This window comes from Scyliorhinus torazame, unplaced genomic scaffold (genome assembly GCF_047496885.1).
Source record: "Scyliorhinus torazame isolate Kashiwa2021f unplaced genomic scaffold, sScyTor2.1 scaffold_504, whole genome shotgun sequence".
In the NCBI taxonomy this organism is placed as follows: domain Eukaryota; kingdom Metazoa; phylum Chordata; class Chondrichthyes; order Carcharhiniformes; family Scyliorhinidae; genus Scyliorhinus; species Scyliorhinus torazame.
In genome coordinates this window covers 70394-137300 of record NW_027308231.1, presented here as the reverse complement: position 1 = coordinate 137300, position 66907 = coordinate 70394, and the positions used below count along the sequence as shown (strand labels likewise).

The following is a 66907-nucleotide window of genomic DNA, read 5'->3' as shown; positions in this document are numbered from 1 at the left end:
TTCAAGCTCATTAAAGCCCCGCTTTCACTCTCCACTCGTGTTCTGTCATTATTGATGGTCCATCCATCCCTCCATCTCCCCGTGTCTCTCCCTCCCTCGTGACTGACACACATGCGTGCACACACACACATTGGCACGCACAAACTCACTCACACACACACACATATATATTAGCCATTTAAGACAATTTGATAGAATGCTACACATCCCGGTTTGACAATGACACCAAACTTGAGACAGCGCAGCTGGAAACATCAAATTGCAGGGAGGGGTATTCATGTTTTGGCAGGAGACTCAACTGTGGACGTCTCTCAGTGTCGGCCAATGTAAGGTGGTGTACTTTAGACTTTAAAAGAAGAGAAACCTGATCTTTACAGATGATGAGAAGGCATAAACGGTGCAAGTTTAAACGGCACACATATTTCACAGCTGAGCATTCACACAACACAGACAGCGACGCACCGTACATTTGCCAAGTGCCACCAATGTTGTCGAGTGCAGTACCAGGCTGACCTCAATATTACTGACAAACTGTTTGTCAGCCCACAGGACAACATTTCCGTCTAATCGGGCTCAAGCACAAGTTCAAATAGTTTGGCACCTGTTGTACCAGGGGGTGTTTGATGGGGGTCAGTGCAGAGGGGAGCTTGACTCTGTGTCTAACCCCGTGCTCGACCTGTCCTGGCAGCCTTTGATGGGGACAGTTTAGAGGGATGTGGAATCTCTACCTAACCCCCATGATGTACTTTTGCTAACAGTGTTTGATGGAGATTCTCAATCTTGAATTCAGAAATTCTGTTTGTCTCCCCATCTTCTCTCTGGGAATCTGGTTCAACAAATCCACCGTCAGCAGTCAGCCATTTGAACTGACTTCATGGTGGGACATTTCACGTGAGCACAACACTGAGGCGATTCGCACACTTGTCCCACTTAAGTGTCAAACAAAGACTGAAGGAAAGAGTCGGATTTAAACCGTCATATGTTGGGGGCAATGTGGATGGACCAATGGAGCTTGTACACCAGTCGCTCAAAGCGGGCGCAGCAAGCAGTGAAGAAGGTCAATGATAAGTTGGCCTTCATTGCCAGAGGGATTTCAATTCACAAGTGCAGATGCCTCACTGCAGTTCGACAAGGTGTCGGTGAGGCCACACCTGGAGTGCTGGGTGCAGTTGGAACCTCTCCCTGACATAGAAAGGATACAGTTGCCAGAGAGGGAGTGCAGCCAAGGGTCAGCCGGCTGACAGGCAGATTGCCCGACTGTCCTAGGGGCGAGAGAGATTGGTTCAGTAGGGACTGAATCAGCCCTGTTTCTCCAACCGAACCCTGAGTCTGCAAAGGGAAACACTTGGCCTGCCTCTGCTCATGTTTCATTCAGCAGACAGGCAGGCAAGCAGCAGATTCTGTCCTGTCCTTATTTCTGGCTTTGCTTTCACATTGCTGCTTTCCCTCTCCATTTCTGACATGTTGGGAATGGCCATTCGTCTGTCGCCTTAGGGAGGCTTTCCACAAGAATGAGTCAAAAAGCAGCAAGAAATCACCAGTTAAACACCACTTCATTTCTGCCTCCATTTGGAGAGAAGATTCCTGGCTGGGCCACAAAAACAAAGCTCACTGCAAAGTTTCACTTCAGATTGGACATCTTGTATTGTTCACACACACACACACAGGCTTTTCACTCCAATCCTCGGATTGGAATTTCTCATCAAACAGTTGGCATGCGATGAAAACGGTCAGTTTTTAATAACCCAGCGTCCTGACTGCCTCACGTCCTGGCACCCTCACCTGGCAAGTTTGAAACTTCCATTTCTGCTGACTTCCAGTCGTCGCAAAGTGCTGCTGCCAATTCAAGTCAAAGTGTACAACTCGGAATGGAAATGGCCTCCAATTCAGGCTCCTGCCCACTTGGCAGCATTCGCCATTTGGGCAGACAGGCAGGCAGATGAAGCAAAAGTGTGTGTGTGTGTGGGGGGGGGGGGCAGGCGCTGCTTCCAGTGCTGCCAGCAGGTATCTTCAAGCTCATTCCAGCCACGCTTTCACTCTCCACTCGTCTCCTGTCGTTACTGACGGTCCCTCCGTCTCCCGGGGTGGGGGTCGGGCAGCGCTTCAGGCCGCCCGCCGGCTGTTTGCGTGCACCCGACCCCGACCCCCGCGCAGCTTGCGGTAGGCGGCCACCCCCAGCCAGCCGCAGGCGGCCACGGCCGCCCCCAGCGAGCCGCAGACGGCCGCCGCCACCACGGACCCCGCAGTCGACGCGGCGGGCGGTGGGCTCGATCCGCTCGATGACCTGAGGGGGGGGGGGGGGGAGAGGTGACAGAGAAGAGGCACGTTAGCAGGTCAAAACAGGCAACGTCATCAGTGGCTCAATACACGTTCCAGGTGTCCAAAGAGGGTCAAACCTCAGCTCGCCTTCACACTCGCTCTGTGTCTGACCCCGTGCTGTACCTGTCCCGGGAGTGTTTGATGGGGACAGTGCGGACGGAGCTTTACTCTGTATCTAACCCCGTGCTGTACCTGTCCCGGGAGTGTTTGATGGGGACAGTGCGGACGGAGCTTTACTCTGTATCTAACCCCGGGCTGTACCTGCCCCGGCAGTGTTTGATGGGGACAGTGCGGACGGAGCTTTACTCTGTACCTGATGCTGACGGTCGTACAGGTTTTGCCAGCAATCTTCAGTTGGACATTCCCCGCTCTGATCATCTTTTCCAGACGCTGTAGAAGTGACGGGATGGAATGTTGGGAACACCCGGCATATTCCCAGAGTTCGAGGCACAGTTCCAAGCTGCTGCACGTGTGTGGGTTCCGTATGTGGCACCTGAGGAGAGGGACAGGCAGAATCTTTCACCGCTCAGCTCCTCCTGATGTGCCACCCAGTGCTCTCTGCCCTTGTCGCGGTCCCGACCCTCCGCCCTGTCGCCTGGTTTACCTGTGAATCGCGGTCACGTTGGCCAGGCCGTCGGCCGCCCCTTCTGCCTCCCGTTCCTCCATCTCCGCGCACTCGGCGCTCTCCCGCACACGGATGCCCACCTGGATCCGGCCTCCAGGCTGGCCGCCCTGGCCGCCCCCTCCCGCAGGAGGAGGAGGAGGGGCGGCGGAGGAGGAGGAGGAGGAGGCCGGGCCCGTCCCGGGGGCTCTCGGCGTCCGGGCCTCGGGGAGCGGCGGCCGGCCGTCGTCACGGCGGCAGAGGCGCCCGCCCGGGCAAGCGAGGACGCCTCGGAATCCCGGCACCTGGAACCCAGAAAGAGGGAGTGGGGAAACGGGGGTGGGGGGGGTGAAGTAACCAGTTAAGTCGTGCATTAAGAGGCATCGCAATCAGTGGTCTGGTCAGAACCAGGAGCAGGAGTAGGCCACCTGGCCCCTCCATTCAAGGACATCTTTTGTGGACTCGGCTCCACTTTCCAGCCCAAACACCACAACCCTTAATCCTCCCCAAAAAGACGATCCGTCTTGATTGTAAAAACATTTCACCCAGGAGTCCCACAGATTCACAACCCTTTGGGCGAGCGGGTTCCTCCTAAACTCGCTCAGTCCTAAATCTACTTCCCCTCGTTTTGAGGCTATGCCCCCCCCCGTAGAAGGGTGGGCGAGTCAATTTGCAGGCGACACTCGAGTGTCGGTGGAGTGAATCTCGTGTTACAAGTCACACACAGGGAAGCTGCAGAGCTGGGCTGGGAGGTGGCAAATGGGAGTCTCAAGGGTGAGCTGATTCATTTTGGAAGGAATAACAGGAAGACAGAGTCACTGGGGCTCATCAGCTAAGATTGCGGGCGGTGCGGGTGAGCAGAGAGATCTACCGGTGTCCTCCTCGGTGTACGTGGATCCCTGAAAGTCGGCACCCAGGTTGAGAGGGTCGTGGAGAAGGCGTGACGGCGTGTTGGCTCTTTTGTTGGCACAGGGATTGAGGTCACCAGGAGAGAGAGGGTCAGCACTTGCTGAGAGATCCCTCACCCACACACACACTGACAATGTGAACCCAGCAGAGAGAGAGTCAGCACTTGCTGAGAGATCCCTCACCCACACACACACTGACAATGTGAAGCCAGGAGAGGGACGAGTCAGCACTTGCTGAGAGATCCCTCACACCCACACACACTGACAATGTGAAGCCAGGAGAGGGACGAGTCAGCACTTGCTGAGAGATCCCTCACACCCACACACACACTGAGCGGTGGTGGCGCTGTGAGCGCGGGCAAGTCATAAACCAGTGGCAATTGGAAAGTTGGTTTATGACTTGTCACTCGCACTTGGCGGCTGCCCTGGGCTTGAATGAGTGTGGGCGGGCTTAATATCCGCCCCCCGGGCCGATTTGACAGGCAGGCCGCCTCTGGGAGCTTCCTGGATGGGCTCGGACAGCAACCCGCTGCCCATCGCTCCCGGACCCCGCGGCAAGGGGAGCAGACCGGTTCCGAGGGTGCACCTTTCCCGGGGAGCCGGTTCAGATTCACTCCCTTAGGGAAGGTGCACCTTTCCCGGGGAGCAGGTTCAGATTCACTCCCTTAGGGAAGGTGCACCTTTCCCGGGGAGGAAGTTCAGATTCACCCCCTTGCACTCTGGCCGGGGGAGAGCGCTCTTTCCCGGGGAGGAAGTTCAGATTCACCCCCTTGCACTCTGGCCGGGGGAGAGCGCTCTTTCCCGGGGAGCAGGTTCAGATTCACCCCCTTGCACTCTGGCCGGGGGAGAGCGCTCTTTCCCGGGGAGGAAGTTCAGATTCACCCCCTTGCACTCTGGCCGGGGGAGAGCGCTCTTTCCCGGGGAGCAGGTTCAGATTCACCCCCTTGCACTCTGGCCGGGGGAGAGCGCTCTTTCCCGGGGAGCAGGTTCAGATTCACCCCCTTAGGGAAGGTGCACCTTTCCCGGGGAGCAGGTTCAGATTCACCCCCTTGCACTCTGGCCGGGGGAGAGCGCTCTTTCCCGGGGAGCAGGTTCAGATTCACCCCCTTGCACTCTGGCCGGGGCAGCATCAATGTGGATGTTGCGGAATGAAAGTGTGCGAACTGGAAGTAGCAGCAAAAAGTGCCGCCTTGTGCAGGGTGAATGCAGCCTGGGTGCGGGGGCGGCGGTCAGACTGAAAGGCGGTGGGTGCCGCCGCCGCCGCTCTGTCCCGGGTCGGATTGCTGTGGGTGTGAGAGAGCCGGGGACAGACAGAGAGACAGGGGAGTGCAGGGAGACAGAGAGAGACAGGGACAGGGACAGGCTCCCTCTCTCCCTCCCTCTCCCTCTCCCTCTCTCTCCCTCTCTGTGCGGAGCCGCTTTGCAGGTTTTAAACGCAGCGTCTCTGCAGCTTTCGCCGCGGTTTCTCTTCTCGGAAAGTTTTGCCCGAACCCGCAGAGGAGAAAAGTTTCACTCCAAGTTGACAGGGGACGGGAGGTGTCTGGGTGGTGGGCGGGGTCTTTGGAGAGGGGGCGGGACCGGCGGAGGAGGCGGGGTCTGCAGAGAGTGGGCGGGGTTTAGGGCTAGGGGCGGGGTCTCTTGAGAGGGGCGTGGCCTCAGCAGAGGGGGCGGGGTCTCTTGAGAAGGGGCATGGCCAAGTCTCTTTCGGGACGTGGTCTCCAGAGTGGGCGTGGCTTACTGGTAGGGGCGTGGTCTCGGAGAAGGGGCGGGGTCTCTTTGGGGGCGTGGCTTATGGGTAGGGGCGCGGTCTCGGAGAAGGGGTGGGGTCTCTTTAGGGGCGTGGTCTCGGAGGAGGGGGCGTGGTCTCGGAGTGTGGGGCGGGGTCTCTAGAGAGGGGGCGGTGTCTCAGAAGAAGGGGCGTGGTCTCTAGTGTGTGGGCGTGGCTTAACCTTAGGGGCGTGGTCTCGGAGTAGGGGGCGTGGTCTCTTGAGAGGGGCGTGGTCTCGGAGGAGGGGGCGTGGTCTCTAGTGAGTGGGCGGGGCTTCGCGACAGATAGAGGCGTGGTCTCTTGAAGTGGGCGTGGTCTATTGAAATGGGCGTGGTCTCTCCAGGGGGCGGGGTCTCCAAAGAGTGGGCGGGGTCTAGTGGCAGGGGCGTGGTCTCCTGAGAGTGGGCGTGGCTTATGAGTGGGGGCGCGGTCTCTTGCTAGGGGCGTGGCTTGGGGGTAAGGGCGTGGTCTCGGAGGAGTGGGCGGGGCCTGGTCTCAAAGGGGCGTGGTCTCCAGAGAGTGGGCGGGGCTTAGGGCGTGGTCTCTTGATAGGGGCGTGGTCTCGGAGGAGTGGGCGTGGCCACTACTTGAAAGGGGCGTGGTTTCGGAGGAGGGGCGTGGTCTCTTGAGAGGGGGCGTGGTCTCGCTAAGGGGCGAGGTCTTGGTAGGGGCGTGGTCTCCAAAGAGGGGGCGGGGTCTCTTTAGGGGCGTGGTCTCCAGAGTGGGCGTGGATTAAGGCTAGTGGGCGGGGTCTCGGAGGAGGGGGCGTGGTCTCTAGTGAGTGGGCGGGGCTTCGCGACAGATAGAGGCGTGGTCTCTTGAAGTGGGCGTGGTCTATTGAAATGGGCGTGGTCTCTCCAGAGGGCGTGGTCTCCAGAGAAGGGGCGTGGCTTAGGTGTGGGGCGTGGTCTCTTGAGGGTGGGCGGGGCTTAGGGATAAGGGCGTGGTCTCCAATCAGGGGGCGGGGTCGCTTCGGGGGGCGGGGTCTCTTGAGAAGGGGCGTGGGCTCGTGAGAGTGGGCGTGGCCTAGGAGGAATGGGCGTGGTCTCCTGAGAGTGGGCGTGGCTTAGGGGCAGGGCGTGGTCTCGAAGGGGGCGGGGTCACTTTAGGGGCGTGGTCTCCAGGGAGTGGGCGGGGCTTAGGACTAATGGGCGGGGTCTCCAGAGTGGGCGGGGTCTCTTGCTAGGGGCGTGGCTTGGGGGCAGGGGCGTGGTCTCGGAGGAGTGGGCGGGGTCTATTTGGGGGCGTGGTCTAGGAGAGTGGGCGGGGCTTAGGGCGTGGTTTCGGAGGAGGGGCGTGGTCTCTTGAGAGGGGGCGTGGTCTCGCTAAGGGGCGAGGTCTTGGTAGGGGCGTGGTCTCCAAAGAGGGGGCGGGGTCTCTTTAGGGGCGTGGTCTCCAGAGTGGGCGTGGATTAAGGCTAGTGGGCGGGGTCTCGGAGGAGGGGGCGTGGTCTCTAGTGAGTGGGCGGGGCTTCGCGACAGATAGAGGCGTGGTCTCTTGAAGTGGGCGTGGTCTATTGAAATGGGCGTGGTCTCGGAGTGGACGGGATCTCTTTGGGGGCGTGGTCTCCAGAGTGGGCGTGGCTTAGGGACGGGGCGTGGTCTCTTGAGAGGGGGCGTGGTCTCGCTAAGGGGCGGGGTCTTGGTAGGGGCGTGGTCTCCAAAGAGGGGGCGGGGTCTCCAGGGAGTGGGCGGGGCTTAGGACTAATGGGCGGGGTCTCCTGAGGGGCGTGGTCTCTGGGGATGGGCGTGGTCTCCAAGGAGTGGGCGTGGTCTCTTGAGTGGGCGGGGTTTAGGGGCAGGGGAGTGGTCTCGGAGAAGGGGCGGGGTCTCTGGAAAGGGGTGGGGCTTTGTGTTAGGGGCGTGGTCTCCTGAGAGTGGGCGTGGCTTAAGGCTAGTGGGCGTGGTCTAGGAGGAATGGGCGTGGTCGCCTGAGAGTGGGCGTGGCTTAGGTGTGGGGGCGTGGTCTCTGGAGGGTGGGCGGGGCTTAGGGATAAGGGCGTGGTCTCCAAACAGGGGGCGTGGTCCCTTGAGAAGGGGCGTGGTCTCGGATTTGGGGGCGGGGTCTCTTGCTAGGGGCGTGGCTTGGGGATAGGGCGTGGTCTCTGAGGGGGCGGAGTCTATTTGGGGGCGTGGTCTCGTGAGTGGGCGGGGTTTAGGGGCAGGGGCGTGGTCTAGGAGAGTGGGCGGGGCTTCGCGACAGATAGAGGCGTGGTCTCTTGAAGTGGGCGTGGTCTATTGAAATGGGCGTGGTCTCTCCAGAGGGCGTGGTCTCCAGAGAAGGGGCGGGGTCTCTTGAGTGGGCGTGGCTTGGGGATAGGGCGTGGTCTCTGAGGGGGTGGAGTCTCTTTAGGGGCGTGGTCTCCAGAGTGGGCGTGGCTTAGGGGTAGGGGCGTGGTCTCTCGTGTGTGGGCGGGGCTTAAGCGCAAGGGCGTGGTCTCTTGGGAGGGGCGGGGCTTCGGGACAGATAGAGGCGTGGTCTTTTGAAGTGGGCGTGGTCTCCTGAAATGGGCGTGGTCTCGGAGGAGTGGGCGGGGTCTCTTTGGGGGCGGGGTTTCCAGGGAGTGGGCGGGGCGTAGGACTAATGGGCGTGGTCTCGGAGTGGGCGGGGTCTCCAGAGTGGGCGTGGTCTCTTGCTAGGGGCGTGGTCTCGGAGAAGGGGCGTGGTCTCCGGAGTGGGCGGGGCTTAGGACTAATGGGCGTGGTCTCTTGAGTGGGAGGAGTTTAGGGGCAGGGGCGTGGTCTCGGAGAAGGGGCGGGGTCTCTGGAAAGGGGTGGGGCTTTGTGTTAGGGGCGTGGTCTCCTGAGAGTGGGCGTGGCTTAAGGCTAGTGGGCGTGGTCTAGGAGGAATAGGCGTGGTCGCCTGAGAGTGGGCGTGGCTTAGGTGTGGGGGCGTGGTCTCTTGAGAGTGGGCGGGGCTTGGGAATAAGGGCGGGGTCTCCAAAGAGTGGGCGGGGTCTCTTTAGGGGCGTGGTCTCTAGAGAGTGGGCGGGGTCTCTTTAGGGGCGTGGTCTCCAGAATGGGCGTGTCTTAGGGACAGGGGCGTGGGCGGGTCTTAGGACTAATGGGCGGGGTCTCCAGAGTGGGCGGGGTCTCTTGCTAGGGGCGTGGACTCGTTAGGGGGCGGGGTCTAAGAATGGGGGCGTGGTCTCTGAGAAGGGGCGTGGTCTCTTTAGGGGCGTGGTCTCGTGAGTGGGCGGGGTTTAGGGTTAGGGGCGTGGTCTCCAAATGGGGGGCGGGGTCTCTTGAGAAGGGGTGTGGTCTCGGAGGAGTGGGCGGAGTCTCGGAGTAGTGGACGGGGTCTCTTGAGAAGGGGCGTGGTCTCTTGAGTGGGAGGAGTTTAGGGGCAGGGGTGTGGTCTAGGAGGAGTGGGCGTGGTCTCTTGAGGGTGGGCGGGGTTTAGGGGTAGGGGCGTGGTCTCGGAGAAGGGGCGTGGTCTCTGGAAAGGGGTGGGGCTTAGTGGTAGGGGCGTGGTCTCCTGAGAGCGGGCGTGGCTTAAGGCTAGTGGGCGTGGTCTAGGCGGAATGGGCGTGGTCGCCTGAGTGGGCGTGGCTTAAGTCTAGAGGGCGTGGTCTCTGAGAAGGGGTGTGGTCTCCGGAGTGGGCGGGGCTTAGGACTAATGGGCGTGGTCTCTTGAGTGGGAGGAGTTTAGGGGCAGGGGCGTGGTCTAGGAGGAGTGGGCGTGGTCTCTTGAGGGTGGGCGGGGTTTAGGGGTAGGGGCGTGGTCTCGGAGAAGGGGCGTGGTCTCTGGAAAGGGGTGGGGCTTAGTGGTAGGGGCGTGGTCTCCTGAGAGTGGGCGTGGCTTAAGGCTAGTGGGCGTGGTCGCCTGAGTGGGCGTGGCTTAGGCGTGGGGGCGTGGTCTCTTGAGGGTGGGCGGGGCTTAAGGCTAGTGGGCGGGGTCTAGGAGGAATGGGCGTGGTTGCCTGAGAGTGGGCGTGGTCTCGTGAGGGTGGGCGGGGCTTAAGTGTAGTGGGCGTGGTCTCTCAGAAGGGATGCGGTCTCCGGAGTGGGCGGGGCTTAGGACTAATGGGCGTGGTCTCAGTAGAGTGGGCGTGGTCTCTTTAGGGGCGTGGTCTCCAGGGAGTGGGCGGGGCTTAGGACTAATGGGCGGATTCTCCAGAGTGGGCGGGGTCTCTTGCTAGGGGCGTGGTCTCTGATGAGGGGCGGGGTCTCTTGGGAGGGGCGGGGTCTCAGAGAGGGGGCGGGGTCTCTTTAGGGGCGTGGTCTCCAGGGAGTGGGCGGGGCTTAGGACTAGTGGGCGGGGTCTCCAGAGTGGGCGGTGTCTCCGGAGTGGGCGTGGCTTAAGTCAAGTGGGCGGGGTCTCTTGAGGGACGGGGTCTCTTGCTAGGGGCGTGGACTCGTTTGGGGGCGTGGTCTCTGAGGAGTGGGCGGGGTCTCTTTAGGGGCGTGGTCTCTTGAGTGGGAGGGGCTTAGGACTAATGGGCGTGGTCTCAGAGGAGTGGGTGGGGTCTCCAGAGTGGGCGTGGTCTCTTGCTAGGGGTGTGGTCTCTGAGAAGGGGTGTGGTCTCCGGAGTGGGCGGGGCTTAGGGACAGGGGCGTGGTCTAGGTGAGGTGGGCGTGGTCTCAGAGTAGTGGGCGTGGTCTCCTGAGTGGGCGTGGTTTAGGGGCAGGGGCGTGGACTAGGAGGAGTGGGCGTGGTCTCCTGAGCGTGGGCGTGGCTTAGGGATAAGGGCGTGGTCTCCAATCAGGGGGCGGGGTCGCTTCGGGGGGCGGGGTCTCTTGAGAAGGGGCGTGGTCTAGTGAGAGTGGGCGTGGCCTAGGAGGAATGGGCGTGGTCTCCTGAGAGTGGGCGTGGCTTAGGGGCAGGGGCGTGGTCTCGGAGGAGGGGGCGGGGTCTCTTTGGGGACGTGGTCTCCGGAGAAGGGGCGTGGTCTCGGTTGTGGGGGCGTAGCTAGGAGAGGGGGCGGGGTCTATAGAGAGGGGCGGGGCTTAGGACTAGTGGGCGGGGTCTCCAGAGTGGGCGGGGTCTCCAGAGTGGGCGTGGTCTCTTGCTAGGGGCGTGGTCTCTGAGAAGGGGTGTGGTCTCCGGAGTGGGCGGGGCTTAGGACTAATGGGCGTGGCTTAGGGGTAGGGGCGTGGTCTCAGAGGAGTGGGCGGGGTCTCTCCAGGGGGCAGGGTCCCAGCAGAGGGGCGGGGTCTCTGGGCCCAACTACAACAACAACTGGGGTGACTACAACAACAACTGGATCCAACTACAACAACAACTGGATCAACAACATAGGGAGGAGTGGGATTTCAACACCCGCGCTCCCCTGCACTCCCTCCCTGTCTCTTTTACCTCCTTCAGTCCCCTACAATTCTCATCCTCCTGTTCAAATCCCTCCCTATCTCTGTAACCTCCTACAACCCTCCCAGATCTCTGCTCACCTCCGATTCCAGCCTCTCCAGCATCCCCCCCCCAATTGCTTGGCACGGTTCTCTAACCTCTGGAATCCCCCCTTCTAAATGTCATCACCTCTATTTCTTTCTGTCTGTCTCCCCCGTGTGTCTCTCTTCCACACCCTGGATCTCTCTCTCTCTCTCTCTCCGTGTCTCGCTCTCTCTGTCCCCCCCACCCGTGTGTCCCTCTCTCCCTCCCCCCCACCCGTGTGTCTGTCCCTCTCTCTCTCTCCCCCCCCATGTGTGTCTGTCTCTCTCCCCCATGTGTGTCTGTCTCTCTCCCCGTCTCTCTCACTCTTTCCCCCCTCCACAACAATCGATCCGTTTGAATGGGACCCATTTTCTGCCCAGGTTTGGCCCCGAGTCTCCGTCCCCGAGTCTCCGTCCCTTTCCCATGGGTGGGTCCCAACTCCCCTTTTCCAAATCCCCAGCGGGCCCTGCCCGTCGTTGAAGTCAAAATGTACAGGGAGTGCGTCCCATCTTATCGGGCCTAAAATTCAGGCTTCTGTCTGAATTCACCATTCACCTGCCTTTGGCAAACAAGCAGGCAGGAGGCATATGAAACAAAAGTGTGTGTGTGTGGGGGGCAGGCACTGCTTCCAATGCTGCCAGCAGGTATCTTCAAGCTCATTAAAGCCCCGCTTTCACTCTCCACTCGTGTTCTGTCATTATTGATGGTCCATCCATCCCTCCATCTCCCCGTGTCTCTCCCTCCCTCGTGACTGACACACATGCGTGCACACACACACATTGGCACGCACAAACTCACTCACACACACACACATATATATTAGCCATTTAAGACAATTTGATAGAATGCTACACATCCCGGTTTGACAATGACACCAAACTTGAGACAGCGCAGCTGGAAACATCAAATTGCAGGGAGGGGTATTCATGTTTTGGCAGGAGACTCAACTGTGGACGTCTCTCAGTGTCGGCCAATGTAAGGTGGTGTACTTTAGACTTTAAAAGAAGAGAAACCTGATCTTTACAGATGATGAGAAGGCATAAACGGTGCAAGTTTAAACGGCACACATATTTCACAGCTGAGCATTCACACAACACAGACAGCGACGCACCGTACATTTGCCAAGTGCCACCAATGTTGTCGAGTGCAGTACCAGGCTGACCTCAATATTACTGACAAACTGTTTGTCAGCCCACAGGACAACATTTCCGTCTAATCGGGCTCAAGCACAAGTTCAAATAGTTTGGCACCTGTTGTACCAGGGGGTGTTTGATGGGGGTCAGTGCAGAGGGGAGCTTGACTCTGTGTCTAACCCCGTGCTCGACCTGTCCTGGCAGCCTTTGATGGGGACAGTTTAGAGGGATGTGGAATCTCTACCTAACCCCCATGATGTACTTTTGCTAACAGTGTTTGATGGAGATTCTCAATCTTGAATTCAGAAATTCTGTTTGTCTCCCCATCTTCTCTCTGGGAATCTGGTTCAACAAATCCACCGTCAGCAGTCAGCCATTTGAACTGACTTCATGGTGGGACATTTCACGTGAGCACAACACTGAGGCGATTCGCACACTTGTCCCACTTAAGTGTCAAACAAAGACTGAAGGAAAGAGTCGGATTTAAACCGTCATATGTTGGGGGCAATGTGGATGGACCAATGGAGCTTGTACACCAGTCGCTCAAAGCGGGCGCAGCAAGCAGTGAAGAAGGTCAATGATAAGTTGGCCTTCATTGCCAGAGGGATTTCAATTCACAAGTGCAGATGCCTCACTGCAGTTCGACAAGGTGTCGGTGAGGCCACACCTGGAGTGCTGGGTGCAGTTGGAACCTCTCCCTGACATAGAAAGGATACAGTTGCCAGAGAGGGAGTGCAGCCAAGGGTCAGCCGGCTGACAGGCAGATTGCCCGACTGTCCTAGGGGCGAGAGAGATTGGTTCAGTAGGGACTGAATCAGCCCTGTTTCTCCAACCGAACCCTGAGTCTGCAAAGGGAAACACTTGGCCTGCCTCTGCTCATGTTTCATTCAGCAGACAGGCAGGCAAGCAGCAGATTCTGTCCTGTCCTTATTTCTGGCTTTGCTTTCACATTGCTGCTTTCCCTCTCCATTTCTGACATGTTGGGAATGGCCATTCGTCTGTCGCCTTAGGGAGGCTTTCCACAAGAATGAGTCAAAAAGCAGCAAGAAATCACCAGTTAAACACCACTTCATTTCTGCCTCCATTTGGAGAGAAGATTCCTGGCTGGGCCACAAAAACAAAGCTCACTGCAAAGTTTCACTTCAGATTGGACATCTTGTATTGTTCACACACACACACACAGGCTTTTCACTCCAATCCTCGGATTGGAATTTCTCATCAAACAGTTGGCATGCGATGAAAACGGTCAGTTTTTAATAACCCAGCGTCCTGACTGCCTCACGTCCTGGCACCCTCACCTGGCAAGTTTGAAACTTCCATTTCTGCTGACTTCCAGTCGTCGCAAAGTGCTGCTGCCAATTCAAGTCAAAGTGTACAACTCGGAATGGAAATGGCCTCCAATTCAGGCTCCTGCCCACTTGGCAGCATTCGCCATTTGGGCAGACAGGCAGGCAGATGAAGCAAAAGTGTGTGTGTGTGTGGGGGGGGGGGGCAGGCGCTGCTTCCAGTGCTGCCAGCAGGTATCTTCAAGCTCATTCCAGCCACGCTTTCACTCTCCACTCGTCTCCTGTCGTTACTGACGGTCCCTCCGTCTCCCGGGGTGGGGGTCGGGCAGCGCTTCAGGCCGCCCGCCGGCTGTTTGCGTGCACCCGACCCCGACCCCCGCGCAGCTTGCGGTAGGCGGCCACCCCCAGCCAGCCGCAGGCGGCCACGGCCGCCCCCAGCGAGCCGCAGACGGCCGCCGCCACCACGGACCCCGCAGTCGACGCGGCGGGCGGTGGGCTCGATCCGCTCGATGACCTGAGGGGGGGGGGGGGGAGAGGTGACAGAGAAGAGGCACGTTAGCAGGTCAAAACAGGCAACGTCATCAGTGGCTCAATACACGTTCCAGGTGTCCAAAGAGGGTCAAACCTCAGCTCGCCTTCACACTCGCTCTGTGTCTGACCCCGTGCTGTACCTGTCCCGGGAGTGTTTGATGGGGACAGTGCGGACGGAGCTTTACTCTGTATCTAACCCCGGGCTGTACCTGCCCCGGCAGTGTTTGATGGGGACAGTGCGGACGGAGCTTTACTCTGTACCTGATGCTGACGGTCGTACAGGTTTTGCCAGCAATCTTCAGTTGGACATTCCCCGCTCTGATCATCTTTTCCAGACGCTGTAGAAGTGACGGGATGGAATGTTGGGAACACCCGGCATATTCCCAGAGTTCGAGGCACAGTTCCAAGCTGCTGCACGTGTGTGGGTTCCGTATGTGGCACCTGAGGAGAGGGACAGGCAGAATCTTTCACCGCTCAGCTCCTCCTGATGTGCCACCCAGTGCTCTCTGCCCTTGTCGCGGTCCCGACCCTCCGCCCTGTCGCCTGGTTTACCTGTGAATCGCGGTCACGTTGGCCAGGCCGTCGGCCGCCCCTTCTGCCTCCCGTTCCTCCATCTCCGCGCACTCGGCGCTCTCCCGCACACGGATGCCCACCTGGATCCGGCCTCCAGGCTGGCCGCCCTGGCCGCCCCCTCCCGCAGGAGGAGGAGGAGGGGCGGCGGAGGAGGAGGAGGAGGAGGCCGGGCCCGTCCCGGGGGCTCTCGGCGTCCGGGCCTCGGGGAGCGGCGGCCGGCCGTCGTCACGGCGGCAGAGGCGCCCGCCCGGGCAAGCGAGGACGCCTCGGAATCCCGGCACCTGGAACCCAGAAAGAGGGAGTGGGGAAACGGGGGTGGGGGGGGTGAAGTAACCAGTTAAGTCGTGCATTAAGAGGCATCGCAATCAGTGGTCTGGTCAGAACCAGGAGCAGGAGTAGGCCACCTGGCCCCTCCATTCAAGGACATCTTTTGTGGACTCGGCTCCACTTTCCAGCCCAAACACCACAACCCTTAATCCTCCCCAAAAAGACGATCCGTCTTGATTGTAAAAACATTTCACCCAGGAGTCCCACAGATTCACAACCCTTTGGGCGAGCGGGTTCCTCCTAAACTCGCTCAGTCCTAAATCTACTTCCCCTCGTTTTGAGGCTATGCCCCCCCCCGTAGAAGGGTGGGCGAGTCAATTTGCAGGCGACACTCGAGTGTCGGTGGAGTGAATCTCGTGTTACAAGTCACACACAGGGAAGCTGCAGAGCTGGGCTGGGAGGTGGCAAATGGGAGTCTCAAGGGTGAGCTGATTCATTTTGGAAGGAATAACAGGAAGACAGAGTCACTGGGGCTCATCAGCTAAGATTGCGGGCGGTGCGGGTGAGCAGAGAGATCTACCGGTGTCCTCCTCGGTGTACGTGGATCCCTGAAAGTCGGCACCCAGGTTGAGAGGGTCGTGGAGAAGGCGTGACGGCGTGTTGGCTCTTTTGTTGGCACAGGGATTGAGGTCACCAGGAGAGAGAGGGTCAGCACTTGCTGAGAGATCCCTCACCCACACACACACTGACAATGTGAACCCAGCAGAGAGAGAGTCAGCACTTGCTGAGAGATCCCTCACCCACACACACACTGACAATGTGAAGCCAGGAGAGGGACGAGTCAGCACTTGCTGAGAGATCCCTCACACCCACACACACTGACAATGTGAAGCCAGGAGAGGGACGAGTCAGCACTTGCTGAGAGATCCCTCACACCCACACACACACTGAGCGGTGGTGGCGCTGTGAGCGCGGGCAAGTCATAAACCAGTGGCAATTGGAAAGTTGGTTTATGACTTGTCACTCGCACTTGGCGGCTGCCCTGGGCTTGAATGAGTGTGGGCGGGCTTAATATCCGCCCCCCGGGCCGATTTGACAGGCAGGCCGCCTCTGGGAGCTTCCTGGATGGGCTCGGACAGCAACCCGCTGCCCATCGCTCCCGGACCCCGCGGCAAGGGGAGCAGACCGGTTCCGAGGGTGCACCTTTCCCGGGGAGCCGGTTCAGATTCACTCCCTTAGGGAAGGTGCACCTTTCCCGGGGAGCAGGTTCAGATTCACTCCCTTAGGGAAGGTGCACCTTTCCCGGGGAGGAAGTTCAGATTCACCCCCTTGCACTCTGGCCGGGGGAGAGCGCTCTTTCCCGGGGAGGAAGTTCAGATTCACCCCCTTGCACTCTGGCCGGGGGAGAGCGCTCTTTCCCGGGGAGCAGGTTCAGATTCACCCCCTTGCACTCTGGCCGGGGGAGAGCGCTCTTTCCCGGGGAGGAAGTTCAGATTCACCCCCTTGCACTCTGGCCGGGGGAGAGCGCTCTTTCCCGGGGAGCAGGTTCAGATTCACCCCCTTGCACTCTGGCCGGGGGAGAGCGCTCTTTCCCGGGGAGCAGGTTCAGATTCACCCCCTTAGGGAAGGTGCACCTTTCCCGGGGAGCAGGTTCAGATTCACCCCCTTGCACTCTGGCCGGGGGAGAGCGCTCTTTCCCGGGGAGCAGGTTCAGATTCACCCCCTTGCACTCTGGCCGGGGCAGCATCAATGTGGATGTTGCGGAATGAAAGTGTGCGAACTGGAAGTAGCAGCAAAAAGTGCCGCCTTGTGCAGGGTGAATGCAGCCTGGGTGCGGGGGCGGCGGTCAGACTGAAAGGCGGTGGGTGCCGCCGCCGCCGCTCTGTCCCGGGTCGGATTGCTGTGGGTGTGAGAGAGCCGGGGACAGACAGAGAGACAGGGGAGTGCAGGGAGACAGAGAGAGACAGGGACAGGGACAGGCTCCCTCTCTCCCTCCCTCTCCCTCTCCCTCTCTCTCCCTCTCTGTGCGGAGCCGCTTTGCAGGTTTTAAACGCAGCGTCTCTGCAGCTTTCGCCGCGGTTTCTCTTCTCGGAAAGTTTTGCCCGAACCCGCAGAGGAGAAAAGTTTCACTCCAAGTTGACAGGGGACGGGAGGTGTCTGGGTGGTGGGCGGGGTCTTTGGAGAGGGGGCGGGACCGGCGGAGGAGGCGGGGTCTGCAGAGAGTGGGCGGGGTTTAGGGCTAGGGGCGGGGTCTCTTGAGAGGGGCGTGGCCTCAGCAGAGGGGGCGGGGTCTCTTGAGAAGGGGCATGGCCAAGTCTCTTTCGGGACGTGGTCTCCAGAGTGGGCGTGGCTTACTGGTAGGGGCGTGGTCTCGGAGAAGGGGCGGGGTCTCTTTGGGGGCGTGGCTTATGGGTAGGGGCGCGGTCTCGGAGAAGGGGTGGGGTCTCTTTAGGGGCGTGGTCTCGGAGGAGGGGGCGTGGTCTCGGAGTGTGGGGCGGGGTCTCTAGAGAGGGGGCGGTGTCTCAGAAGAAGGGGCGTGGTCTCTAGTGTGTGGGCGTGGCTTAACCTTAGGGGCGTGGTCTCGGAGTAGGGGGCGTGGTCTCTTGAGAGGGGCGTGGTCTCGGAGGAGGGGGCGTGGTCTCTAGTGAGTGGGCGGGGCTTCGCGACAGATAGAGGCGTGGTCTCTTGAAGTGGGCGTGGTCTATTGAAATGGGCGTGGTCTCTCCAGGGGGCGGGGTCTCCAAAGAGTGGGCGGGGTCTAGTGGCAGGGGCGTGGTCTCCTGAGAGTGGGCGTGGCTTATGAGTGGGGGCGCGGTCTCTTGCTAGGGGCGTGGCTTGGGGGTAAGGGCGTGGTCTCGGAGGAGTGGGCGGGGCCTGGTCTCAAAGGGGCGTGGTCTCCAGAGAGTGGGCGGGGCTTAGGGCGTGGTCTCTTGATAGGGGCGTGGTCTCGGAGGAGTGGGCGTGGCCACTACTTGAAAGGGGCGTGGTTTCGGAGGAGGGGCGTGGTCTCTTGAGAGGGGGCGTGGTCTCGCTAAGGGGCGAGGTCTTGGTAGGGGCGTGGTCTCCAAAGAGGGGGCGGGGTCTCTTTAGGGGCGTGGTCTCCAGAGTGGGCGTGGATTAAGGCTAGTGGGCGGGGTCTCGGAGGAGGGGGCGTGGTCTCTAGTGAGTGGGCGGGGCTTCGCGACAGATAGAGGCGTGGTCTCTTGAAGTGGGCGTGGTCTATTGAAATGGGCGTGGTCTCTCCAGAGGGCGTGGTCTCCAGAGAAGGGGCGTGGCTTAGGTGTGGGGCGTGGTCTCTTGAGGGTGGGCGGGGCTTAGGGATAAGGGCGTGGTCTCCAATCAGGGGGCGGGGTCGCTTCGGGGGGCGGGGTCTCTTGAGAAGGGGCGTGGGCTCGTGAGAGTGGGCGTGGCCTAGGAGGAATGGGCGTGGTCTCCTGAGAGTGGGCGTGGCTTAGGGGCAGGGCGTGGTCTCGAAGGGGGCGGGGTCACTTTAGGGGCGTGGTCTCCAGGGAGTGGGCGGGGCTTAGGACTAATGGGCGGGGTCTCCAGAGTGGGCGGGGTCTCTTGCTAGGGGCGTGGCTTGGGGGCAGGGGCGTGGTCTCGGAGGAGTGGGCGGGGTCTATTTGGGGGCGTGGTCTAGGAGAGTGGGCGGGGCTTAGGGCGTGGTTTCGGAGGAGGGGCGTGGTCTCTTGAGAGGGGGCGTGGTCTCGCTAAGGGGCGAGGTCTTGGTAGGGGCGTGGTCTCCAAAGAGGGGGCGGGGTCTCTTTAGGGGCGTGGTCTCCAGAGTGGGCGTGGATTAAGGCTAGTGGGCGGGGTCTCGGAGGAGGGGGCGTGGTCTCTAGTGAGTGGGCGGGGCTTCGCGACAGATAGAGGCGTGGTCTCTTGAAGTGGGCGTGGTCTATTGAAATGGGCGTGGTCTCGGAGTGGACGGGATCTCTTTGGGGGCGTGGTCTCCAGAGTGGGCGTGGCTTAGGGACGGGGCGTGGTCTCTTGAGAGGGGGCGTGGTCTCGCTAAGGGGCGGGGTCTTGGTAGGGGCGTGGTCTCCAAAGAGGGGGCGGGGTCTCCAGGGAGTGGGCGGGGCTTAGGACTAATGGGCGGGGTCTCCTGAGGGGCGTGGTCTCTGGGGATGGGCGTGGTCTCCAAGGAGTGGGCGTGGTCTCTTGAGTGGGCGGGGTTTAGGGGCAGGGGAGTGGTCTCGGAGAAGGGGCGGGGTCTCTGGAAAGGGGTGGGGCTTTGTGTTAGGGGCGTGGTCTCCTGAGAGTGGGCGTGGCTTAAGGCTAGTGGGCGTGGTCTAGGAGGAATGGGCGTGGTCGCCTGAGAGTGGGCGTGGCTTAGGTGTGGGGGCGTGGTCTCTGGAGGGTGGGCGGGGCTTAGGGATAAGGGCGTGGTCTCCAAACAGGGGGCGTGGTCCCTTGAGAAGGGGCGTGGTCTCGGATTTGGGGGCGGGGTCTCTTGCTAGGGGCGTGGCTTGGGGATAGGGCGTGGTCTCTGAGGGGGCGGAGTCTATTTGGGGGCGTGGTCTCGTGAGTGGGCGGGGTTTAGGGGCAGGGGCGTGGTCTAGGAGAGTGGGCGGGGCTTCGCGACAGATAGAGGCGTGGTCTCTTGAAGTGGGCGTGGTCTATTGAAATGGGCGTGGTCTCTCCAGAGGGCGTGGTCTCCAGAGAAGGGGCGGGGTCTCTTGAGTGGGCGTGGCTTGGGGATAGGGCGTGGTCTCTGAGGGGGTGGAGTCTCTTTAGGGGCGTGGTCTCCAGAGTGGGCGTGGCTTAGGGGTAGGGGCGTGGTCTCTCGTGTGTGGGCGGGGCTTAAGCGCAAGGGCGTGGTCTCTTGGGAGGGGCGGGGCTTCGGGACAGATAGAGGCGTGGTCTTTTGAAGTGGGCGTGGTCTCCTGAAATGGGCGTGGTCTCGGAGGAGTGGGCGGGGTCTCTTTGGGGGCGGGGTTTCCAGGGAGTGGGCGGGGCGTAGGACTAATGGGCGTGGTCTCGGAGTGGGCGGGGTCTCCAGAGTGGGCGTGGTCTCTTGCTAGGGGCGTGGTCTCGGAGAAGGGGCGTGGTCTCCGGAGTGGGCGGGGCTTAGGACTAATGGGCGTGGTCTCTTGAGTGGGAGGAGTTTAGGGGCAGGGGCGTGGTCTCGGAGAAGGGGCGGGGTCTCTGGAAAGGGGTGGGGCTTTGTGTTAGGGGCGTGGTCTCCTGAGAGTGGGCGTGGCTTAAGGCTAGTGGGCGTGGTCTAGGAGGAATAGGCGTGGTCGCCTGAGAGTGGGCGTGGCTTAGGTGTGGGGGCGTGGTCTCTTGAGAGTGGGCGGGGCTTGGGAATAAGGGCGGGGTCTCCAAAGAGTGGGCGGGGTCTCTTTAGGGGCGTGGTCTCTAGAGAGTGGGCGGGGTCTCTTTAGGGGCGTGGTCTCCAGAATGGGCGTGTCTTAGGGACAGGGGCGTGGGCGGGTCTTAGGACTAATGGGCGGGGTCTCCAGAGTGGGCGGGGTCTCTTGCTAGGGGCGTGGACTCGTTAGGGGGCGGGGTCTAAGAATGGGGGCGTGGTCTCTGAGAAGGGGCGTGGTCTCTTTAGGGGCGTGGTCTCGTGAGTGGGCGGGGTTTAGGGTTAGGGGCGTGGTCTCCAAATGGGGGGCGGGGTCTCTTGAGAAGGGGTGTGGTCTCGGAGGAGTGGGCGGAGTCTCGGAGTAGTGGACGGGGTCTCTTGAGAAGGGGCGTGGTCTCTTGAGTGGGAGGAGTTTAGGGGCAGGGGTGTGGTCTAGGAGGAGTGGGCGTGGTCTCTTGAGGGTGGGCGGGGTTTAGGGGTAGGGGCGTGGTCTCGGAGAAGGGGCGTGGTCTCTGGAAAGGGGTGGGGCTTAGTGGTAGGGGCGTGGTCTCCTGAGAGCGGGCGTGGCTTAAGGCTAGTGGGCGTGGTCTAGGCGGAATGGGCGTGGTCGCCTGAGTGGGCGTGGCTTAAGTCTAGAGGGCGTGGTCTCTGAGAAGGGGTGTGGTCTCCGGAGTGGGCGGGGCTTAGGACTAATGGGCGTGGTCTCTTGAGTGGGAGGAGTTTAGGGGCAGGGGCGTGGTCTAGGAGGAGTGGGCGTGGTCTCTTGAGGGTGGGCGGGGTTTAGGGGTAGGGGCGTGGTCTCGGAGAAGGGGCGTGGTCTCTGGAAAGGGGTGGGGCTTAGTGGTAGGGGCGTGGTCTCCTGAGAGTGGGCGTGGCTTAAGGCTAGTGGGCGTGGTCGCCTGAGTGGGCGTGGCTTAGGCGTGGGGGCGTGGTCTCTTGAGGGTGGGCGGGGCTTAAGGCTAGTGGGCGGGGTCTAGGAGGAATGGGCGTGGTTGCCTGAGAGTGGGCGTGGTCTCGTGAGGGTGGGCGGGGCTTAAGTGTAGTGGGCGTGGTCTCTCAGAAGGGATGCGGTCTCCGGAGTGGGCGGGGCTTAGGACTAATGGGCGTGGTCTCAGTAGAGTGGGCGTGGTCTCTTTAGGGGCGTGGTCTCCAGGGAGTGGGCGGGGCTTAGGACTAATGGGCGGATTCTCCAGAGTGGGCGGGGTCTCTTGCTAGGGGCGTGGTCTCTGATGAGGGGCGGGGTCTCTTGGGAGGGGCGGGGTCTCAGAGAGGGGGCGGGGTCTCTTTAGGGGCGTGGTCTCCAGGGAGTGGGCGGGGCTTAGGACTAGTGGGCGGGGTCTCCAGAGTGGGCGGTGTCTCCGGAGTGGGCGTGGCTTAAGTCAAGTGGGCGGGGTCTCTTGAGGGACGGGGTCTCTTGCTAGGGGCGTGGACTCGTTTGGGGGCGTGGTCTCTGAGGAGTGGGCGGGGTCTCTTTAGGGGCGTGGTCTCTTGAGTGGGAGGGGCTTAGGACTAATGGGCGTGGTCTCAGAGGAGTGGGTGGGGTCTCCAGAGTGGGCGTGGTCTCTTGCTAGGGGTGTGGTCTCTGAGAAGGGGTGTGGTCTCCGGAGTGGGCGGGGCTTAGGGACAGGGGCGTGGTCTAGGTGAGGTGGGCGTGGTCTCAGAGTAGTGGGCGTGGTCTCCTGAGTGGGCGTGGTTTAGGGGCAGGGGCGTGGACTAGGAGGAGTGGGCGTGGTCTCCTGAGCGTGGGCGTGGCTTAGGGATAAGGGCGTGGTCTCCAATCAGGGGGCGGGGTCGCTTCGGGGGGCGGGGTCTCTTGAGAAGGGGCGTGGTCTAGTGAGAGTGGGCGTGGCCTAGGAGGAATGGGCGTGGTCTCCTGAGAGTGGGCGTGGCTTAGGGGCAGGGGCGTGGTCTCGGAGGAGGGGGCGGGGTCTCTTTGGGGACGTGGTCTCCGGAGAAGGGGCGTGGTCTCGGTTGTGGGGGCGTAGCTAGGAGAGGGGGCGGGGTCTATAGAGAGGGGCGGGGCTTAGGACTAGTGGGCGGGGTCTCCAGAGTGGGCGGGGTCTCCAGAGTGGGCGTGGTCTCTTGCTAGGGGCGTGGTCTCTGAGAAGGGGTGTGGTCTCCGGAGTGGGCGGGGCTTAGGACTAATGGGCGTGGCTTAGGGGTAGGGGCGTGGTCTCAGAGGAGTGGGCGGGGTCTCTCCAGGGGGCAGGGTCCCAGCAGAGGGGCGGGGTCTCTGGGCCCAACTACAACAACAACTGGGGTGACTACAACAACAACTGGATCCAACTACAACAACAACTGGATCAACAACATAGGGAGGAGTGGGATTTCAACACCCGCGCTCCCCTGCACTCCCTCCCTGTCTCTTTTACCTCCTTCAGTCCCCTACAATTCTCATCCTCCTGTTCAAATCCCTCCCTATCTCTGTAACCTCCTACAACCCTCCCAGATCTCTGCTCACCTCCGATTCCAGCCTCTCCAGCATCCCCCCCCCAATTGCTTGGCACGGTTCTCTAACCTCTGGAATCCCCCCTTCTAAATGTCATCACCTCTATTTCTTTCTGTCTGTCTCCCCCGTGTGTCTCTCTTCCACACCCTGGATCTCTCTCTCTCTCTCTCTCCGTGTCTCGCTCTCTCTGTCCCCCCCACCCGTGTGTCCCTCTCTCCCTCCCCCCCACCCGTGTGTCTGTCCCTCTCTCTCTCTCCCCCCCCATGTGTGTCTGTCTCTCTCCCCCATGTGTGTCTGTCTCTCTCCCCGTCTCTCTCACTCTTTCCCCCCTCCACAACAATCGATCCGTTTGAATGGGACCCATTTTCTGCCCAGGTTTGGCCCCGAGTCTCCGTCCCCGAGTCTCCGTCCCTTTCCCATGGGTGGGTCCCAACTCCCCTTTTCCAAATCCCCAGCGGGCCCTGCCCGTCGTTGAAGTCAAAATGTACAGGGAGTGCGTCCCATCTTATCGGGCCTAAAATTCAGGCTTCTGTCTGAATTCACCATTCACCTGCCTTTGGCAAACAAGCAGGCAGGAGGCATATGAAACAAAAGTGTGTGTGTGTGGGGGGCAGGCACTGCTTCCAATGCTGCCAGCAGGTATCTTCAAGCTCATTAAAGCCCCGCTTTCACTCTCCACTCGTGTTCTGTCATTATTGATGGTCCATCCATCCCTCCATCTCCCCGTGTCTCTCCCTCCCTCGTGACTGACACACATGCGTGCACACACACACATTGGCACGCACAAACTCACTCACACACACACACATATATATTAGCCATTTAAGACAATTTGATAGAATGCTACACATCCCGGTTTGACAATGACACCAAACTTGAGACAGCGCAGCTGGAAACATCAAATTGCAGGGAGGGGTATTCATGTTTTGGCAGGAGACTCAACTGTGGACGTCTCTCAGTGTCGGCCAATGTAAGGTGGTGTACTTTAGACTTTAAAAGAAGAGAAACCTGATCTTTACAGATGATGAGAAGGCATAAACGGTGCAAGTTTAAACGGCACACATATTTCACAGCTGAGCATTCACACAACACAGACAGCGACGCACCGTACATTTGCCAAGTGCCACCAATGTTGTCGAGTGCAGTACCAGGCTGACCTCAATATTACTGACAAACTGTTTGTCAGCCCACAGGACAACATTTCCGTCTAATCGGGCTCAAGCACAAGTTCAAATAGTTTGGCACCTGTTGTACCAGGGGGTGTTTGATGGGGGTCAGTGCAGAGGGGAGCTTGACTCTGTGTCTAACCCCGTGCTCGACCTGTCCTGGCAGCCTTTGATGGGGACAGTTTAGAGGGATGTGGAATCTCTACCTAACCCCCATGATGTACTTTTGCTAACAGTGTTTGATGGAGATTCTCAATCTTGAATTCAGAAATTCTGTTTGTCTCCCCATCTTCTCTCTGGGAATCTGGTTCAACAAATCCACCGTCAGCAGTCAGCCATTTGAACTGACTTCATGGTGGGACATTTCACGTGAGCACAACACTGAGGCGATTCGCACACTTGTCCCACTTAAGTGTCAAACAAAGACTGAAGGAAAGAGTCGGATTTAAACCGTCATATGTTGGGGGCAATGTGGATGGACCAATGGAGCTTGTACACCAGTCGCTCAAAGCGGGCGCAGCAAGCAGTGAAGAAGGTCAATGATAAGTTGGCCTTCATTGCCAGAGGGATTTCAATTCACAAGTGCAGATGCCTCACTGCAGTTCGACAAGGTGTCGGTGAGGCCACACCTGGAGTGCTGGGTGCAGTTGGAACCTCTCCCTGACATAGAAAGGATACAGTTGCCAGAGAGGGAGTGCAGCCAAGGGTCAGCCGGCTGACAGGCAGATTGCCCGACTGTCCTAGGGGCGAGAGAGATTGGTTCAGTAGGGACTGAATCAGCCCTGTTTCTCCAACCGAACCCTGAGTCTGCAAAGGGAAACACTTGGCCTGCCTCTGCTCATGTTTCATTCAGCAGACAGGCAGGCAAGCAGCAGATTCTGTCCTGTCCTTATTTCTGGCTTTGCTTTCACATTGCTGCTTTCCCTCTCCATTTCTGACATGTTGGGAATGGCCATTCGTCTGTCGCCTTAGGGAGGCTTTCCACAAGAATGAGTCAAAAAGCAGCAAGAAATCACCAGTTAAACACCACTTCATTTCTGCCTCCATTTGGAGAGAAGATTCCTGGCTGGGCCACAAAAACAAAGCTCACTGCAAAGTTTCACTTCAGATTGGACATCTTGTATTGTTCACACACACACACACAGGCTTTTCACTCCAATCCTCGGATTGGAATTTCTCATCAAACAGTTGGCATGCGATGAAAACGGTCAGTTTTTAATAACCCAGCGTCCTGACTGCCTCACGTCCTGGCACCCTCACCTGGCAAGTTTGAAACTTCCATTTCTGCTGACTTCCAGTCGTCGCAAAGTGCTGCTGCCAATTCAAGTCAAAGTGTACAACTCGGAATGGAAATGGCCTCCAATTCAGGCTCCTGCCCACTTGGCAGCATTCGCCATTTGGGCAGACAGGCAGGCAGATGAAGCAAAAGTGTGTGTGTGTGTGGGGGGGGGGGGCAGGCGCTGCTTCCAGTGCTGCCAGCAGGTATCTTCAAGCTCATTCCAGCCACGCTTTCACTCTCCACTCGTCTCCTGTCGTTACTGACGGTCCCTCCGTCTCCCGGGGTGGGGGTCGGGCAGCGCTTCAGGCCGCCCGCCGGCTGTTTGCGTGCACCCGACCCCGACCCCCGCGCAGCTTGCGGTAGGCGGCCACCCCCAGCCAGCCGCAGGCGGCCACGGCCGCCCCCAGCGAGCCGCAGACGGCCGCCGCCACCACGGACCCCGCAGTCGACGCGGCGGGCGGTGGGCTCGATCCGCTCGATGACCTGAGGGGGGGGGGGGGGGAGAGGTGACAGAGAAGAGGCACGTTAGCAGGTCAAAACAGGCAACGTCATCAGTGGCTCAATACACGTTCCAGGTGTCCAAAGAGGGTCAAACCTCAGCTCGCCTTCACACTCGCTCTGTGTCTGACCCCGTGCTGTACCTGTCCCGGGAGTGTTTGATGGGGACAGTGCGGACGGAGCTTTACTCTGTATCTAACCCCGGGCTGTACCTGCCCCGGCAGTGTTTGATGGGGACAGTGCGGACGGAGCTTTACTCTGTACCTGATGCTGACGGTCGTACAGGTTTTGCCAGCAATCTTCAGTTGGACATTCCCCGCTCTGATCATCTTTTCCAGACGCTGTAGAAGTGACGGGATGGAATGTTGGGAACACCCGGCATATTCCCAGAGTTCGAGGCACAGTTCCAAGCTGCTGCACGTGTGTGGGTTCCGTATGTGGCACCTGAGGAGAGGGACAGGCAGAATCTTTCACCGCTCAGCTCCTCCTGATGTGCCACCCAGTGCTCTCTGCCCTTGTCGCGGTCCCGACCCTCCGCCCTGTCGCCTGGTTTACCTGTGAATCGCGGTCACGTTGGCCAGGCCGTCGGCCGCCCCTTCTGCCTCCCGTTCCTCCATCTCCGCGCACTCGGCGCTCTCCCGCACACGGATGCCCACCTGGATCCGGCCTCCAGGCTGGCCGCCCTGGCCGCCCCCTCCCGCAGGAGGAGGAGGAGGGGCGGCGGAGGAGGAGGAGGAGGAGGCCGGGCCCGTCCCGGGGGCTCTCGGCGTCCGGGCCTCGGGGAGCGGCGGCCGGCCGTCGTCACGGCGGCAGAGGCGCCCGCCCGGGCAAGCGAGGACGCCTCGGAATCCCGGCACCTGGAACCCAGAAAGAGGGAGTGGGGAAACGGGGGTGGGGGGGGTGAAGTAACCAGTTAAGTCGTGCATTAAGAGGCATCGCAATCAGTGGTCTGGTCAGAACCAGGAGCAGGAGTAGGCCACCTGGCCCCTCCATTCAAGGACATCTTTTGTGGACTCGGCTCCACTTTCCAGCCCAAACACCACAACCCTTAATCCTCCCCAAAAAGACGATCCGTCTTGATTGTAAAAACATTTCACCCAGGAGTCCCACAGATTCACAACCCTTTGGGCGAGCGGGTTCCTCCTAAACTCGCTCAGTCCTAAATCTACTTCCCCTCGTTTTGAGGCTATGCCCCCCCCCGTAGAAGGGTGGGCGAGTCAATTTGCAGGCGACACTCGAGTGTCGGTGGAGTGAATCTCGTGTTACAAGTCACACACAGGGAAGCTGCAGAGCTGGGCTGGGAGGTGGCAAATGGGAGTCTCAAGGGTGAGCTGATTCATTTTGGAAGGAATAACAGGAAGACAGAGTCACTGGGGCTCATCAGCTAAGATTGCGGGCGGTGCGGGTGAGCAGAGAGATCTACCGGTGTCCTCCTCGGTGTACGTGGATCCCTGAAAGTCGGCACCCAGGTTGAGAGGGTCGTGGAGAAGGCGTGACGGCGTGTTGGCTCTTTTGTTGGCACAGGGATTGAGGTCACCAGGAGAGAGAGGGTCAGCACTTGCTGAGAGATCCCTCACCCACACACACACTGACAATGTGAACCCAGCAGAGAGAGAGTCAGCACTTGCTGAGAGATCCCTCACCCACACACACACTGACAATGTGAAGCCAGGAGAGGGACGAGTCAGCACTTGCTGAGAGATCCCTCACACCCACACACACTGACAATGTGAAGCCAGGAGAGGGACGAGTCAGCACTTGCTGAGAGATCCCTCACACCCACACACACACTGAGCGGTGGTGGCGCTGTGAGCGCGGGCAAGTCATAAACCAGTGGCAATTGGAAAGTTGGTTTATGACTTGTCACTCGCACTTGGCGGCTGCCCTGGGCTTGAATGAGTGTGGGCGGGCTTAATATCCGCCCCCCGGGCCGATTTGACAGGCAGGCCGCCTCTGGGAGCTTCCTGGATGGGCTCGGACAGCAACCCGCTGCCCATCGCTCCCGGACCCCGCGGCAAGGGGAGCAGACCGGTTCCGAGGGTGCACCTTTCCCGGGGAGCCGGTTCAGATTCACTCCCTTAGGGAAGGTGCACCTTTCCCGGGGAGCAGGTTCAGATTCACTCCCTTAGGGAAGGTGCACCTTTCCCGGGGAGGAAGTTCAGATTCACCCCCTTGCACTCTGGCCGGGGGAGAGCGCTCTTTCCCGGGGAGGAAGTTCAGATTCACCCCCTTGCACTCTGGCCGGGGGAGAGCGCTCTTTCCCGGGGAGCAGGTTCAGATTCACCCCCTTGCACTCTGGCCGGGGGAGAGCGCTCTTTCCCGGGGAGCAGGTTCAGATTCACCCCCTTGCACTCTGGCCGGGGCAGCATCAATGTGGATGTTGCGGAATGAAAGTGTGCGAACTGGAAGTAGCAGCAAAAAGTGCCGCCTTGTGCAGGGTGAATGCAGCCTGGGTGCGGGGGCGGCGGTCAGACTGAAAGGCGGTGGGTGCCGCCGCCGCCGCTCTGTCCCGGGTCGGATTGCTGTGGGTGTGAGAGAGCCGGGGACAGACAGAGAGACAGGGGAGTGCAGGGAGACAGAGAGAGACAGGGACAGGGACAGGCTCCCTCTCTCCCTCCCTCTCCCTCTCCCTCTCTCTCCCTCTCTGTGCGGAGCCGCTTTGCAGGTTTTAAACGCAGCGTCTCTGCAGCTTTCGCCGCGGTTTCTCTTCTCGGAAAGTTTTGCCCGAACCCGCAGAGGAGAAAAGTTTCACTCCAAGTTGACAGGGGACGGGAGGTGTCTGGGTGGTGGGCGGGGTCTTTGGAGAGGGGGCGGGACCGGCGGAGGAGGCGGGGTCTGCAGAGAGTGGGCGGGGTTTAGGGCTAGGGGCGGGGTCTCTTGAGAGGGGCGTGGCCTCAGCAGAGGGGGCGGGGTCTCTTGAGAAGGGGCATGGCCAAGTCTCTTTCGGGACGTGGTCTCCAGAGTGGGCGTGGCTTACTGGTAGGGGCGTGGTCTCGGAGAAGGGGCGGGGTCTCTTTGGGGGCGTGGCTTATGGGTAGGGGCGCGGTCTCGGAGAAGGGGTGGGGTCTCTTTAGGGGCGTGGTCTCGGAGGAGGGGGCGTGGTCTCGGAGTGTGGGGCGGGGTCTCTAGAGAGGGGGCGGTGTCTCAGAAGAAGGGGCGTGGTCTCTAGTGTGTGGGCGTGGCTTAACCTTAGGGGCGTGGTCTCGGAGTAGGGGGCGTGGTCTCTTGAGAGGGGCGTGGTCTCGGAGGAGGGGGCGTGGTCTCTAGTGAGTGGGCGGGGCTTCGCGACAGATAGAGGCGTGGTCTCTTGAAGTGGGCGTGGTCTATTGAAATGGGCGTGGTCTCTCCAGGGGGCGGGGTCTCCAAAGAGTGGGCGGGGTCTAGTGGCAGGGGCGTGGTCTCCTGAGAGTGGGCGTGGCTTATGAGTGGGGGCGCGGTCTCTTGCTAGGGGCGTGGCTTGGGGGTAAGGGCGTGGTCTCGGAGGAGTGGGCGGGGCCTGGTCTCAAAGGGGCGTGGTCTCCAGAGAGTGGGCGGGGCTTAGGGCGTGGTCTCTTGATAGGGGCGTGGTCTCGGAGGAGTGGGCGTGGCCACTACTTGAAAGGGGCGTGGTTTCGGAGGAGGGGCGTGGTCTCTTGAGAGGGGGCGTGGTCTCGCTAAGGGGCGAGGTCTTGGTAGGGGCGTGGTCTCCAAAGAGGGGGCGGGGTCTCTTTAGGGGCGTGGTCTCCAGAGTGGGCGTGGATTAAGGCTAGTGGGCGGGGTCTCGGAGGAGGGGGCGTGGTCTCTAGTGAGTGGGCGGGGCTTCGCGACAGATAGAGGCGTGGTCTCTTGAAGTGGGCGTGGTCTATTGAAATGGGCGTGGTCTCTCCAGAGGGCGTGGTCTCCAGAGAAGGGGCGTGGCTTAGGTGTGGGGCGTGGTCTCTTGAGGGTGGGCGGGGCTTAGGGATAAGGGCGTGGTCTCCAATCAGGGGGCGGGGTCGCTTCGGGGGGCGGGGTCTCTTGAGAAGGGGCGTGGGCTCGTGAGAGTGGGCGTGGCCTAGGAGGAATGGGCGTGGTCTCCTGAGAGTGGGCGTGGCTTAGGGGCAGGGCGTGGTCTCGAAGGGGGCGGGGTCACTTTAGGGGCGTGGTCTCCAGGGAGTGGGCGGGGCTTAGGACTAATGGGCGGGGTCTCCAGAGTGGGCGGGGTCTCTTGCTAGGGGCGTGGCTTGGGGGCAGGGGCGTGGTCTCGGAGGAGTGGGCGGGGTCTATTTGGGGGCGTGGTCTAGGAGAGTGGGCGGGGCTTAGGGCGTGGTTTCGGAGGAGGGGCGTGGTCTCTTGAGAGGGGGCGTGGTCTCGCTAAGGGGCGAGGTCTTGGTAGGGGCGTGGTCTCCAAAGAGGGGGCGGGGTCTCTTTAGGGGCGTGGTCTCCAGAGTGGGCGTGGATTAAGGCTAGTGGGCGGGGTCTCGGAGGAGGGGGCGTGGTCTCTAGTGAGTGGGCGGGGCTTCGCGACAGATAGAGGCGTGGTCTCTTGAAGTGGGCGTGGTCTATTGAAATGGGCGTGGTCTCGGAGTGGACGGGATCTCTTTGGGGGCGTGGTCTCCAGAGTGGGCGTGGCTTAGGGACGGGGCGTGGTCTCTTGAGAGGGGGCGTGGTCTCGCTAAGGGGCGGGGTCTTGGTAGGGGCGTGGTCTCCAAAGAGGGGGCGGGGTCTCCAGGGAGTGGGCGGGGCTTAGGACTAATGGGCGGGGTCTCCTGAGGGGCGTGGTCTCTGGGGATGGGCGTGGTCTCCAAGGAGTGGGCGTGGTCTCTTGAGTGGGCGGGGTTTAGGGGCAGGGGAGTGGTCTCGGAGAAGGGGCGGGGTCTCTGGAAAGGGGTGGGGCTTTGTGTTAGGGGCGTGGTCTCCTGAGAGTGGGCGTGGCTTAAGGCTAGTGGGCGTGGTCTAGGAGGAATGGGCGTGGTCGCCTGAGAGTGGGCGTGGCTTAGGTGTGGGGGCGTGGTCTCTGGAGGGTGGGCGGGGCTTAGGGATAAGGGCGTGGTCTCCAAACAGGGGGCGTGGTCCCTTGAGAAGGGGCGTGGTCTCGGATTTGGGGGCGGGGTCTCTTGCTAGGGGCGTGGCTTGGGGATAGGGCGTGGTCTCTGAGGGGGCGGAGTCTATTTGGGGGCGTGGTCTCGTGAGTGGGCGGGGTTTAGGGGCAGGGGCGTGGTCTAGGAGAGTGGGCGGGGCTTCGCGACAGATAGAGGCGTGGTCTCTTGAAGTGGGCGTGGTCTATTGAAATGGGCGTGGTCTCTCCAGAGGGCGTGGTCTCCAGAGAAGGGGCGGGGTCTCTTGAGTGGGCGTGGCTTGGGGATAGGGCGTGGTCTCTGAGGGGGTGGAGTCTCTTTAGGGGCGTGGTCTCCAGAGTGGGCGTGGCTTAGGGGTAGGGGCGTGGTCTCTCGTGTGTGGGCGGGGCTTAAGCGCAAGGGCGTGGTCTCTTGGGAGGGGCGGGGCTTCGGGACAGATAGAGGCGTGGTCTTTTGAAGTGGGCGTGGTCTCCTGAAATGGGCGTGGTCTCGGAGGAGTGGGCGGGGTCTCTTTGGGGGCGGGGTTTCCAGGGAGTGGGCGGGGCGTAGGACTAATGGGCGTGGTCTCGGAGTGGGCGGGGTCTCCAGAGTGGGCGTGGTCTCTTGCTAGGGGCGTGGTCTCGGAGAAGGGGCGTGGTCTCCGGAGTGGGCGGGGCTTAGGACTAATGGGCGTGGTCTCTTGAGTGGGAGGAGTTTAGGGGCAGGGGCGTGGTCTCGGAGAAGGGGCGGGGTCTCTGGAAAGGGGTGGGGCTTTGTGTTAGGGGCGTGGTCTCCTGAGAGTGGGCGTGGCTTAAGGCTAGTGGGCGTGGTCTAGGAGGAATAGGCGTGGTCGCCTGAGAGTGGGCGTGGCTTAGGTGTGGGGGCGTGGTCTCTTGAGAGTGGGCGGGGCTTGGGAATAAGGGCGGGGTCTCCAAAGAGTGGGCGGGGTCTCTTTAGGGGCGTGGTCTCTAGAGAGTGGGCGGGGTCTCTTTAGGGGCGTGGTCTCCAGAATGGGCGTGTCTTAGGGACAGGGGCGTGGGCGGGTCTTAGGACTAATGGGCGGGGTCTCCAGAGTGGGCGGGGTCTCTTGCTAGGGGCGTGGACTCGTTAGGGGGCGGGGTCTAAGAATGGGGGCGTGGTCTCTGAGAAGGGGCGTGGTCTCTTTAGGGGCGTGGTCTCGTGAGTGGGCGGGGTTTAGGGTTAGGGGCGTGGTCTCCAAATGGGGGGCGGGGTCTCTTGAGAAGGGGTGTGGTCTCGGAGGAGTGGGCGGAGTCTCGGAGTAGTGGACGGGGTCTCTTGAGAAGGGGCGTGGTCTCTTGAGTGGGAGGAGTTTAGGGGCAGGGGTGTGGTCTAGGAGGAGTGGGCGTGGTCTCTTGAGGGTGGGCGGGGTTTAGGGGTAGGGGCGTGGTCTCGGAGAAGGGGCGTGGTCTCTGGAAAGGGGTGGGGCTTAGTGGTAGGGGCGTGGTCTCCTGAGAGCGGGCGTGGCTTAAGGCTAGTGGGCGTGGTCTAGGCGGAATGGGCGTGGTCGCCTGAGTGGGCGTGGCTTAAGTCTAGAGGGCGTGGTCTCTGAGAAGGGGTGTGGTCTCCGGAGTGGGCGGGGCTTAGGACTAATGGGCGTGGTCTCTTGAGTGGGAGGAGTTTAGGGGCAGGGGCGTGGTCTAGGAGGAGTGGGCGTGGTCTCTTGAGGGTGGGCGGGGTTTAGGGGTAGGGGCGTGGTCTCGGAGAAGGGGCGTGGTCTCTGGAAAGGGGTGGGGCTTAGTGGTAGGGGCGTGGTCTCCTGAGAGTGGGCGTGGCTTAAGGCTAGTGGGCGTGGTCGCCTGAGTGGGCGTGGCTTAGGCGTGGGGGCGTGGTCTCTTGAGGGTGGGCGGGGCTTAAGGCTAGTGGGCGGGGTCTAGGAGGAATGGGCGTGGTTGCCTGAGAGTGGGCGTGGTCTCGTGAGGGTGGGCGGGGCTTAAGTGTAGTGGGCGTGGTCTCTCAGAAGGGATGCGGTCTCCGGAGTGGGCGGGGCTTAGGACTAATGGGCGTGGTCTCAGTAGAGTGGGCGTGGTCTCTTTAGGGGCGTGGTCTCCAGGGAGTGGGCGGGGCTTAGGACTAATGGGCGGATTCTCCAGAGTGGGCGGGGTCTCTTGCTAGGGGCGTGGTCTCTGATGAGGGGCGGGGTCTCTTGGGAGGGGCGGGGTCTCAGAGAGGGGGCGGGGTCTCTTTAGGGGCGTGGTCTCCAGGGAGTGGGCGGGGCTTAGGACTAGTGGGCGGGGTCTCCAGAGTGGGCGGTGTCTCCGGAGTGGGCGTGGCTTAAGTCAAGTGGGCGGGGTCTCTTGAGGGACGGGGTCTCTTGCTAGGGGCGTGGACTCGTTTGGGGGCGTGGTCTCTGAGGAGTGGGCGGGGTCTCTTTAGGGGCGTGGTCTCTTGAGTGGGAGGGGCTTAGGACTAATGGGCGTGGTCTCAGAGGAGTGGGTGGGGTCTCCAGAGTGGGCGTGGTCTCTTGCTAGGGGTGTGGTCTCTGAGAAGGGGTGTGGTCTCCGGAGTGGGCGGGGCTTAGGGACAGGGGCGTGGTCTAGGTGAGGTGGGCGTGGTCTCAGAGTAGTGGGCGTGGTCTCCTGAGTGGGCGTGGTTTAGGGGCAGGGGCGTGGACTAGGAGGAGTGGGCGTGGTCTCCTGAGCGTGGGCGTGGCTTAGGGATAAGGGCGTGGTCTCCAATCAGGGGGCGGGGTCGCTTCGGGGGGCGGGGTCTCTTGAGAAGGGGCGTGGTCTAGTGAGAGTGGGCGTGGCCTAGGAGGAATGGGCGTGGTCTCCTGAGAGTGGGCGTGGCTTAGGGGCAGGGGCGTGGTCTCGGAGGAGGGGGCGGGGTCTCTTTGGGGACGTGGTCTCCGGAGAAGGGGCGTGGTCTCGGTTGTGGGGGCGTAGCTAGGAGAGGGGGCGGGGTCTATAGAGAGGGGCGGGGCTTAGGACTAGTGGGCGGGGTCTCCAGAGTGGGCGGGGTCTCCAGAGTGGGCGTGGTCTCTTGCTAGGGGCGTGGTCTCTGAGAAGGGGTGTGGTCTCCGGAGTGGGCGGGGCTTAGGACTAATGGGCGTGGCTTAGGGGTAGGGGCGTGGTCTCAGAGGAGTGGGCGGGGTCTCTCCAGGGGGCAGGGTCCCAGCAGAGGGGCGGGGTCTCTGGGCCCAACTACAACAACAACTGGGGTGACTACAACAACAACTGGATCCAACTACAACAACAACTGGATCAACAACATAGGGAGGAGTGGGATTTCAACACCCGCGCTCCCCTGCACTCCCTCCCTGTCTCTTTTACCTCCTTCAGTCCCCTACAATTCTCATCCTCCTGTTCAAATCCCTCCCTATCTCTGTAACCTCCTACAACCCTCCCAGATCTCTGCTCACCTCCGATTCCAGCCTCTCCAGCATCCCCCCCCCAATTGCTTGGCACGGTTCTCTAACCTCTGGAATCCCCCCTTCTAAATGTCATCACCTCTATTTCTTTCTGTCTGTCTCCCCCGTGTGTCTCTCTTCCACACCCTGGATCTCTCTCTCTCTCTCTCTCCGTGTCTCGCTCTCTCTGTCCCCCCCACCCGTGTGTCCCTCTCTCCCTCCCCCCCACCCGTGTGTCTGTCCCTCTCTCTCTCTCCCCCCCCATGTGTGTCTGTCTCTCTCCCCCATGTGTGTCTGTCTCTCTCCCCGTCTCTCTCACTCTTTCCCCCCTCCACAACAATCGATCCGTTTGAATGGGACCCATTTTCTGCCCAGGTTTGGCCCCGAGTCTCCGTCCCCGAGTCTCCGTCCCTTTCCCATGGGTGGGTCCCAACTCCCCTTTTCCAAATCCCCAGCGGGCCCTGCCCGTCGTTGAAGTCAAAATGTACAGGGAGTGCGTCCCATCTTATCGGGCCTAAAATTCAGGCTTCTGTCTGAATTCACCATTCACCTGCCTTTGGCAAACAAGCAGGCAGGAGGCATATGAAACAAAAGTGTGTGTGTGTGGGGGGCAGGCACTGCTTCCAATGCTGCCAGCAGGTATCTTCAAGCTCATTAAAGCCCCGCTTTCACTCTCCACTCGTGTTCTGTCATTATTGATGGTCCATCCATCCCTCCATCTCCCCGTGTCTCTCCCTCCCTCGTGACTGACACACATGCGTGCACACACACACATTGGCACGCACAAACTCACTCACACACACACACATATATATTAGCCATTTAAGACAATTTGATAGAATGCTACACATCCCGGTTTGACAATGACACCAAACTTGAGACAGCGCAGCTGGAAACATCAAATTGCAGGGAGGGGTATTCATGTTTTGGCAGGAGACTCAACTGTGGACGTCTCTCAGTGTCGGCCAATGTAAGGTGGTGTACTTTAGACTTTAAAAGAAGAGAAACCTGATCTTTACAGATGATGAGAAGGCATAAACGGTGCAAGTTTAAACGGCACACATATTTCACAGCTGAGCATTCACACAACACAGACAGCGACGCACCGTACATTTGCCAAGTGCCACCAATGTTGTCGAGTGCAGTACCAGGCTGACCTCAATATTACTGACAAACTGTTTGTCAGCCCACAGGACAACATTTCCGTCTAATCGGGCTCAAGCACAAGTTCAAATAGTTTGGCACCTGTTGTACCAGGGGGTGTTTGATGGGGGTCAGTGCAGAGGGGAGCTTGACTCTGTGTCTAACCCCGTGCTCGACCTGTCCTGGCAGCCTTTGATGGGGACAGTTTAGAGGGATGTGGAATCTCTACCTAACCCCCATGATGTACTTTTGCTAACAGTGTTTGATGGAGATTCTCAATCTTGAATTCAGAAATTCTGTTTGTCTCCCCATCTTCTCTCTGGGAATCTGGTTCAACAAATCCACCGTCAGCAGTCAGCCATTTGAACTGACTTCATGGTGGGACATTTCACGTGAGCACAACACTGAGGCGATTCGCACACTTGTCCCACTTAAGTGTCAAACAAAGACTGAAGGAAAGAGTCGGATTTAAACCGTCATATGTTGGGGGCAATGTGGATGGACCAATGGAGCTTGTACACCAGTCGCTCAAAGCGGGCGCAGCAAGCAGTGAAGAAGGTCAATGATAAGTTGGCCTTCATTGCCAGAGGGATTTCAATTCACAAGTGCAGATGCCTCACTGCAGTTCGACAAGGTGTCGGTGAGGCCACACCTGGAGTGCTGGGTGCAGTTGGAACCTCTCCCTGACATAGAAAGGATACAGTTGCCAGAGAGGGAGTGCAGCCAAGGGTCAGCCGGCTGACAGGCAGATTGCCCGACTGTCCTAGGGGCGAGAGAGATTGGTTCAGTAGGGACTGAATCAGCCCTGTTTCTCCAACCGAACCCTGAGTCTGCAAAGGGAAACACTTGGCCTGCCTCTGCTCATGTTTCATTCAGCAGACAGGCAGGCAAGCAGCAGATTCTGTCCTGTCCTTATTTCTGGCTTTGCTTTCACATTGCTGCTTTCCCTCTCCATTTCTGACATGTTGGGAATGGCCATTCGTCTGTCGCCTTAGGGAGGCTTTCCACAAGAATGAGTCAAAAAGCAGCAAGAAATCACCAGTTAAACACCACTTCATTTCTGCCTCCATTTGGAGAGAAGATTCCTGGCTGGGCCACAAAAACAAAGCTCACTGCAAAGTTTCACTTCAGATTGGACATCTTGTATTGTTCACACACACACACACAGGCTTTTCACTCCAATCCTCGGATTGGAATTTCTCATCAAACAGTTTGCATCCGATGAAAACGGTCAGTTTTTAATAACCCAACGTCCTGACTGCCTCACGTCCTGGCACCCTCACCTGGCAAGTTTGAAACTTCCATTTCTGCTGACTTCCAGTCGTCGCAAAGTGCTGCTGCCAATTCAAGTCAAAGTGTACAACTCGGAATGGAAATGGCCTCCAATTCAGGCTCCTGTCCACTTGGCAGCATTCGCCATTTGGCCAGGCAGGAGGCATATGAAGCAAAAGTGTGTGTGTGTGTGTGTGGGGGGGGGGGGGGGGGGGCAGGCGCTGCTTCCAGTGCTGCCAGCAGGTATCTTCAAGCTCATTCCAGCCACGCTTTCACTCTCCACTCGTCTCCTGTCGTTACTGACGGTCCCTCCGTCTCCCGGGGTGGGGGTCGGGCAGCGCTTCAGGCCGCCCGCCGGCTGTTTGCGTGCACCCGACCCCGACCCCCGCGCAGCTTGCGGTAGGCGGCCACCCCCAGCCAGCCGCAGGCGGCCACGGCCGCCCCCAGCGAGCCGCAGACGGCCGCCGCCACCACGGACCCCGCAGTCGACGCGGCGGGCGGTGGGCTCGATCCGCTCGATGACCTGAGGGGGGGGGGGGGAGAGAGGTGACAGAGAAGAGGCACGTTAGCAGGTCAAAACAGGCAACGTCATCAGTGGCTCAATACACGTTCCAGGTGTCCAAAGAGGGTCAAACCTCAGCTCGCCTTCACACTCGCTCTGTATCTAACCCCGTGCTGTACCTGTCCCGGCAGTGTTTGATGGGGACAGTGCGGACGGAGCTTTACTCTGTATCTAACCCCGTGCTGTCCCTGTCCCGGCAGTGTTTGATGGGGACAGTGCGGACGGAGCTTTACTCTGTATCTAACCCCGTGCTGTACCTGTCCCGGCAGTGTTTGATGGGGACAGTGTAGAGGGAGCTTTACTCTGTATCTAACCCCGTGCTGTACCTGTCCCGGGAGTGTTTGATGGCGACAGTGCGGACGGAGCTTTACTCTGTATCTAACCCCGTGCTGTACCTGCCCCGGCAGTGTTTGATGGGGACAGTGCGGACGGAGCTTTACTCTGTATCTAACCCCGTGCTGTCCCTGTCCCGGCAGTGTTTGATGGGGACAGTGCGGACGGAGCTTTACTCTGTATCTAACACCGTGCTGTACCTGTCCCGGCAGTGTTTGATGGGGACAGTGCGGACGGAGCTTTACTCTGTATCTAACCCCGTGCTGTCCCTGTCCCGGCAGTGTTTGATGGGGACAGTGCGGACGGAGCTTTACTCTGTATCTAACCCCGTGCTGTACCTGTCCCGGCAGTGTTTGATGGGGACAGTGTAGAGGGAGCTTTACTCTGTATCTAACCCCGGGCTGTACCTGCCCCGGCAGTGTTTGATGGGGACAGTGCGGACGGAGCTTTACTCTGTACCTGATGCTGACGGTCGTACAGGTTTTGCCAGCAATCTTCAGTTGGACATTCCCCGCTCTGATCATCTTTTCCAGACGCTGTAGAAGTGACGGGATGGAATGTTGGGAACACCCGGCATATTCCCAGAGTTCGAGGCACAGTTCCAAGCTGCTGCACGTGTGTGGGTTCCGTATGTGGCACCTGAGGAGAGGGACAGGCAGAATCTTTCACCGCTCAGCTCCTCCTGATGTGCCACCCAGTGCTCTCTGCCCTTGTCGCGGTCCCGACCCTCCGCCCTGTCGCCTGGTTTACCTGTGAATCGCGGTCACGTTGGCCAGGCCGTCGGCCGCCCCTTCTGCCTCCCGTTCCTCCATCTCCGCGCACTCGGCGCTCTCCCGCACACGGATGCCCACCTGGATCCGGCCTCCAGGCTGGCCGCCCTGGCCGCCCCCTCCCGCAGGAGGAGGAGGAGGGGCGGCGGAGGAGGAGGAGGAGGAGGCCGGGCCCGTCCCGGGGGCTCTCGGCGTCCGGGCCTCGGGGAGCGGCGGCCGGCCGTCGTCACGGCGGCAGAGGCGCCCGCCCGGGCAAGCGAGGACGCCTCGGAATCCCGGCACCTGGAACCCAGAAAGAGGGAGTGGGGAAACGGGGGTGGGGGGGGTGAAGTAACCAGTTAAGTCGTGCATTAAGAGGCATCGCAATCAGTGGTCTGGTCAGAACCAGGAGCAGGAGTAGGCCACCTGGCCCCTCCATTCAAGGACATCTTTTGTGGACTCGGCTCCACTTTCCAGCCCAAACACCACAACCCTTAATCCTCCCCAAAAAGACGATCCGTCTTGATTGTAAAAACATTTCACCCAGGAGTCCCACAGATTCACAACCCTTTGGGCGAGCGGGTTCCTCCTAAACTCGCTCAGTCCTAAATCTACTTCCCCTCGTTTTGAGGCTATGCCCCCCCCCGTAGAAGGGTGGGCGAGTCAATTTGCAGGCGACACTCGAGTGTCGGTGGAGTGAATCTCGTGTTACAAGTCACACACAGGGAAGCTGCAGAGCTGGGCTGGGAGGTGGCAAATGGGAGTCTCAAGGGTGAGCTGATTCATTTTGGAAGGAATAACAGGAAGACAGAGTCACTGGGGCTCATCAGCTAAGATTGCGGGCGGTGCGGGTGAGCAGAGAGATCTACCGGTGTCCTCCTCGGTGTACGTGGATCCCTGAAAGTCGGCACCCAGGTTGAGAGGGTCGTGGAGAAGGCGTGACGGCGTGTTGGCTCTTTTGTTGGCACAGGGATTGAGGTCACCAGGAGAGAGAGGGTCAGCACTTGCTGAGAGATCCCTCACCCACACACACACTGACAATGTGAACCCAGCAGAGAGAGAGTCAGCACTTGCTGAGAGATCCCTCACCCACACACACACTGACAATGTGAAGCCAGGAGAGGGACGAGTCAGCACTTGCTGAGAGATCCCTCACACCCACACACACTGACAATGTGAAGCCAGGAGAGGGACGAGTCAGCACTTGCTGAGAGATCCCTCACACCCACACACACACTGAGCGGTGGTGGCGCTGTGAGCGCGGGCAAGTCATAAACCAGTGGCAATTGGAAAGTTGGTTTATGACTTGTCACTCGCACTTGGCGGCTGCCCTGGGCTTGAATGAGTGTGGGCGGGCTTAATATCCGCCCCCCGGGCCGATTTGACAGGCAGGCCGCCTCTGGGAGCTTCCTGGATGGGCTCGGACAGCAACCCGCTGCCCATCGCTCCCGGACCCCGCGGCAAGGGGAGCAGACCGGTTCCGAGGGTGCACCTTTCCCGGGGAGCCGGTTCAGATTCACTCCCTTAGGGAAGGTGCACCTTTCCCGGGGAGCAGGTTCAGATTCACTCCCTTAGGGAAGGTGCACCTTTCCCGGGGAGGAAGTTCAGATTCACCCCCTTGCACTCTGGCCGGGGGAGAGCGCTCTTTCCCGGGGAGGAAGTTCAGATTCACCCCCTTGCACTCTGGCCGGGGGAGAGCGCTCTTTCCCGGGGAGCAGGTTCAGATTCACCCCCTTGCACTCTGGCCGGGGGAGAGCGCTCTTTCCCGGGGAGCAGGTTCAGATTCACCCCCTTGCACTCTGGCCGGGGCAGCATCAATGTGGATGTTGCGGAATGAAAGTGTGCGAACTGGAAGTAGCAGCAAAAAGTGCCGCCTTGTGCAGGGTGAATGCAGCCTGGGTGCGGGGGCGGCGGTCAGACTGAAAGGCGGTGGGTGCCGCCGCCGCCGCTCTGTCCCGGGTCGGATTGCTGTGGGTGTGAGAGAGCCGGGGACAGACAGAGAGACAGGGGAGTGCAGGGAGACAGAGAGAGACAGGGACAGGGACAGGCTCCCTCTCTCCCTCCCTCTCCCTCTCCCTCTCTCTCCCTCTCTGTGCGGAGCCGCTTTGCAGGTTTTAAACGCAGCGTCTCTGCAGCTTTCGCCGCGGTTTCTCTTCTCGGAAAGTTTTGCCCGAACCCGCAGAGGAGAAAAGTTTCACTCCAAGTTGACAGGGGACGGGAGGTGTCTGGGTGGTGGGCGGGGTCTTTGGAGAGGGGGCGGGACCGGCGGAGGAGGCGGGGTCTGCAGAGAGTGGGCGGGGTTTAGGGCTAGGGGCGGGGTCTCTTGAGAGGGGCGTGGCCTCAGCAGAGGGGGCGGGGTCTCTTGAGAAGGGGCATGGCCAAGTCTCTTTCGGGACGTGGTCTCCAGAGTGGGCGTGGCTTACTGGTAGGGGCGTGGTCTCGGAGAAGGGGCGGGGTCTCTTTGGGGGCGTGGCTTATGGGTAGGGGCGCGGTCTCGGAGAAGGGGTGGGGTCTCTTTAGGGGCGTGGTCTCGGAGGAGGGGGCGTGGTCTCGGAGTGTGGGGCGGGGTCTCTAGAGAGGGGGCGGTGTCTCAGAAGAAGGGGCGTGGTCTCTAGTGTGTGGGCGTGGCTTAACCTTAGGGGCGTGGTCTCGGAGTAGGGGGCGTGGTCTCTTGAGAGGGGCGTGGTCTCGGAGGAGGGGGCGTGGTCTCTAGTGAGTGGGCGGGGCTTCGCGACAGATAGAGGCGTGGTCTCTTGAAGTGGGCGTGGTCTATTGAAATGGGCGTGGTCTCTCCAGGGGGCGGGGTCTCCAAAGAGTGGGCGGGGTCTAGTGGCAGGGGCGTGGTCTCCTGAGAGTGGGCGTGGCTTATGAGTGGGGGCGCGGTCTCTTGCTAGGGGCGTGGCTTGGGGGTAAGGGCGTGGTCTCGGAGGAGTGGGCGGGGCCTGGTCTCAAAGGGGCGTGGTCTCCAGAGAGTGGGCGGGGCTTAGGGCGTGGTCTCTTGATAGGGGCGTGGTCTCGGAGGAGTGGGCGTGGCCACTACTTGAAAGGGGCGTGGTTTCGGAGGAGGGGCGTGGTCTCTTGAGAGGGGGCGTGGTCTCGCTAAGGGGCGAGGTCTTGGTAGGGGCGTGGTCTCCAAAGAGGGGGCGGGGTCTCTTTAGGGGCGTGGTCTCCAGAGTGGGCGTGGATTAAGGCTAGTGGGCGGGGTCTCGGAGGAGGGGGCGTGGTCTCTAGTGAGTGGGCGGGGCTTCGCGACAGATAGAGGCGTGGTCTCTTGAAGTGGGCGTGGTCTATTGAAATGGGCGTGGTCTCTCCAGAGGGCGTGGTCTCCAGAGAAGGGGCGTGGCTTAGGTGTGGGGCGTGGTCTCTTGAGGGTGGGCGGGGCTTAGGGATAAGGGCGTGGTCTCCAATCAGGGGGCGGGGTCGCTTCGGGGGGCGGGGTCTCTTGAGAAGGGGCGTGGGCTCGTGAGAGTGGGCGTGGCCTAGGAGGAATGGGCGTGGTCTCCTGAGAGTGGGCGTGGCTTAGGGGCAGGGCGTGGTCTCGAAGGGGGCGGGGTCACTTTAGGGGCGTGGTCTCCAGGGAGTGGGCGGGGCTTAGGACTAATGGGCGGGGTCTCCAGAGTGGGCGGGGTCTCTTGCTAGGGGCGTGGCTTGGGGGCAGGGGCGTGGTCTCGGAGGAGTGGGCGGGGTCTATTTGGGGGCGTGGTCTAGGAGAGTGGGCGGGGCTTAGGGCGTGGTTTCGGAGGAGGGGCGTGGTCTCTTGAGAGGGGGCGTGGTCTCGCTAAGGGGCGAGGTCTTGGTAGGGGCGTGGTCTCCAAAGAGGGGGCGGGGTCTCTTTAGGGGCGTGGTCTCCAGAGTGGGCGTGGATTAAGGCTAGTGGGCGGGGTCTCGGAGGAGGGGGCGTGGTCTCTAGTGAGTGGGCGGGGCTTCGCGACAGATAGAGGCGTGGTCTCTTGAAGTGGGCGTGGTCTATTGAAATGGGCGTGGTCTCGGAGTGGACGGGATCTCTTTGGGGGCGTGGTCTCCAGAGTGGGCGTGGCTTAGGGACGGGGCGTGGTCTCTTGAGAGGGGGCGTGGTCTCGCTAAGGGGCGGGGTCTTGGTAGGGGCGTGGTCTCCAAAGAGGGGGCGGGGTCTCCAGGGAGTGGGCGGGGCTTAGGACTAATGGGCGGGGTCTCCTGAGGGGCGTGGTCTCTGGGGATGGGCGTGGTCTCCAAGGAGTGGGCGTGGTCTCTTGAGTGGGCGGGGTTTAGGGGCAGGGGAGTGGTCTCGGAGAAGGGGCGGGGTCTCTGGAAAGGGGTGGGGCTTTGTGTTAGGGGCGTGGTCTCCTGAGAGTGGGCGTGGCTTAAGGCTAGTGGGCGTGGTCTAGGAGGAATGGGCGTGGTCGCCTGAGAGTGGGCGTGGCTTAGGTGTGGGGGCGTGGTCTCTGGAGGGTGGGCGGGGCTTAGGGATAAGGGCGTGGTCTCCAAACAGGGGGCGTGGTCCCTTGAGAAGGGGCGTGGTCTCGGATTTGGGGGCGGGGTCTCTTGCTAGGGGCGTGGCTTGGGGATAGGGCGTGGTCTCTGAGGGGGCGGAGTCTATTTGGGGGCGTGGTCTCGTGAGTGGGCGGGGTTTAGGGGCAGGGGCGTGGTCTAGGAGAGTGGGCGGGGCTTCGCGACAGATAGAGGCGTGGTCTCTTGAAGTGGGCGTGGTCTATTGAAATGGGCGTGGTCTCTCCAGAGGGCGTGGTCTCCAGAGAAGGGGCGGGGTCTCTTGAGTGGGCGTGGCTTGGGGATAGGGCGTGGTCTCTGAGGGGGTGGAGTCTCTTTAGGGGCGTGGTCTCCAGAGTGGGCGTGGCTTAGGGGTAGGGGCGTGGTCTCTCGTGTGTGGGCGGGGCTTAAGCGCAAGGGCGTGGTCTCTTGGGAGGGGCGGGGCTTCGGGACAGATAGAGGCGTGGTCTTTTGAAGTGGGCGTGGTCTCCTGAAATGGGCGTGGTCTCGGAGGAGTGGGCGGGGTCTCTTTGGGGGCGGGGTTTCCAGGGAGTGGGCGGGGCGTAGGACTAATGGGCGTGGTCTCGGAGTGGGCGGGGTCTCCAGAGTGGGCGTGGTCTCTTGCTAGGGGCGTGGTCTCGGAGAAGGGGCGTGGTCTCCGGAGTGGGCGGGGCTTAGGACTAATGGGCGTGGTCTCTTGAGTGGGAGGAGTTTAGGGGCAGGGGCGTGGTCTCGGAGAAGGGGCGGGGTCTCTGGAAAGGGGTGGGGCTTTGTGTTAGGGGCGTGGTCTCCTGAGAGTGGGCGTGGCTTAAGGCTAGTGGGCGTGGTCTAGGAGGAATAGGCGTGGTCGCCTGAGAGTGGGCGTGGCTTAGGTGTGGGGGCGTGGTCTCTTGAGAGTGGGCGGGGCTTGGGAATAAGGGCGGGGTCTCCAAAGAGTGGGCGGGGTCTCTTTAGGGGCGTGGTCTCTAGAGAGTGGGCGGGGTCTCTTTAGGGGCGTGGTCTCCAGAATGGGCGTGTCTTAGGGACAGGGGCGTGGGCGGGTCTTAGGACTAATGGGCGGGGTCTCCAGAGTGGGCGGGGTCTCTTGCTAGGGGCGTGGACTCGTTAGGGGGCGGGGTCTAAGAATGGGGGCGTGGTCTCTGAGAAGGGGCGTGGTCTCTTTAGGGGCGTGGTCTCGTGAGTGGGCGGGGTTTAGGGTTAGGGGCGTGGTCTCCAAATGGGGGGCGGGGTCTCTTGAGAAGGGGTGTGGTCTCGGAGGAGTGGGCGGAGTCTCGGAGTAGTGGACGGGGTCTCTTGAGAAGGGGCGTGGTCTCTTGAGTGGGAGGAGTTTAGGGGCAGGGGTGTGGTCTAGGAGGAGTGGGCGTGGTCTCTTGAGGGTGGGCGGGGTTTAGGGGTAGGGGCGTGGTCTCGGAGAAGGGGCGTGGTCTCTGGAAAGGGGTGGGGCTTAGTGGTAGGGGCGTGGTCTCCTGAGAGCGGGCGTGGCTTAAGGCTAGTGGGCGTGGTCTAGGCGGAATGGGCGTGGTCGCCTGAGTGGGCGTGGCTTAAGTCTAGAGGGCGTGGTCTCTGAGAAGGGGTGTGGTCTCCGGAGTGGGCGGGGCTTAGGACTAATGGGCGTGGTCTCTTGAGTGGGAGGAGTTTAGGGGCAGGGGCGTGGTCTAGGAGGAGTGGGCGTGGTCTCTTGAGGGTGGGCGGGGTTTAGGGGTAGGGGCGTGGTCTCGGAGAAGGGGCGTGGTCTCTGGAAAGGGGTGGGGCTTAGTGGTAGGGGCGTGGTCTCCTGAGAGTGGGCGTGGCTTAAGGCTAGTGGGCGTGGTCGCCTGAGTGGGCGTGGCTTAGGCGTGGGGGCGTGGTCTCTTGAGGGTGGGCGGGGCTTAAGGCTAGTGGGCGGGGTCTAGGAGGAATGGGCGTGGTTGCCTGAGAGTGGGCGTGGTCTCGTGAGGGTGGGCGGGGCTTAAGTGTAGTGGGCGTGGTCTCTCAGAAGGGATGCGGTCTCCGGAGTGGGCGGGGCTTAGGACTAATGGGCGTGGTCTCAGTAGAGTGGGCGTGGTCTCTTTAGGGGCGTGGTCTCCAGGGAGTGGGCGGGGCTTAGGACTAATGGGCGGATTCTCCAGAGTGGGCGGGGTCTCTTGCTAGGGGCGTGGTCTCTGATGAGGGGCGGGGTCTCTTGGGAGGGGCGGGGTCTCAGAGAGGGGGCGGGGTCTCTTTAGGGGCGTGGTCTCCAGGGAGTGGGCGGGGCTTAGGACTAGTGGGCGGGGTCTCCAGAGTGGGCGGTGTCTCCGGAGTGGGCGTGGCTTAAGTCAAGTGGGCGGGGTCTCTTGAGGGACGGGGTCTCTTGCTAGGGGCGTGGACTCGTTTGGGGGCGTGGTCTCTGAGGAGTGGGCGGGGTCTCTTTAGGGGCGTGGTCTCTTGAGTGGGAGGGGCTTAGGACTAATGGGCGTGGTCTCAGAGGAGTGGGTGGGGTCTCCAGAGTGGGCGTGGTCTCTTGCTAGGGGTGTGGTCTCTGAGAAGGGGTGTGGTCTCCGGAGTGGGCGGGGCTTAGGGACAGGGGCGTGGTCTAGGTGAGGTGGGCGTGGTCTCAGAGTAGTGGGCGTGGTCTCCTGAGTGGGCGTGGTTTAGGGGCAGGGGCGTGGACTAGGAGGAGTGGGCGTGGTCTCCTGAGCGTGGGCGTGGCTTAGGGATAAGGGCGTGGTCTCCAATCAGGGGGCGGGGTCGCTTCGGGGGGCGGGGTCTCTTGAGAAGGGGCGTGGTCTAGTGAGAGTGGGCGTGGCCTAGGAGGAATGGGCGTGGTCTCCTGAGAGTGGGCGTGGCTTAGGGGCAGGGGCGTGGTCTCGGAGGAGGGGGCGGGGTCTCTTTGGGGACGTGGTCTCCGGAGAAGGGGCGTGGTCTCGGTTGTGGGGGCGTAGCTAGGAGAGGGGGCGGGGTCTATAGAGAGGGGCGGGGCTTAGGACTAGTGGGCGGGGTCTCCAGAGTGGGCGGGGTCTCCAGAGTGGGCGTGGTCTCTTGCTAGGGGCGTGGTCTCTGAGAAGGGGTGTGGTCTCCGGAGTGGGCGGGGCTTAGGACTAATGGGCGTGGCTTAGGGGTAGGGGCGTGGTCTCAGAGGAGTGGGCGGGGTCTCTCCAGGGGGCAGGGTCCCAGCAGAGGGGCGGGGTCTCTGGGCCCAACTACAACAACAACTGGGGTGACTACAACAACAACTGGATCCAACTACAACAACAACTGGATCAACAACATAGGGAGGAGTGGGATTTCAACACCCGCGCTCCCCTGCACTCCCTCCCTGTCTCTTTTACCTCCTTCAGTCCCCTACAATTCTCATCCTCCTGTTCAAATCCCTCCCTATCTCTGTAACCTCCTACAACCCTCCCAGATCTCTGCTCACCTCCGATTCCAGCCTCTCCAGCATCCCCCCCCCAATTGCTTGGCACGGTTCTCTAACCTCTGGAATCCCCCCTTCTAAATGTCATCACCTCTATTTCTTTCTGTCTGTCTCCCCCGTGTGTCTCTCTTCCACACCCTGGATCTCTCTCTCTCTCTCTCTCCGTGTCTCGCTCTCTCTGTCCCCCCCACCCGTGTGTCCCTCTCTCCCTCCCCCCCACCCGTGTGTCTGTCCCTCTCTCTCTCTCCCCCCCCATGTGTGTCTGTCTCTCTCCCCCATGTGTGTCTGTCTCTCTCCCCGTCTCTCTCACTCTTTCCCCCCTCCACAACAATCGATCCGTTTGAATGGGACCCATTTTCTGCCCAGGTTTGGCCCCGAGTCTCCGTCCCCGAGTCTCCGTCCCTTTCCCATGGGTGGGTCCCAACTCCCCTTTTCCAAATCCCCAGCGGGCCCTGCCCGTCGTTGAAGTCAAAATGTACAGGGAGTGCGTCCCATCTTATCGGGCCTAAAATTCAGGCTTCTGTCTGAATTCACCATTCACCTGCCTTTGGCAAACAAGCAGGCAGGAGGCATATGAAACAAAAGTGTGTGTGTGTGGGGGGCAGGCACTGCTTCCAATGCTGCCAGCAGGTATCTTCAAGCTCATTAAAGCCCCGCTTTCACTCTCCACTCGTGTTCTGTCATTATTGATGGTCCATCCATCCCTCCATCTCCCCGTGTCTCTCCCTCCCTCGTGACTGACACACATGCGTGCACACACACACATTGGCACGCACAAACTCACTCACACACACACACATATATATTAGCCATTTAAGACAATTTGATAGAATGCTACACATCCCGGTTTGACAATGACACCAAACTTGAGACAGCGCAGCTGGAAACATCAAATTGCAGGGAGGGGTATTCATGTTTTGGCAGGAGACTCAACTGTGGACGTCTCTCAGTGTCGGCCAATGTAAGGTGGTGTACTTTAGACTTTAAAAGAAGAGAAACCTGATCTTTACAGATGATGAGAAGGCATAAACGGTGCAAGTTTAAACGGCACACATATTTCACAGCTGAGCATTCACACAACACAGACAGCGACGCACCGTACATTTGCCAAGTGCCACCAATGTTGTCGAGTGCAGTACCAGGCTGACCTCAATATTACTGACAAACTGTTTGTCAGCCCACAGGACAACATTTCCGTCTAATCGGGCTCAAGCACAAGTTCAAATAGTTTGGCACCTGTTGTACCAGGGGGTGTTTGATGGGGGTCAGTGCAGAGGGGAGCTTGACTCTGTGTCTAACCCCGTGCTCGACCTGTCCTGGCAGCCTTTGATGGGGACAGTTTAGAGGGATGTGGAATCTCTACCTAACCCCCATGATGTACTTTTGCTAACAGTGTTTGATGGAGATTCTCAATCTTGAATTCAGAAATTCTGTTTGTCTCCCCATCTTCTCTCTGGGAATCTGGTTCAACAAATCCACCGTCAGCAGTCAGCCATTTGAACTGACTTCATGGTGGGACATTTCACGTGAGCACAACACTGAGGCGATTCGCACACTTGTCCCACTTAAGTGTCAAACAAAGACTGAAGGAAAGAGTCGGATTTAAACCGTCATATGTTGGGGGCAATGTGGATGGACCAATGGAGCTTGTACACCAGTCGCTCAAAGCGGGCGCAGCAAGCAGTGAAGAAGGTCAATGATAAGTTGGCCTTCATTGCCAGAGGGATTTCAATTCACAAGTGCAGATGCCTCACTGCAGTTCGACAAGGTGTCGGTGAGGCCACACCTGGAGTGCTGGGTGCAGTTGGAACCTCTCCCTGACATAGAAAGGATACAGTTGCCAGAGAGGGAGTGCAGCCAAGGGTCAGCCGGCTGACAGGCAGATTGCCCGACTGTCCTAGGGGCGAGAGAGATTGGTTCAGTAGGGACTGAATCAGCCCTGTTTCTCCAACCGAACCCTGAGTCTGCAAAGGGAAACACTTGGCCTGCCTCTGCTCATGTTTCATTCAGCAGACAGGCAGGCAAGCAGCAGATTCTGTCCTGTCCTTATTTCTGGCTTTGCTTTCACATTGCTGCTTTCCCTCTCCATTTCTGACATGTTGGGAATGGCCATTCGTCTGTCGCCTTAGGGAGGCTTTCCACAAGAATGAGTCAAAAAGCAGCAAGAAATCACCAGTTAAACACCACTTCATTTCTGCCTCCATTTGGAGAGAAGATTCCTGGCTGGGCCACAAAAACAAAGCTCACTGCAAAGTTTCACTTCAGATTGGACATCTTGTATTGTTCACACACACACACACAGGCTTTTCACTCCAATCCTCGGATTGGAATTTCTCATCAAACAGTTTGCATCCGATGAAAACGGTCAGTTTTTAATAACCCAACGTCCTGACTGCCTCACGTCCTGGCACCCTCACCTGGCAAGTTTGAAACTTCCATTTCTGCTGACTTCCAGTCGTCGCAAAGTGCTGCTGCCAATTCAAGTCAAAGTGTACAACTCGGAATGGAAATGGCCTCCAATTCAGGCTCCTGTCCACTTGGCAGCATTCGCCATTTGGCCAGGCAGGAGGCATATGAAGCAAAAGTGTGTGTGTGTGTGTGTGGGGGGGGGGGGGGGGGGGCAGGCGCTGCTTCCAGTGCTGCCAGCAGGTATCTTCAAGCTCATTCCAGCCACGCTTTCACTCTCCACTCGTCTCCTGTCGTTACTGACGGTCCCTCCGTCTCCCGGGGTGGGGGTCGGGCAGCGCTTCAGGCCGCCCGCCGGCTGTTTGCGTGCACCCGACCCCGACCCCCGCGCAGCTTGCGGTAGGCGGCCACCCCCAGCCAGCCGCAGGCGGCCACGGCCGCCCCCAGCGAGCCGCAGACGGCCGCCGCCACCACGGACCCCGCAGTCGACGCGGCGGGCGGTGGGCTCGATCCGCTCGATGACCTGAGGGGGGGGGGGGGAGAGAGGTGACAGAGAAGAGGCACGTTAGCAGGTCAAAACAGGCAACGTCATCAGTGGCTCAATACACGTTCCAGGTGTCCAAAGAGGGTCAAACCTCAGCTCGCCTTCACACTCGCTCTGTATCTAACCCCGTGCTGTACCTGTCCCGGCAGTGTTTGATGGGGACAGTGCGGACGGAGCTTTACTCTGTATCTAACCCCGTGCTGTCCCTGTCCCGGCAGTGTTTGATGGGGACAGTGCGGACGGAGCTTTACTCTGTATCTAACCCCGTGCTGTACCTGTCCCGGCAGTGTTTGATGGGGACAGTGTAGAGGGAGCTTTACTCTGTATCTAACCCCGTGCTGTACCTGTCCCGGGAGTGTTTGATGGCGACAGTGCGGACGGAGCTTTACTCTGTATCTAACCCCGTGCTGTACCTGCCCCGGCAGTGTTTGATGGGGACAGTGCGGACGGAGCTTTACTCTGTATCTAACCCCGTGCTGTCCCTGTCCCGGCAGTGTTTGATGGGGACAGTGCGGACGGAGCTTTACTCTGTATCTAACACCGTGCTGTACCTGTCCCGGCAGTGTTTGATGGGGACAGTGCGGACGGAGCTTTACTCTGTATCTAACCCCGTGCTGTCCCTGTCCCGGCAGTGTTTGATGGGGACAGTGCGGACGGAGCTTTACTCTGTATCTAACCCCGTGCTGTACCTGTCCCGGCAGTGTTTGATGGGGACAGTGTAGAGGGAGCTTTACTCTGTATCTAACCCCGGGCTGTACCTGCCCCGGCAGTGTTTGATGGGGACAGTGCGGACGGAGCTTTACTCTGTACCTGATGCTGACGGTCGTACAGGTTTTGCCAGCAATCTTCAGTTGGACATTCCCCGCTCTGATCATCTTTTCCAGACGCTGTAGAAGTGACGGGATGGAATGTTGGGAACACCCGGCATATTCCCAGAGTTCGAGGCACAGTTCCAAGCTGCTGCACGTGTGTGGGTTCCGTATGTGGCACCTGAGGAGAGGGACAGGCAGAATCTTTCACCGCTCAGCTCCTCCTGATGTGCCACCCAGTGCTCTCTGCCCTTGTCGCGGTCCCGACCCTCCGCCCTGTCGCCTGGTTTACCTGTGAATCGCGGTCACGTTGGCCAGGCCGTCGGCCGCCCCTTCTGCCTCCCGTTCCTCCATCTCCGCGCACTCGGCGCTCTCCCGCACACGGATGCCCACCTGGATCCGGCCTCCAGGCTGGCCGCCCTGGCCGCCCCCTCCCGCAGGAGGAGGAGGAGGGGCGGCGGAGGAGGAGGAGGAGGAGGCCGGGCCCGTCCCGGGGGCTCTCGGCGTCCGGGCCTCGGGGAGCGGCGGCCGGCCGTCGTCACGGCGGCAGAGGCGCCCGCCCGGGCAAGCGAGGACGCCTCGGAATCCCGGCACCTGGAACCCAGAAAGAGGGAGTGGGGAAACGGGGGTGGGGGGGGTGAAGTAACCAGTTAAGTCGTGCATTAAGAGGCATCGCAATCAGTGGTCTGGTCAGAACCAGGAGCAGGAGTAGGCCACCTGGCCCCTCCATTCAAGGACATCTTTTGTGGACTCGGCTCCACTTTCCAGCCCAAACACCACAACCCTTAATCCTCCCCAAAAAGACGATCCGTCTTGATTGTAAAAACATTTCACCCAGGAGTCCCACAGATTCACAACCCTTTGGGCGAGCGGGTTCCTCCTAAACTCGCTCAGTCCTAAATCTACTTCCCCTCGTTTTGAGGCTATGCCCCCCCCCGTAGAAGGGTGGGCGAGTCAATTTGCAGGCGACACTCGAGTGTCGGTGGAGTGAATCTCGTGTTACAAGTCACACACAGGGAAGCTGCAGAGCTGGGCTGGGAGGTGGCAAATGGGAGTCTCAAGGGTGAGCTGATTCATTTTGGAAGGAATAACAGGAAGACAGAGTCACTGGGGCTCATCAGCTAAGATTGCGGGCGGTGCGGGTGAGCAGAGAGATCTACCGGTGTCCTCCTCGGTGTACGTGGATCCCTGAAAGTCGGCACCCAGGTTGAGAGGGTCGTGGAGAAGGCGTGACGGCGTGTTGGCTCTTTTGTTGGCACAGGGATTGAGGTCACCAGGAGAGAGAGGGTCAGCACTTGCTGAGAGATCCCTCACCCACACACACACTGACAATGTGAACCCAGCAGAGAGAGAGTCAGCACTTGCTGAGAGATCCCTCACCCACACACACACTGACAATGTGAAGCCAGGAGAGGGACGAGTCAGCACTTGCTGAGAGATCCCTCACACCCACACACACTGACAATGTGAAGCCAGGAGAGGGACGAGTCAGCACTTGCTGAGAGATCCCTCACACCCACACACACACTGAGCGGTGGTGGCGCTGTGAGCGCGGGCAAGTCATAAACCAGTGGCAATTGGAAAGTTGGTTTATGACTTGTCACTCGCACTTGGCGGCTGCCCTGGGCTTGAATGAGTGTGGGCGGGCTTAATATCCGCCCCCCGGGCCGATTTGACAGGCAGGCCGCCTCTGGGAGCTTCCTGGATGGGCTCGGACAGCAACCCGCTGCCCATCGCTCCCGGACCCCGCGGCAAGGGGAGCAGACCGGTTCCGAGGGTGCACCTTTCCCGGGGAGCCGGTTCAGATTCACTCCCTTAGGGAAGGTGCACCTTTCCCGGGGAGCAGGTTCAGATTCACTCCCTTAGGGAAGGTGCACCTTTCCCGGGGAGGAAGTTCAGATTCACCCCCTTGCACTCTGGCCGGGGGAGAGCGCTCTTTCCCGGGGAGGAAGTTCAGATTCACCCCCTTGCACTCTGGCCGGGGGAGAGCGCTCTTTCCCGGGGAGCAGGTTCAGATTCACCCCCTTGCACTCTGGCCGGGGGAGAGCGCTCTTTCCCGGGGAGCAGGTTCAGATTCACCCCCTTGCACTCTGGCCGGGGCAGCATCAATGTGGATGTTGCGGAATGAAAGTGTGCGAACTGGAAGTAGCAGCAAAAAGTGCCGCCTTGTGCAGGGTGAATGCAGCCTGGGTGCGGGGGCGGCGGTCAGACTGAAAGGCGGTGGGTGCCGCCGCCGCCGCTCTGTCCCGGGTCGGATTGCTGTGGGTGTGAGAGAGCCGGGGACAGACAGAGAGACAGGGGAGTGCAGGGAGACAGAGAGAGACAGGGACAGGGACAGGCTCCCTCTCTCCCTCCCTCTCCCTCTCCCTCTCTCTCCCTCTCTGTGCGGAGCCGCTTTGCAGGTTTTAAACGCAGCGTCTCTGCAGCTTTCGCCGCGGTTTCTCTTCTCGGAAAGTTTTGCCCGAACCCGCAGAGGAGAAAAGTTTCACTCCAAGTTGACAGGGGACGGGAGGTGTCTGGGTGGTGGGCGGGGTCTTTGGAGAGGGGGCGGGACCGGCGGAGGAGGCGGGGTCTGCAGAGAGTGGGCGGGGTTTAGGGCTAGGGGCGGGGTCTCTTGAGAGGGGCGTGGCCTCAGCAGAGGGGGCGGGGTCTCTTGAGAAGGGGCATGGCCAAGTCTCTTTCGGGACGTGGTCTCCAGAGTGGGCGTGGCTTACTGGTAGGGGCGTGGTCTCGGAGAAGGGGCGGGGTCTCTTTGGGGGCGTGGCTTATGGGTAGGGGCGCGGTCTCGGAGAAGGGGTGGGGTCTCTTTAGGGGCGTGGTCTCGGAGGAGGGGGCGTGGTCTCGGAGTGTGGGGCGGGGTCTCTAGAGAGGGGGCGGTGTCTCAGAAGAAGGGGCGTGGTCTCTAGTGTGTGGGCGTGGCTTAACCTTAGGGGCGTGGTCTCGGAGTAGGGGGCGTGGTCTCTTGAGAGGGGCGTGGTCTCGGAGGAGGGGGCGTGGTCTCTAGTGAGTGGGCGGGGCTTCGCGACAGATAGAGGCGTGGTCTCTTGAAGTGGGCGTGGTCTATTGAAATGGGCGTGGTCTCTCCAGGGGGCGGGGTCTCCAAAGAGTGGGCGGGGTCTAGTGGCAGGGGCGTGGTCTCCTGAGAGTGGGCGTGGCTTATGAGTGGGGGCGCGGTCTCTTGCTAGGGGCGTGGCTTGGGGGTAAGGGCGTGGTCTCGGAGGAGTGGGCGGGGCCTGGTCTCAAAGGGGCGTGGTCTCCAGAGAGTGGGCGGGGCTTAGGGCGTGGTCTCTTGATAGGGGCGTGGTCTCGGAGGAGTGGGCGTGGCCACTACTTGAAAGGGGCGTGGTTTCGGAGGAGGGGCGTGGTCTCTTGAGAGGGGGCGTGGTCTCGCTAAGGGGCGAGGTCTTGGTAGGGGCGTGGTCTCCAAAGAGGGGGCGGGGTCTCTTTAGGGGCGTGGTCTCCAGAGTGGGCGTGGATTAAGGCTAGTGGGCGGGGTCTCGGAGGAGGGGGCGTGGTCTCTAGTGAGTGGGCGGGGCTTCGCGACAGATAGAGGCGTGGTCTCTTGAAGTGGGCGTGGTCTATTGAAATGGGCGTGGTCTCTCCAGAGGGCGTGGTCTCCAGAGAAGGGGCGTGGCTTAGGTGTGGGGCGTGGTCTCTTGAGGGTGGGCGGGGCTTAGGGATAAGGGCGTGGTCTCCAATCAGGGGGCGGGGTCGCTTCGGGGGGCGGGGTCTCTTGAGAAGGGGCGTGGGCTCGTGAGAGTGGGCGTGGCCTAGGAGGAATGGGCGTGGTCTCCTGAGAGTGGGCGTGGCTTAGGGGCAGGGCGTGGTCTCGAAGGGGGCGGGGTCACTTTAGGGGCGTGGTCTCCAGGGAGTGGGCGGGGCTTAGGACTAATGGGCGGGGTCTCCAGAGTGGGCGGGGTCTCTTGCTAGGGGCGTGGCTTGGGGGCAGGGGCGTGGTCTCGGAGGAGTGGGCGGGGTCTATTTGGGGGCGTGGTCTAGGAGAGTGGGCGGGGCTTAGGGCGTGGTTTCGGAGGAGGGGCGTGGTCTCTTGAGAGGGGGCGTGGTCTCGCTAAGGGGCGAGGTCTTGGTAGGGGCGTGGTCTCCAAAGAGGGGGCGGGGTCTCTTTAGGGGCGTGGTCTCCAGAGTGGGCGTGGATTAAGGCTAGTGGGCGGGGTCTCGGAGGAGGGGGCGTGGTCTCTAGTGAGTGGGCGGGGCTTCGCGACAGATAGAGGCGTGGTCTCTTGAAGTGGGCGTGGTCTATTGAAATGGGCGTGGTCTCGGAGTGGACGGGATCTCTTTGGGGGCGTGGTCTCCAGAGTGGGCGTGGCTTAGGGACGGGGCGTGGTCTCTTGAGAGGGGGCGTGGTCTCGCTAAGGGGCGGGGTCTTGGTAGGGGCGTGGTCTCCAAAGAGGGGGCGGGGTCTCCAGGGAGTGGGCGGGGCTTAGGACTAATGGGCGGGGTCTCCTGAGGGGCGTGGTCTCTGGGGATGGGCGTGGTCTCCAAGGAGTGGGCGTGGTCTCTTGAGTGGGCGGGGTTTAGGGGCAGGGGAGTGGTCTCGGAGAAGGGGCGGGGTCTCTGGAAAGGGGTGGGGCTTTGTGTTAGGGGCGTGGTCTCCTGAGAGTGGGCGTGGCTTAAGGCTAGTGGGCGTGGTCTAGGAGGAATGGGCGTGGTCGCCTGAGAGTGGGCGTGGCTTAGGTGTGGGGGCGTGGTCTCTGGAGGGTGGGCGGGGCTTAGGGATAAGGGCGTGGTCTCCAAACAGGGGGCGTGGTCCCTTGAGAAGGGGCGTGGTCTCGGATTTGGGGGCGGGGTCTCTTGCTAGGGGCGTGGCTTGGGGATAGGGCGTGGTCTCTGAGGGGGCGGAGTCTATTTGGGGGCGTGGTCTCGTGAGTGGGCGGGGTTTAGGGGCAGGGGCGTGGTCTAGGAGAGTGGGCGGGGCTTCGCGACAGATAGAGGCGTGGTCTCTTGAAGTGGGCGTGGTCTATTGAAATGGGCGTGGTCTCTCCAGAGGGCGTGGTCTCCAGAGAAGGGGCGGGGTCTCTTGAGTGGGCGTGGCTTGGGGATAGGGCGTGGTCTCTGAGGGGGTGGAGTCTCTTTAGGGGCGTGGTCTCCAGAGTGGGCGTGGCTTAGGGGTAGGGGCGTGGTCTCTCGTGTGTGGGCGGGGCTTAAGCGCAAGGGCGTGGTCTCTTGGGAGGGGCGGGGCTTCGGGACAGATAGAGGCGTGGTCTTTTGAAGTGGGCGTGGTCTCCTGAAATGGGCGTGGTCTCGGAGGAGTGGGCGGGGTCTCTTTGGGGGCGGGGTTTCCAGGGAGTGGGCGGGGCGTAGGACTAATGGGCGTGGTCTCGGAGTGGGCGGGGTCTCCAGAGTGGGCGTGGTCTCTTGCTAGGGGCGTGGTCTCGGAGAAGGGGCGTGGTCTCCGGAGTGGGCGGGGCTTAGGACTAATGGGCGTGGTCTCTTGAGTGGGAGGAGTTTAGGGGCAGGGGCGTGGTCTCGGAGAAGGGGCGGGGTCTCTGGAAAGGGGTGGGGCTTTGTGTTAGGGGCGTGGTCTCCTGAGAGTGGGCGTGGCTTAAGGCTAGTGGGCGTGGTCTAGGAGGAATAGGCGTGGTCGCCTGAGAGTGGGCGTGGCTTAGGTGTGGGGGCGTGGTCTCTTGAGAGTGGGCGGGGCTTGGGAATAAGGGCGGGGTCTCCAAAGAGTGGGCGGGGTCTCTTTAGGGGCGTGGTCTCTAGAGAGTGGGCGGGGTCTCTTTAGGGGCGTGGTCTCCAGAATGGGCGTGTCTTAGGGACAGGGGCGTGGGCGGGTCTTAGGACTAATGGGCGGGGTCTCCAGAGTGGGCGGGGTCTCTTGCTAGGGGCGTGGACTCGTTAGGGGGCGGGGTCTAAGAATGGGGGCGTGGTCTCTGAGAAGGGGCGTGGTCTCTTTAGGGGCGTGGTCTCGTGAGTGGGCGGGGTTTAGGGTTAGGGGCGTGGTCTCCAAATGGGGGGCGGGGTCTCTTGAGAAGGGGTGTGGTCTCGGAGGAGTGGGCGGAGTCTCGGAGTAGTGGACGGGGTCTCTTGAGAAGGGGCGTGGTCTCTTGAGTGGGAGGAGTTTAGGGGCAGGGGTGTGGTCTAGGAGGAGTGGGCGTGGTCTCTTGAGGGTGGGCGGGGTTTAGGGGTAGGGGCGTGGTCTCGGAGAAGGGGCGTGGTCTCTGGAAAGGGGTGGGGCTTAGTGGTAGGGGCGTGGTCTCCTGAGAGCGGGCGTGGCTTAAGGCTAGTGGGCGTGGTCTAGGCGGAATGGGCGTGGTCGCCTGAGTGGGCGTGGCTTAAGTCTAGAGGGCGTGGTCTCTGAGAAGGGGTGTGGTCTCCGGAGTGGGCGGGGCTTAGGACTAATGGGCGTGGTCTCTTGAGTGGGAGGAGTTTAGGGGCAGGGGCGTGGTCTAGGAGGAGTGGGCGTGGTCTCTTGAGGGTGGGCGGGGTTTAGGGGTAGGGGCGTGGTCTCGGAGAAGGGGCGTGGTCTCTGGAAAGGGGTGGGGCTTAGTGGTAGGGGCGTGGTCTCCTGAGAGTGGGCGTGGCTTAAGGCTAGTGGGCGTGGTCGCCTGAGTGGGCGTGGCTTAGGCGTGGGGGCGTGGTCTCTTGAGGGTGGGCGGGGCTTAAGGCTAGTGGGCGGGGTCTAGGAGGAATGGGCGTGGTTGCCTGAGAGTGGGCGTGGTCTCGTGAGGGTGGGCGGGGCTTAAGTGTAGTGGGCGTGGTCTCTCAGAAGGGATGCGGTCTCCGGAGTGGGCGGGGCTTAGGACTAATGGGCGTGGTCTCAGTAGAGTGGGCGTGGTCTCTTTAGGGGCGTGGTCTCCAGGGAGTGGGCGGGGCTTAGGACTAATGGGCGGATTCTCCAGAGTGGGCGGGGTCTCTTGCTAGGGGCGTGGTCTCTGATGAGGGGCGGGGTCTCTTGGGAGGGGCGGGGTCTCAGAGAGGGGGCGGGGTCTCTTTAGGGGCGTGGTCTCCAGGGAGTGGGCGGGGCTTAGGACTAGTGGGCGGGGTCTCCAGAGTGGGCGGTGTCTCCGGAGTGGGCGTGGCTTAAGTCAAGTGGGCGGGGTCTCTTGAGGGACGGGGTCTCTTGCTAGGGGCGTGGACTCGTTTGGGGGCGTGGTCTCTGAGGAGTGGGCGGGGTCTCTTTAGGGGCGTGGTCTCTTGAGTGGGAGGGGCTTAGGACTAATGGGCGTGGTCTCAGAGGAGTGGGTGGGGTCTCCAGAGTGGGCGTGGTCTCTTGCTAGGGGTGTGGTCTCTGAGAAGGGGTGTGGTCTCCGGAGTGGGCGGGGCTTAGGGACAGGGGCGTGGTCTAGGTGAGGTGGGCGTGGTCTCAGAGTAGTGGGCGTGGTCTCCTGAGTGGGCGTGGTTTAGGGGCAGGGGCGTGGACTAGGAGGAGTGGGCGTGGTCTCCTGAGCGTGGGCGTGGCTTAGGGATAAGGGCGTGGTCTCCAATCAGGGGGCGGGGTCGCTTCGGGGGGCGGGGTCTCTTGAGAAGGGGCGTGGTCTAGTGAGAGTGGGCGTGGCCTAGGAGGAATGGGCGTGGTCTCCTGAGAGTGGGCGTGGCTTAGGGGCAGGGGCGTGGTCTCGGAGGAGGGGGCGGGGTCTCTTTGGGGACGTGGTCTCCGGAGAAGGGGCGTGGTCTCGGTTGTGGGGGCGTAGCTAGGAGAGGGGGCGGGGTCTATAGAGAGGGGCGGGGCTTAGGACTAGTGGGCGGGGTCTCCAGAGTGGGCGGGGTCTCCAGAGTGGGCGTGGTCTCTTGCTAGGGGCGTGGTCTCTGAGAAGGGGTGTGGTCTCCGGAGTGGGCGGGGCTTAGGACTAATGGGCGTGGCTTAGGGGTAGGGGCGTGGTCTCAGAGGAGTGGGCGGGGTCTCTCCAGGGGGCAGGGTCCCAGCAGAGGGGCGGGGTCTCTGGGCCCAACTACAACAACAACTGGGGTGACTACAACAACAACTGGATCCAACTACAACAACAACTGGATCAACAACATAGGGAGGAGTGGGATTTCAACACCCGCGCTCCCCTGCACTCCCTCCCTGTCTCTTTTACCTCCTTCAGTCCCCTACAATTCTCATCCTCCTGTTCAAATCCCTCCCTATCTCTGTAACCTCCTACAACCCTCCCAGATCTCTGCTCACCTCCGATTCCAGCCTCTCCAGCATCCCCCCCCCAATTGCTTGGCACGGTTCTCTAACCTCTGGAATCCCCCCTTCTAAATGTCATCACCTCTATTTCTTTCTGTCTGTCTCCCCCGTGTGTCTCTCTTCCACACCCTGGATCTCTCTCTCTCTCTCTCTCCGTGTCTCGCTCTCTCTGTCCCCCCCACCCGTGTGTCCCTCTCTCCCTCCCCCCCACCCGTGTGTCTGTCCCTCTCTCTCTCTCCCCCCCCATGTGTGTCTGTCTCTCTCCCCCATGTGTGTCTGTCTCTCTCCCCGTCTCTCTCACTCTTTCCCCCCTCCACAACAATCGATCCGTTTGAATGGGACCCATTTTCTGCCCAGGTTTGGCCCCGAGTCTCCGTCCCCGAGTCTCCGTCCCTTTCCCATGGGTGGGTCCCAACTCCCCTTTTCCAAATCCCCAGCGGGCCCTGCCCGTCGTTGAAGTCAAAATGTACAGGGAGTGCGTCCCATCTTATCGGGCCTAAAATTCAGGCTTCTGTCTGAATTCACCATTCACCTGCCTTTGGCAAACAAGCAGGCAGGAGGCATATGAAACAAAAGTGTGTGTGTGTGGGGGGCAGGCACTGCTTCCAATGCTGCCAGCAGGTATCTTCAAGCTCATTAAAGCCCCGCTTTCACTCTCCACTCGTGTTCTGTCATTATTGATGGTCCATCCATCCCTCCATCTCCCCGTGTCTCTCCCTCCCTCGTGACTGACACACATGCGTGCACACACACACATTGGCACGCACAAACTCACTCACACACACACACATATATATTAGCCATTTAAGACAATTTGATAGAATGCTACACATCCCGGTTTGACAATGACACCAAACTTGAGACAGCGCAGCTGGAAACATCAAATTGCAGGGAGGGGTATTCATGTTTTGGCAGGAGACTCAACTGTGGACGTCTCTCAGTGTCGGCCAATGTAAGGTGGTGTACTTTAGACTTTAAAAGAAGAGAAACCTGATCTTTACAGATGATGAGAAGGCATAAACGGTGCAAGTTTAAACGGCACACATATTTCACAGCTGAGCATTCACACAACACAGACAGCGACGCACCGTACATTTGCCAAGTGCCACCAATGTTGTCGAGTGCAGTACCAGGCTGACCTCAATATTACTGACAAACTGTTTGTCAGCCCACAGGACAACATTTCCGTCTAATCGGGCTCAAGCACAAGTTCAAATAGTTTGGCACCTGTTGTACCAGGGGGTGTTTGATGGGGGTCAGTGCAGAGGGGAGCTTGACTCTGTGTCTAACCCCGTGCTCGACCTGTCCTGGCAGCCTTTGATGGGGACAGTTTAGAGGGATGTGGAATCTCTACCTAACCCCCATGATGTACTTTTGCTAACAGTGTTTGATGGAGATTCTCAATCTTGAATTCAGAAATTCTGTTTGTCTCCCCATCTTCTCTCTGGGAATCTGGTTCAACAAATCCACCGTCAGCAGTCAGCCATTTGAACTGACTTCATGGTGGGACATTTCACGTGAGCACAACACTGAGGCGATTCGCACACTTGTCCCACTTAAGTGTCAAACAAAGACTGAAGGAAAGAGTCGGATTTAAACCGTCATATGTTGGGGGCAATGTGGATGGACCAATGGAGCTTGTACACCAGTCGCTCAAAGCGGGCGCAGCAAGCAGTGAAGAAGGTCAATGATAAGTTGGCCTTCATTGCCAGAGGGATTTCAATTCACAAGTGCAGATGCCTCACTGCAGTTCGACAAGGTGTCGGTGAGGCCACACCTGGAGTGCTGGGTGCAGTTGGAACCTCTCCCTGACATAGAAAGGATACAGTTGCCAGAGAGGGAGTGCAGCCAAGGGTCAGCCGGCTGACAGGCAGATTGCCCGACTGTCCTAGGGGCGAGAGAGATTGGTTCAGTAGGGACTGAATCAGCCCTGTTTCTCCAACCGAACCCTGAGTCTGCAAAGGGAAACACTTGGCCTGCCTCTGCTCATGTTTCATTCAGCAGACAGGCAGGCAAGCAGCAGATTCTGTCCTGTCCTTATTTCTGGCTTTGCTTTCACATTGCTGCTTTCCCTCTCCATTTCTGACATGTTGGGAATGGCCATTCGTCTGTCGCCTTAGGGAGGCTTTCCACAAGAATGAGTCAAAAAGCAGCAAGAAATCACCAGTTAAACACCACTTCATTTCTGCCTCCATTTGGAGAGAAGATTCCTGGCTGGGCCACAAAAACAAAGCTCACTGCAAAGTTTCACTTCAGATTGGACATCTTGTATTGTTCACACACACACACACAGGCTTTTCACTCCAATCCTCGGATTGGAATTTCTCATCAAACAGTTTGCATCCGATGAAAACGGTCAGTTTTTAATAACCCAACGTCCTGACTGCCTCACGTCCTGGCACCCTCACCTGGCAAGTTTGAAACTTCCATTTCTGCTGACTTCCAGTCGTCGCAAAGTGCTGCTGCCAATTCAAGTCAAAGTGTACAACTCGGAATGGAAATGGCCTCCAATTCAGGCTCCTGTCCACTTGGCAGCATTCGCCATTTGGCCAGGCAGGAGGCATATGAAGCAAAAGTGTGTGTGTGTGTGTGTGGGGGGGGGGGGGGGGGGGCAGGCGCTGCTTCCAGTGCTGCCAGCAGGTATCTTCAAGCTCATTCCAGCCACGCTTTCACTCTCCACTCGTCTCCTGTCGTTACTGACGGTCCCTCCGTCTCCCGGGGTGGGGGTCGGGCAGCGCTTCAGGCCGCCCGCCGGCTGTTTGCGTGCACCCGACCCCGACCCCCGCGCAGCTTGCGGTAGGCGGCCACCCCCAGCCAGCCGCAGGCGGCCACGGCCGCCCCCAGCGAGCCGCAGACGGCCGCCGCCACCACGGACCCCGCAGTCGACGCGGCGGGCGGTGGGCTCGATCCGCTCGATGACCTGAGGGGGGGGGGGGGAGAGAGGTGACAGAGAAGAGGCACGTTAGCAGGTCAAAACAGGCAACGTCATCAGTGGCTCAATACACGTTCCAGGTGTCCAAAGAGGGTCAAACCTCAGCTCGCCTTCACACTCGCTCTGTATCTAACCCCGTGCTGTACCTGTCCCGGCAGTGTTTGATGGGGACAGTGCGGACGGAGCTTTACTCTGTATCTAACCCCGTGCTGTCCCTGTCCCGGCAGTGTTTGATGGGGACAGTGCGGACGGAGCTTTACTCTGTATCTAACCCCGTGCTGTACCTGTCCCGGCAGTGTTTGATGGGGACAGTGTAGAGGGAGCTTTACTCTGTATCTAACCCCGTGCTGTACCTGTCCCGGGAGTGTTTGATGGCGACAGTGCGGACGGAGCTTTACTCTGTATCTAACCCCGTGCTGTACCTGCCCCGGCAGTGTTTGATGGGGACAGTGCGGACGGAGCTTTACTCTGTATCTAACCCCGTGCTGTCCCTGTCCCGGCAGTGTTTGATGGGGACAGTGCGGACGGAGCTTTACTCTGTATCTAACACCGTGCTGTACCTGTCCCGGCAGTGTTTGATGGGGACAGTGCGGACGGAGCTTTACTCTGTATCTAACCCCGTGCTGTCCCTGTCCCGGCAGTGTTTGATGGGGACAGTGCGGACGGAGCTTTACTCTGTATCTAACCCCGTGCTGTACCTGTCCCGGCAGTGTTTGATGGGGACAGTGTAGAGGGAGCTTTACTCTGTATCTAACCCCGGGCTGTACCTGCCCCGGCAGTGTTTGATGGGGACAGTGCGGACGGAGCTTTACTCTGTACCTGATGCTGACGGTCGTACAGGTTTTGCCAGCAATCTTCAGTTGGACATTCCCCGCTCTGATCATCTTTTCCAGACGCTGTAGAAGTGACGGGATGGAATGTTGGGAACACCCGGCATATTCCCAGAGTTCGAGGCACAGTTCCAAGCTGCTGCACGTGTGTGGGTTCCGTATGTGGCACCTGAGGAGAGGGACAGGCAGAATCTTTCACCGCTCAGCTCCTCCTGATGTGCCACCCAGTGCTCTCTGCCCTTGTCGCGGTCCCGACCCTCCGCCCTGTCGCCTGGTTTACCTGTGAATCGCGGTCACGTTGGCCAGGCCGTCGGCCGCCCCTTCTGCCTCCCGTTCCTCCATCTCCGCGCACTCGGCGCTCTCCCGCACACGGATGCCCACCTGGATCCGGCCTCCAGGCTGGCCGCCCTGGCCGCCCCCTCCCGCAGGAGGAGGAGGAGGGGCGGCGGAGGAGGAGGAGGAGGAGGCCGGGCCCGTCCCGGGGGCTCTCGGCGTCCGGGCCTCGGGGAGCGGCGGCCGGCCGTCGTCACGGCGGCAGAGGCGCCCGCCCGGGCAAGCGAGGACGCCTCGGAATCCCGGCACCTGGAACCCAGAAAGAGGGAGTGGGGAAACGGGGGTGGGGGGGGTGAAGTAACCAGTTAAGTCGTGCATTAAGAGGCATCGCAATCAGTGGTCTGGTCAGAACCAGGAGCAGGAGTAGGCCACCTGGCCCCTCCATTCAAGGACATCTTTTGTGGACTCGGCTCCACTTTCCAGCCCAAACACCACAACCCTTAATCCTCCCCAAAAAGACGATCCGTCTTGATTGTAAAAACATTTCACCCAGGAGTCCCACAGATTCACAACCCTTTGGGCGAGCGGGTTCCTCCTAAACTCGCTCAGTCCTAAATCTACTTCCCCTCGTTTTGAGGCTATGCCCCCCCCCGTAGAAGGGTGGGCGAGTCAATTTGCAGGCGACACTCGAGTGTCGGTGGAGTGAATCTCGTGTTACAAGTCACACACAGGGAAGCTGCAGAGCTGGGCTGGGAGGTGGCAAATGGGAGTCTCAAGGGTGAGCTGATTCATTTTGGAAGGAATAACAGGAAGACAGAGTCACTGGGGCTCATCAGCTAAGATTGCGGGCGGTGCGGGTGAGCAGAGAGATCTACCGGTGTCCTCCTCGGTGTACGTGGATCCCTGAAAGTCGGCACCCAGGTTGAGAGGGTCGTGGAGAAGGCGTGACGGCGTGTTGGCTCTTTTGTTGGCACAGGGATTGAGGTCACCAGGAGAGAGAGGGTCAGCACTTGCTGAGAGATCCCTCACCCACACACACACTGACAATGTGAACCCAGCAGAGAGAGAGTCAGCACTTGCTGAGAGATCCCTCACCCACACACACACTGACAATGTGAAGCCAGGAGAGGGACGAGTCAGCACTTGCTGAGAGATCCCTCACACCCACACACACTGACAATGTGAAGCCAGGAGAGGGACGAGTCAGCACTTGCTGAGAGATCCCTCACACCCACACACACACTGAGCGGTGGTGGCGCTGTGAGCGCGGGCAAGTCATAAACCAGTGGCAATTGGAAAGTTGGTTTATGACTTGTCACTCGCACTTGGCGGCTGCCCTGGGCTTGAATGAGTGTGGGCGGGCTTAATATCCGCCCCCCGGGCCGATTTGACAGGCAGGCCGCCTCTGGGAGCTTCCTGGATGGGCTCGGACAGCAACCCGCTGCCCATCGCTCCCGGACCCCGCGGCAAGGGGAGCAGACCGGTTCCGAGGGTGCACCTTTCCCGGGGAGCCGGTTCAGATTCACTCCCTTCGGGAAGGTGCACCTTTCCCGGGGAGGAGGTTCAGATTCACTCCCTTAGGGAAGGCCGGGGGAGAGCGCTCTTTCCCGGGGAGCAGGTTCAGATTCACTCCCTTAGGGAAGGCCGGGGGAGAGCGCTCTTTCCCGGGGAGCCGGTTCAGATTCACTCCCTTAGGGAAGGCCGGGGGAGAGCGCTCTTTCCCGGGGAGCAGGTTCAGATTCACTCCCTTAGGGAAGGCCGGGGGAGAGCGCTCTTTCCCGGGGAGCCGGTTCAGATTCACTCCCTTAGGGAAGGTGCACCTTTCCCGGGGAGGAAGTTCAGATTCACCCCCTTGCACTCTGGCCGGGGGAGAGCGCTCTTTCCCGGGGAGCAGGTTCAGATTCACCCCCTTGCACTGTGGCCGGGGGAGAGCGCTCTTTCCCGGGGAGCAGGTTCAGATTCACCCCCTTGCACTCTGGCCGGGGGAGAGCGCTCTTTCCCGGGGAGCAGGTTCAGATTCACCCCCTTGCACTCTGGCCGGGGCAGCATCAATGTGGATGTTGCGGAATGAAAGTGTGCGAACTGGAAGTAGCAGCAAAAAGTGCCGCCTTGTGCAGGGTGAATGCAGCCTGGGTGCGGGGGCGGCGGTCAGACTGAAAGGCGGTGGGTGCCGCCGCCGCCGCTCTGTCCCGGGTCGGATTGCTGTGGGTGTGAGAGAGCCGGGGACCGGCAGACAGACAGAGAGACAGGGGAGTGCAGGGAGACAGAGAGAGAGACAGGGACAGGCTCCCTCTCTCCCTCTCTGCGGAGCCGCTTTGCAGGGGTTTTAAACGCAGCGTCTCTGCAGCTTTCGCCGCGGTTTCTCTTCTCGGAAAGTTTTGCCCGAACCCGCAGAGGAGAAAAGTTTCACTCCAAGTTGACAGGGGACGGGAGGTGTCTGGGTGGTGGGCGGGGTCTTTGGAGAGGGGTTGGGCGTGGTCTAGGGAATGGGCGTGTCCTGCGGATAGGGGCGGGATCTCGGGTGTGGGGGCGGGGTCTCTTGAGAGGGGCGTGGCCTCAGCAGAGGGGGCGGAGTCTCTTGAGAAGGGGCGGGTTCGCTCTAGGGGCGTGTCCAATTCTCTTTAGGGGCGTGGCTTATGGGTAGGGGCGTGGTCTCGGAGAAGGGGTGGGGCCTCTTTAGGGGCGTGGTCTCGGAGGAGGGGGCGTGGTCTCGGAGTGTGGGGCGTGGTCTCTAGAGAGGGGGCGGTGTCTCAGAAGAAGGGGCGTGGTCTCTAGTGTGTGGGCGTGGCTTAACCTTAGGGGCGTGGTCTCGGAGTAGGGGGCGTGGTCTCTTGAGAGGGGCGTGGTCTCTGAGGAGGGGGCGTGGTCTCTAGTGTGCGGGCGGGGCTTAAGCGTAGGGGCGTGGTCTTGGAGGGGTGGGCGGGGCTTCGTCAGGGGCGTGGTCTCCAGAGAGTGGGCGTGGTCTTGGGGGAGTGGTCTCCAAAGAGGGGGCGTGGCTCCTCTGGGGCGTGGTCTCCTGATTGGGCGGGGTTTAGCGGTAGGGGCGTGGTCTCCAGAGTGGGCGTGGCTTGGTGGTAGGGGCGTGGTCTCATTGTAGGGGCGCGGTCTCTTGAGTGGGCGGGGTTTCGGGTTAGGGGCGTGGTCTCAAAACGGGGGGCGGGGTCTCTTGAAAGGGGCGGGGTCTCTATAGGGGCGTGGCCAAGTAGCAGGGGTGTGGTCTCCAAAGAAGAGGCGTGGTCTCGGAGGAGTGGGCGGGTCTCTTGAGAGGGGGCGTGGTCTCGGAGGAGTGGGCGTGGTCTCCTGAGAGTGGGCGTGGCTTAAGGCTAGTGGGCGGGGTCTCTTGAGGGGCGTGGTCTCGGAGGAGTGGGCTGGGTCTATTTGGGGGCGTGGTCTCCAGAGTGGGCGTGGCTTAGGGACAGGGGCGTGGTCTCAGAGGAGGGGGCGGGGTCTCTTGCCAGGGGCGTGGTCTCGGAGTGGGCGGGGTCTCTTTGGGGTCGTGGTCTCCAGAGTGGGCGTGGCTTAAGCGTAGGGGCGTGGTCTCGGAGGAGGGGGCGTGGTTTCGGAGCAGGGGGCGTGGTCTCTTGAGAGGGGCGTGGTCTCCAGGGAGTGGGCGGGGCTACGCGACAGATAGGGGCGTGGTCTCTTGAAGTGGGCGTGGTCTCTCCAGGGGGCGGGGTCTCCAAAGATTGGGCGGGGTCTAGTGGCAGGGGCGTGGTCTCGGAGGAGTGGGCGGGGTCTCTTTAGGGGCGTGGTCTCTTGAGTGGGCGTGGCTTGGGGTAGGGGCGGGCTTTAAGGGCAAGGGCGTCGTCTCCTGAGAGTGGGCGTGTCTTAACGCTAGTGGGCGTGGTCTCGGAGTAGGGGGAGTGGCCTCTTGAGAGGGGCGTGTTCTCGGAGTAGGGGGCGTGGTCTCCTGAGTGGGCGTGGTCTCTTTCTAGGGGTGTGGACTCGTTAGGGGGCGGGGTCTCTGAGAAGGGGCGTGGTCTCCGCAGTGGGCGGGGCTTAGGACTACTGGGCGTGGTCTCGGAGGAGTGGGCGGGGTCTCCAGAGTGGGCGTGGTCTCTTGCTAGGGGGCGTGGCTCGGGGGTAGGGGCGTGGTCTAAGAATGGGGGCGTGGTCTCTGAGAAGGGGTGTGGTCTCCGGAGTGGGCGGGGCTTAGGACTAATGGGCGTGGTCTCTTGAGTGGGAGGAGTTTAGGGACAGGGGCGTGGTCTAGGAGAAGGGGCGGGGTCTCTGGAAAGGGGCGGGGATTTGTGTTAGGGGCGTGGTCTCCTGAGAGTGGGCGTGGCTTAAGGCTAGTGGGCGTGGTCTAGGAGGAATGGACGTGGTCGCCTGAGTGGGCGTGGCTTAGGCGTGGGGGCGTGGTCTCTTGAGGGTGGGCGGGGCTTAGGGATAAGGGCGTGGTCGCAAATCAGGGGGCGTGGTCTCTTGAGAGTGGGCGTGGCTTAAGGCTAGTGGGAGTGGTCTCTTGAGGGGCGGGGTCTCTTGCTAGGGGCGTGGTCTTTTGAGTGGGCGTGGCTTGGGGTGGGGGCGGGGTCTCTTGAGAGGGGCGTGGCCTCAGCAGAGGGGGCGGGTCTCTTGAAAAGGGGCGTGGCCAAGTCTCTTTAGGGGCGTGGTCTCTGAGTGGGCGGGGCTTCTCGACAGATAGGGGCGTGGTCTCTGGAAGTGGGCGTGGTTCTTGAAATGGGCGTGGTCTCTCCAGGGGGCGGGGTCTCCAAAGAGTGGGCGGGGCTTAGGCGCATGGGCGTGGTCTAAGAGAGTGGGCGGGGCCTCTTTAGGGGCGTGGTCTCGAGAGTGGGCGTGGTCTCTGAGAAGGGGCGTGGACTCGTTAGGGGGCGTGGTCTCTGAGAAGGGGCGTGGTCTCCGGAGTGGACGTGGTCTCCGGAGTGGGCGTGGCTTAAGTCTAGTGGGCGTGGTCTCTTGCTAGGGGTGTGGACTCGTTTGGGGGCGTGGTCTCTGAGGAGTGGGCGGGGTCTCTTTAGGGGCGTGGTCTCTTGAGTGGGCGGGGCTTAGGACTAATGGGCGTGGTCTCAGAGGAGTGGGCGTGGTCTCCGGAGTGGGCGTGGCTTAAGTCTAGTGGGCGTGGTCTCTTGCTAGGGGCGTGGACTCGTTTGGGGGCGTGGTCTCGGAGGAGTGGGCGGGGTCTCTTTGGGGGCGTTGTCTCCAGGCAGTGGGCGGGGCGTAGGACTAATGGGCGTGGTCTCGGAGGAGTGGGCGGGTCTCCAGAGTGGGCGTGGTCTCG

General features: G+C 60.6%; 6 long non-coding RNA genes across 6 annotated transcripts; all 6 read right to left on the bottom strand.

Annotated features, from left to right (window-relative positions):
• Window positions 1-1536: 1536 nt before the first annotated feature.
• LOC140406365 (uncharacterized) lies at window positions 1537-3423 on the bottom strand. Its single transcript, XR_011939143.1, has 3 exons — window positions 2924-3423; window positions 2633-2812; window positions 1537-2284 (listed from the first exon to the last, which is right to left on the bottom strand). It is a non-coding gene; the product is annotated as an uncharacterized lncRNA (long non-coding RNA).
• Window positions 3424-13151: 9728 nt separating this feature from the next.
• Window positions 13152-14968, bottom strand: LOC140406364 (uncharacterized). Its single transcript, XR_011939142.1, has 3 exons — window positions 14469-14968; window positions 14178-14357; window positions 13152-13899 (listed from the first exon to the last, which is right to left on the bottom strand). It is a non-coding gene; the product is annotated as an uncharacterized lncRNA (long non-coding RNA).
• A 9728-nt stretch (window positions 14969-24696) lies between these two features.
• Window positions 24697-26514, bottom strand: LOC140406363 (uncharacterized). Its single transcript, XR_011939141.1, has 3 exons — window positions 26015-26514; window positions 25724-25903; window positions 24697-25444 (listed from the first exon to the last, which is right to left on the bottom strand). It is a non-coding gene; the product is annotated as an uncharacterized lncRNA (long non-coding RNA).
• A 9507-nt stretch (window positions 26515-36021) lies between these two features.
• On the bottom strand, window positions 36022-38401 carry LOC140406362 (uncharacterized). The gene is made up of 3 exons (XR_011939140.1): window positions 37902-38401; window positions 37611-37790; window positions 36022-36779 (listed from the first exon to the last, which is right to left on the bottom strand). It is a non-coding gene; the product is annotated as an uncharacterized lncRNA (long non-coding RNA).
• Window positions 38402-47908: 9507 nt separating this feature from the next.
• LOC140406361 (uncharacterized) lies at window positions 47909-50288 on the bottom strand. The gene is made up of 3 exons (XR_011939139.1): window positions 49789-50288; window positions 49498-49677; window positions 47909-48666 (listed from the first exon to the last, which is right to left on the bottom strand). It is a non-coding gene; the product is annotated as an uncharacterized lncRNA (long non-coding RNA).
• Window positions 50289-59795: 9507 nt separating this feature from the next.
• Window positions 59796-62174, bottom strand: LOC140406358 (uncharacterized). Its single transcript, XR_011939130.1, has 3 exons — window positions 61676-62174; window positions 61385-61564; window positions 59796-60553 (listed from the first exon to the last, which is right to left on the bottom strand). It is a non-coding gene; the product is annotated as an uncharacterized lncRNA (long non-coding RNA).
• Between the last annotated feature and the right edge of the window lie 4733 nt (window positions 62175-66907).